At 45.5% G+C, this 72,089-nt stretch overlaps 3 long non-coding RNA genes across 3 annotated transcripts; all 3 read left to right on the top strand.

Moving 5' to 3' along the window:
- The first annotated feature begins 37,395 nt into the window (after positions 1-37,395).
- LOC140591775 (uncharacterized) lies at positions 37,396-39,835 on the top strand. The gene is made up of 4 exons (XR_011992080.1): positions 37,396-38,074; positions 38,345-38,425; positions 38,679-38,764; positions 39,771-39,835. It is a non-coding gene; the product is annotated as an uncharacterized lncRNA (long non-coding RNA).
- A 1,033-nt stretch (positions 39,836-40,868) lies between these two features.
- Positions 40,869-42,185, top strand: LOC140591774 (uncharacterized). The gene is made up of 4 exons (XR_011992079.1): positions 40,869-41,257; positions 41,473-41,627; positions 41,740-41,850; positions 42,032-42,185. It is a non-coding gene; the product is annotated as an uncharacterized lncRNA (long non-coding RNA).
- Positions 42,186-68,897: 26,712 nt separating this feature from the next.
- LOC140591776 (uncharacterized) lies at positions 68,898-70,324 on the top strand. Its single transcript, XR_011992081.1, has 5 exons — positions 68,898-68,961; positions 69,330-69,396; positions 69,612-69,766; positions 69,879-69,989; positions 70,171-70,324. It is a non-coding gene; the product is annotated as an uncharacterized lncRNA (long non-coding RNA).
- Positions 70,325-72,089: the final 1,765 nt, after the last annotated feature.

Below are 72,089 nucleotides of genomic sequence, written 5' to 3' on the forward strand. Positions count from 1 at the left end.
TCATAAAGGGATGGACACGGTCAGCGGCAGCACTCATGTAGGCTGCGGTCATAAAGGGATGGACACGGTCAGTGGCAGCACTCAGGTAGGCTGCGGTCATAAAGGGATGGACACGGTCAGCGGCAGAACTCAGGCAGGCTGTGGTCATAAAGGGATGGACACGGTCAGCGGCAGAACTCAGGCAGGCTGTGGTCATAAAGAGATGGATACGGTCAGCGGCAGCACTCAGGTAGGCTGCGGTCATAAAGGGATGGACACGGTCAGCGGCAGCAGCCAGGTAGACTGTGGTCATAAAGAGATTGACACGGTCAGCGGCAGCACTCAGGTAGACTGTGGTCATAAAGAGATTGACACGGTCAGCGGCAGCACTCAGGTAGACTGCGGTCATAAAGGGATGGACACGGTCAGCGGCAGCACTCAGGTAGACTGTGGTCATAAAGGGATGGACACGGTCAGCGGCAGAACTCAGGTAGGCTGCGGTCATAATGTGATGGACACGGTCAGCAGCAGCACTCAGGTAGGCTGTGGTCATAAAGGGATGGACACGGTCAGCGGCAGCAGCCAGGTAGACTGTGGTCATAAAGAGATTGACACGGTCAGCGGCAGCACTCAGGTAGACTGTGGTCATAAAGAGATGGATACGGTCAGCAGCAGCACTCAGATAGGCTGCTGTCATAAAGGGATGGACACGGTCAGCGGCAGCACTCAGGTAGGCTGCGGTCATAAAGGGATGGACACGGTCAGCGGCAGAACTCAGGTAGGCTGCGGTCATAATGTGATGGACACGGTCAGCAGCAGCACTCAGGTAGGCTGTGGTCATAAAGGGATGGACACGGTCAGCGGCAGCAGCCAGGTAGACTGTGGTCATAAAGAGATTGACACGGTCAGCGGCAGCACTCAGGTAGACTGCGGTCATAAAGAGATGGATACGGTCAGCAGCAGCACTCAGGTAGGCTGCTGTCATAAAGGGATGGACACGGTCAGCGGCAGCAGCCAGGTAGACTGTGGTCATAAAGAGATTGACACGGTCAGCGGCAGCACTCAGGTAGACTGTGGTCATAAAGAGATTGACACGGTCAGCGGCAGCACTCAGGTAGACTGCGGTCATAAAGGGATGGACACGGTCAGCGGCAGCACTCAGGTAGGCTGCGGTCATAAAGGGATGGACACGGTCAGCGGCAGCACTCAGCTAGGCTGCGGTCATAAAGGGATGGACACGGTCAGCGGGAGCACTCAGGTAGGCTGCGGTCATAAAGGGATGGACACGGTCAGCGGCAGCACTCAGGTAGGCTGCGGTCATAAAGGGATGGACACGGTCAGCGGGAGCACTCAGGTAGGCTGCGGTCATAAAGGGATGGACACGGTCAGCGGCAGCACTCAGGTAGGCTGCGGTCATAAAGGGATGGACACGGTCAGCGGCAGAACTCAGGCAGGCTGTGGTCATAAAGGGATGGACACGGTCAGCGGCAGCACTCAGGTAGACTGCGGTCATAAAGGGATGGACACGGTCAGCGGCAGCACTCAGGTAGACTGTGGTCATAAAGAGATGGATACGGTCAGCAGCAGCACTCAGGTAGGCTGCGGTCATAAAGGGATGGACACGGTTAGCGGCAGCACTCAGGTAGGCTGCGGTCATAAAGGGATGGACACGGTCAGCGGCAGCACACAGGTAGGCTGCGGTCATAAAGGGATGGACACGGTCAGCGGCAGCACTCAGGTAGGCTGCGGTCATAAAGGGATGGACACGGTCAGCGGCAGCAGCCAGGTAGACTATGGTCATAAAGAGATTGACACGGTCAGCGGCAGCACTCAGGTAGACTGCGGTCATAAAGGGATGGACACGGTCAGCGGCAGCACTCATGTAGGCTGCGGTCATAAAGGGATGGACACGGTCAGTGGCAGCACTCAGGTAGGCTGCGGTCATAAAGGGATGGACACGGTCAGCGGCAGAACTCAGGCAGGCTGTGGTCATAAAGGGATGGACACGGTCAGCGGCAGAACTCAGGCAGGCTGTGGTCATAAAGAGATGGATACGGTCAGCGGCAGCACTCAGGTAGGCTGCGGTCATAAAGGGATGGACACGGTCAGCGGCAGCAGCCAGGTAGACTGTGGTCATAAAGAGATTGACACGGTCAGCGGCAGCACTCAGGTAGACTGTGGTCATAAAGAGATTGACACGGTCAGCGGCAGCACTCAGGTAGACTGCGGTCATAAAGGGATGGACACGGTCAGCGGCAGCACTCAGGTAGACTGTGGTCATAAAGGGATGGACACGGTCAGCGGCAGAACTCAGGTAGGCTGCGGTCATAATGTGATGGACACGGTCAGCAGCAGCACTCAGGTAGGCTGTGGTCATAAAGGGATGGACACGGTCAGCGGCAGCAGCCAGGTAGACTGTGGTCATAAAGAGATTGACACGGTCAGCGGCAGCACTCAGGTAGACTGTGGTCATAAAGAGATGGATACGGTCAGCAGCAGCACTCAGATAGGCTGCTGTCATAAAGGGATGGACACGGTCAGCGGCAGCACTCAGGTAGGCTGCGGTCATAAAGGGATGGACACGGTCAGCGGCAGAACTCAGGTAGGCTGCGGTCATAATGTGATGGACACGGTCAGCAGCAGCACTCAGGTAGGCTGTGGTCATAAAGGGATGGACACGGTCAGCGGCAGCAGCCAGGTAGACTGTGGTCATAAAGAGATTGACACGGTCAGCGGCAGCACTCAGGTAGACTGCGGTCATAAAGAGATGGATACGGTCAGCAGCAGCACTCAGGTAGGCTGCTGTCATAAAGGGATGGACACGGTCAGCGGCAGCAGCCAGGTAGACTGTGGTCATAAAGAGATTGACACGGTCAGCGGCAGCACTCAGGTAGACTGTGGTCATAAAGAGATTGACACGGTCAGCGGCAGCACTCAGGTAGACTGCGGTCATAAAGGGATGGACACGGTCAGCGGCAGCACTCAGGTAGGCTGCGGTCATAAAGGGATGGACACGGTCAGTGGCAGCACTCAGGTAGGCTGCGGTCATAAAGGGATGGACACGGTCAGCGGGAGCACTCAGGTAGGCTGCGGTCATAAAGGGATGGACACGGTCAGCGGCAGCACTCAGGTAGGCTGCGGTCATAAAGGGATGGACACGGTCAGCGGCAGAACTCAGGCAGGCTGTGGTCATAAAGGGATGGACACGGTCAGCGGCAGCACTCAGGTAGACTGCGGTCATAAAGGGATGGACACGGTCAGCGGCAGCACTCAGGTAGACTGTGGTCATAAAGAGATGGATACGGTCAGCAGCAGCACTCAGGTAGGCTGCGGTCATAAAGGGATGGACACGGTTAGCGGCAGCACTCAGGTAGACTGCGGTCATAAAGGGATGGACACGGTCAGCGGCAGCACTCAGGTAGACTGTGGTCATAAAGAGATGGATACGGTCAGCAGCAGCACTCAGGTAGGCTGCGGTCATAAAGGGATGGACACGGTCAGCGGCAGCACTCAGGTAGGCTGCGGTCATAAAGGGATGGACACGGTCAGCGGCAGCACACAGGTAGGCTGCGGTCATAAAGGGATGGACACGGTCAGCGGCAGCACTCAGGTAGGCTGCGGTCATAAAGGGATGGACACGGTCAGCGGCAGCAGCCAGGTAGACTATGGTCATAAAGAGATTGACACGGTCAGCGGCAGCACTCAGGTAGACTGCGGTCATAAAGGGATGGACACGGTCAGCGGCAGCACTCATGCAGGCTGCGGTCATAAAGGGATGGACACGGTCAGTGGCAGCACTCAGGTAGGCTGCGGTCATAAAGGGATGGACACGGTCAGCGGCAGAACTCAGGCAGGCTGTGGTCATAAAGGGATGGACACGGTCAGCGGCAGAACTCAGGCAGGCTGTGGTCATAAAGAGATGGATACGGTCAGCGGCAGCACTCAGGTAGGCTGCGGTCATAATGGGATGGACACGGTCAGCGGCAGCACTCAGGTAGGCTGCGGTCATAAAGGGATGGACACGGTCAGCGGCAGCACACAGGTAGGCTGCGGTCATAAAGGGATGGACACGGTCAGCGGCCGCACTCAGGTAGGCTGTGGTCATAAAGGGATGGACACGGTCAGCGGCAGAACTCAGGTACACTGGGGTCATAAAGGGATGGACACGGTCAGCGGCCGCACTCAGGTAGGCTGTGGTCATAAAGGGATGGACACGGTCAGCAGCAGAACTCAGGTAGGCTGCGGTCATAAATGGATGGACACGGTCAGCGGCAGCACTAAGGTAGACTGGTCATAAAGGGATGGACACGGTCAGCGGCAGCACTCATGTAGGCTGTGGTCATAAAGGGATGGACATGGTCAGCAGCAGAACTCAGGCAGGCTGTGGTCATAAAGGGATGGACACGGTCAGCGGCAGCACTCAGGTAGACTGCGGTCATAAAGGGATGGACACGGTCAGCGGCAGCACTCAGGTAGACTGTGGTCATAAAGAGATGGATACGGTCAGCAGCAGCACTCAGGTAGGCTGCGGTCATAAAGGGATGGACACGGTTAGCGGCAGCACTCAGGTAGGCTGCGGTCATAAAGGGATGGACACGGTCAGCGGCAGCACACAGGTAGGCTGCGGTCATAAAGGGATGGACACGGTCAGCGGCAGCACTCAGGTAGGCTGCGGTCATAAAGGGATGGACACGGTCAGCGGCAGCAGCCAGGTAGACTATGGTCATAAAGAGATTGACACGGTCAGCGGCAGCACTCAGGTAGACTGCGGTCATAAAGGGATGGACACGGTCAGCGGCAGCACTCATGTAGGCTGCGGTCATAAAGGGATGGACACGGTCAGTGGCAGCACTCAGGTAGGCTGCGGTCATAAAGGGATGGACACGGTCAGCGGCAGAACTCAGGCAGGCTGTGGTCATAAAGGGATGGACACGGTCAGCGGCAGAACTCAGGCAGGCTGTGGTCATAAAGAGATGGATACGGTCAGCGGCAGCACTCAGGTAGGCTGCGGTCATAAAGGGATGGACACGGTCAGCGGCAGCAGCCAGGTAGACTGTGGTCATAAAGAGATTGACACGGTCAGCGGCAGCACTCAGGTAGACTGTGGTCATAAAGAGATTGACACGGTCAGCGGCAGCACTCAGGTAGACTGCGGTCATAAAGGGATGGACACGGTCAGCGGCAGCACTCAGGTAGACTGTGGTCATAAAGGGATGGACACGGTCAGCGGCAGAACTCAGGTAGGCTGCGGTCATAATGTGATGGACACGGTCAGCAGCAGCACTCAGGTAGGCTGTGGTCATAAAGGGATGGACACGGTCAGCGGCAGCAGCCAGGTAGACTGTGGTCATAAAGAGATGGACACGGTCAGCGGCAGCACTCAGGTAGACTGTGGTCATAAAGAGATGGATACGGTCAGCAGCAGCACTCAGGTAGGCTGCGGTCATAAAGGGATGGACACGGTTAGCGGCAGCACTCAGGTAGGCTGCGGTCATAAAGGGATGGACACGGTCAGCGGCAGCACTCAGGTAGGCTGCGGTCATAATGGGATGGACACGGTCAGCGGCAGCACTCAGGTAGGCTGCGGTCATAAAGGGATGGACACGGTCAGCGGCAGCACACAGGTAGGCTGCGGTCATAAAGGGATGGACACGGTCAGCGGCCGCACTCAGGTAGGCTGTGGTCATAAAGGGATGGACACGGTCAGCGGCAGAACTCAGGTACACTGTGGTCATAAAGGGATGGACACGGTCAGCGGCCGCACTCAGGTAGGCTGTGGTCATAAAGGGATGGACACGGTCAGCAGCAGAACTCAGGTAGGCTGCGGTCATAAATGGATGGACACGGTCAGCGGCAGCACTAAGGTAGACTGGTCATAAAGGGATGGACACGGTCAGCGGCAGCACTCATGTAGGCTGTGGTCATAAAGGGATGGACATGGTCAGCAGCAGAACTCAGGCAGGCTGTGGTCATAAAGGGATGGACACGGTCAGCGGCAGCACTCAGGTAGACTGCGGTCATAAAGGGATGGACACGGTCAGCGGCAGCACTCAGGTAGACTGTGGTCATAAAGAGATGGATACGGTCAGCAGCAGCACTCAGGTAGGCTGCGGTCATAAAGGGATGGACACGGTTAGCGGCAGCACTCAGGTAGGCTGCGGTCATAAAGGGATGGACACGGTCAGCGGCAGCACACAGGTAGGCTGCGGTCATAAAGGGATGGACACGGTCAGCGGCAGCACTCAGGTAGGCTGCGGTCATAAAGGGATGGACACGGTCAGCGGCAGCAGCCAGGTAGACTATGGTCATAAAGAGATTGACACGGTCAGCGGCAGCACTCAGGTAGACTGCGGTCATAAAGGGATGGACACGGTCAGCGGCAGCACTCATGTAGGCTGCGGTCATAAAGGGATGGACACGGTCAGTGGCAGCACTCAGGTAGGCTGCGGTCATAAAGGGATGGACACGGTCAGCGGCAGAACTCAGGCAGGCTGTGGTCATAAAGGGATGGACACGGTCAGCGGCAGAACTCAGGCAGGCTGTGGTCATAAAGAGATGGATACGGTCAGCGGCAGCACTCAGGTAGGCTGCGGTCATAAAGGGATGGACACGGTCAGCGGCAGCAGCCAGGTAGACTGTGGTCATAAAGAGATTGACACGGTCAGCGGCAGCACTCAGGTAGACTGTGGTCATAAAGAGATTGACACGGTCAGCGGCAGCACTCAGGTAGACTGCGGTCATAAAGGGATGGACACGGTCAGCGGCAGCACTCAGGTAGACTGTGGTCATAAAGGGATGGACACGGTCAGCGGCAGAACTCAGGTAGGCTGCGGTCATAATGTGATGGACACGGTCAGCAGCAGCACTCAGGTAGGCTGTGGTCATAAAGGGATGGACACGGTCAGCGGCAGCAGCCAGGTAGACTGTGGTCATAAAGAGATTGACACGGTCAGCGGCAGCACTCAGGTAGACTGTGGTCATAAAGAGATGGATACGGTCAGCAGCAGCACTCAGATAGGCTGCTGTCATAAAGGGATGGACACGGTCAGCGGCAGCACTCAGGTAGGCTGCGGTCATAAAGGGATGGACACGGTCAGCGGCAGAACTCAGGTAGGCTGCGGTCATAATGTGATGGACACGGTCAGCAGCAGCACTCAGGTAGGCTGTGGTCATAAAGGGATGGACACGGTCAGCGGCAGCAGCCAGGTAGACTGTGGTCATAAAGAGATTGACACGGTCAGCGGCAGCACTCAGGTAGACTGCGGTCATAAAGAGATGGATACGGTCAGCAGCAGCACTCAGGTAGGCTGCTGTCATAAAGGGATGGACACGGTCAGCGGCAGCAGCCAGGTAGACTGTGGTCATAAAGAGATTGACACGGTCAGCGGCAGCACTCAGGTAGACTGTGGTCATAAAGAGATTGACACGGTCAGCGGCAGCACTCAGGTAGACTGCGGTCATAAAGGGATGGACACGGTCAGCGGCAGCACTCAGGTAGGCTGCGGTCATAAAGGGATGGACACGGTCAGCGGCAGCACTCAGCTAGGCTGCGGTCATAAAGGGATGGACACGGTCAGCGGGAGCACTCAGGTAGGCTGCGGTCATAAAGGGATGGACACGGTCAGCGGCAGCACTCAGGTAGGCTGCGGTCATAAAGGGATGGACACGGTCAGCGGCAGAACTCAGGCAGGCTGTGGTCATAAAGGGATGGACACGGTCAGCGGCAGCACTCAGGTAGACTGCGGTCATAAAGGGATGGACACGGTCAGCGGCAGCACTCAGGTAGACTGTGGTCATAAAGAGATGGATACGGTCAGCAGCAGCACTCAGGTAGGCTGCGGTCATAAAGGGATGGACACGGTTAGCGGCAGCACTCAGGTAGACTGCGGTCATAAAGGGATGGACACGGTCAGCGGCAGCACTCAGGTAGACTGTGGTCATAAAGAGATGGATACGGTCAGCAGCAGCACTCAGGTAGGCTGCGGTCATAAAGGGATGGACACGGTTAGCGGCAGCACTCAGGTAGGCTGCGGTCATAAAGGGATGGACACGGTCAGCGGCAGCACACAGGTAGGCTGCGGTCATAAAGGGATGGACACGGTCAGCGGCAGCACTCAGGTAGGCTGCGGTCATAAAGGGATGGACACGGTCAGCGGCAGCAGCCAGGTAGACTATGGTCATAAAGAGATTGACACGGTCAGCGGCAGCACTCAGGTAGACTGCGGTCATAAAGGGATGGACACGGTCAGCGGCAGCACTCATGCAGGCTGCGGTCATAAAGGGATGGACACGGTCAGTGGCAGCACTCAGGTAGGCTGCGGTCATAAAGGGATGGACACGGTCAGCGGCAGAACTCAGGCAGGCTGTGGTCATAAAGGGATGGACACGGTCAGCGGCAGAACTCAGGCAGGCTGTGGTCATAAAGAGATGGATACGGTCAGCGGCAGCACTCAGGTAGGCTGCGGTCATAATGGGATGGACACGGTCAGCGGCAGCACTCAGGTAGGCTGCGGTCATAAAGGGATGGACACGGTCAGCGGCAGCACACAGGTAGGCTGCGGTCATAAAGGGATGGACACGGTCAGCGGCCGCACTCAGGTAGGCTGTGGTCATAAAGGGATGGACACGGTCAGCAGCAGAACTCAGGTACACTGTGGTCATAAAGGGATGGACACGGTCAGCGGCCGCACTCAGGTAGGCTGTGGTCATAAAGGGATGGACACGGTCAGCAGCAGAACTCAGGTAGGCTGCGGTCATAAATGGATGGACACGGTCAGCGGCAGCACTCAGGTAGACTGGTCATAAAGGGATGGACACGGTCAGCGGCAGCACTCAGGTAGGCTGCGGTCATAAAGGGATGGACACGGTCAGCGGCAGCACTCATGTAGGCTGTGGTCATAAAGGGATGGACACGGTCAGCGGCAGCACTAAGGTAGACTGGTCATAAAGGGATGGACACGGTCAGCGGCAGCACTCATGTAGGCTGTGGTCATAAAGGGATGGACATGGTCAGCAGCAGAACTCAGGCAGACTGTGGTCATAATGGGATGGACACGGTCAGCAGCAGCACTCAGGTAGGCTGTGGTCATAAAGGGATGGACACGGTCAGCGGCAGCACTCATGTAGGCTGTGGTCATAAAGGGATGGACACGGTCAGCAGCAGCACTCAGGTAGGCTGTGGTCATAAAGGGATGGACACGGTCAGCGGCAGCACTCAGGTAGGCTGCGGTCATAATGTGATGGACACGGTCAGCGGCAGCACTCAGGTAGACTGGTCATAAAGGGATGGACACGGTCAGCGGCAGCACTCAGGTAGACTGTGGTCGTAAAGAGATTGACACGGTAAGCGGCAGCACTCAGGTAGACTGTGGTCATAAAGGGATGGACACGGTCAGCGGCAGCACTCAGGTAGGCTGTGGTCATAAAGGGATGGACATGGTCAGCGACAGCATTCAGGTAGGCTGCGGTCATAAAGGGATGGACACGGTCAGCGGCAGCATTCAGGTAGGCTGCGGTCATAAAGGGATGGACACGGTCAGCGGCAGAACTCAGGTACACTGCGGTCATAAAGGGATGGATACGGTCAGCGGCAGCACTCAGGTAGACTGTGGTCATAAAGGGATGGACACGGTCAGCGGCAGCACTCAGGTAGGCTGTGGTCATAAAGGGATGGACATGGTCAGCGACAGCATTCAGGTAGGCTGCGGTCATAAAGGGATGGACACGGTCAGCGGCAGCATTCAGGTAGGCTGCGGTCATAAAGGGATGGACACGGTCAGCGGCAGAACTCAGGTACACTGCGGTCATAAAGGGATGGATACGGTCAGCGGCAGCACTCAGGTAGACTGCGGTCATAAAGGGATGGACACGGTCAGCGGCAGCACTCAGGTAGACTGGTCATAAAGGGATGGACACGGTCAGCGGCAGAACTCAGGTAGACTGTGGTCATAAAGAGATGGACATGGTCAGCAGCAGAACTCAGGCAGACTGTGGTCATAATGGGATGGACACGGTCAGCAGCAGCACTCAGGTAGACTGTGGTCATAAAGGGATGGACACGGTCAGCGGCAGCACTCAGGTAGACTGTGGTCATAAAGGGATGGACACGGTCAGCGGCTGCACTCAGGTAGACTGGTCGTAAAGGGATGGACACGGTCAGCGGCAGCACTCAGGTAGACTGTGGTCATAAAGAGATGGACATGGTCAGCAGCAGAACTCAGGCAGACTGTGGTCATAATGGGATGGACACGGTCAGCAGCAGCACTCAGGTAGGCTGTGGTCATAAAGGGATGGACACGGTCAGCGGCAGCACTCAGGTAGGCTGCGGTCATAATGTGATGGACATGGTCAGCAGCAGCACTCAGGTAGGCTGCGGTCATAATGTGATGGACACGGTCAGCGGCAGCACTCAGGTAGACTGGTCATAAAGGGATGGACACGGTCAGCGGCAGCACTCAGGTAGACTGTGGTCATAAAGGGATGGACACGGTCAGCGGCAGCACTCAAGTAGACTGTGGTCATAAAGAGATGGATTCGGTCAGCGGCAGCACTCAGGTAGGCTGCGGTCATAAAGGGATGGACACGGTCAGCGGCAGCACTCAGGTAGACTGTGGTCATAAAGAGATGGATACGGTCAGCAGCAGCACTCAGGTAGGCTGCGGTCATAAAGGGATGGACACGGTTAGCGGCAGCACTCAGGTAGGCTGCGGTCATAAAGGGATGGACACGGTCAGCGGCAGCACACAGGTAGGCTGCGGTCATAAAGGGATGGACACGGTCAGCGGCAGCACTCAGGTAGGCTGCGGTCATAAAGGGATGGACACGGTCAGCGGCAGCAGCCAGGTAGACTATGGTCATAAAGAGATTGACACGGTCAGCGGCAGCACTCAGGTAGACTGCGGTCATAAAGGGATGGACACGGTCAGCGGCAGCACTCATGCAGGCTGCGGTCATAAAGGGATGGACACGGTCAGTGGCAGCACTCAGGTAGGCTGCGGTCATAAAGGGATGGACACGGTCAGCGGCAGAACTCAGGCAGGCTGTGGTCATAAAGGGATGGACACGGTCAGCGGCAGAACTCAGGCAGGCTGTGGTCATAAAGAGATGGATACGGTCAGCGGCAGCACTCAGGTAGGCTGCGGTCATAATGGGATGGACACGGTCAGCGGCAGCACTCAGGTAGGCTGCGGTCATAAAGGGATGGACACGGTCAGCGGCAGCACACAGGTAGGCTGCGGTCATAAAGGGATGGACACGGTCAGCGGCCGCACTCAGGTAGGCTGTGGTCATAAAGGGATGGACACGGTCAGCAGCAGAACTCAGGTAGGCTGCGGTCATAAATGGATGGACACGGTCAGCGGCAGCACTCAGGTAGACTGGTCATAAAGGGATGGACACGGTCAGCGGCAGCACTCAGGTAGGCTGCGGTCATAAAGGGATGGACACGGTCAGCGGCAGCACTCATGTAGGCTGTGGTCATAAAGGGATGGACACGGTCAGCGGCAGCACTAAGGTAGACTGGTCATAAAGGGATGGACACGGTCAGCGGCAGCACTCATGTAGGCTGTGGTCATAAAGGGATGGACACGGTCAGCAGCAGCACTCAGGTAGGCTGTGGTCATAAAGGGATGGACACGGTCAGCGGCAGCACTCAGGTAGGCTGCGGTCATAATGTGATGGACACGGTCAGCGGCAGCACTCAGGTAGACTGGTCATAAAGGGATGGACACGGTCAGCGGCAGCACTCAGGTAGACTGTGGTCGTAAAGAGATTGACACGGTAAGCGGCAGCACTCAGGTAGACTGTGGTCATAAATGGATGGACACGGTCAGCGGCAGCACTCAAGTAGACTGTGGTCATAAAGAGATGGATACGGTCAGCAGCAGCACTCAGGTAGGCTGCGGTCATAAAGGGATGGACACGGTCAGCGGCAGCACTCAGGTAGGCTGTGGTCATAAAGGGATGGACATGGTCAGCGACAGCATTCAGGTAGGCTGCGGTCATAAAGGGATGGACACGGTCAGCGGCAGCATTCAGGTAGGCTGCGGTCATAAAGGGATGGACACGGTCAGCGGCAGAACTCAGGTACACTGCGGTCATAAAGGGATGGATACGGTCAGCGGCAGCACTCAGGTAGACTGCGGTCATAAAGGGATGGACACGGTCAGCGGCAGCACTCAGGTAGACTGGTCATAAAGGGATGGACACGGTCAGCGGCAGAACTCAGGTAGACTGTGGTCATAAAGAGATGGACATGGTCAGCAGCAGAACTCAGGCAGACTGTGGTCATAATGGGATGGACACGGTCAGCAGCAGCACTCAGGTAGACTGTGGTCATAAAGGGATGGACACGGTCAGCGGCAGCACTCAGGTAGACTGTGGTCATAAAGGGATGGACACGGTCAGCGGCTGCACTCAGGTAGACTGGTCGTAAAGGGATGGACACGGTCAGCGGCAGCACTCAGGTAGACTGTGGTCATAAAGAGATGGACATGGTCAGCAGCAGAACTCAGGCAGACTGTGGTCATAATGGGATGGACACGGTCAGCAGCAGCACTCAGGTAGGCTGTGGTCATAAAGGGATGGACACGGTCAGCGGCAGCACTCAGGTAGGCTGCGGTCATAATGTGATGGACATGGTCAGCAGCAGCACTCAGGTAGGCTGCGGTCATAATGTGATGGACACGGTCAGCGGCAGCACTCAGGTAGACTGGTCATAAAGGGATGGACACGGTCAGCGGCAGCACTCAGGTAGACTGTGGTCATAAAGGGATGGACACGGTCAGCGGCAGCACTCAAGTAGACTGTGGTCATAAAGAGATGGATTCGGTCAGCGGCAGCACTCAGGTAGGCTGCGGTCATAAAGGGATGGACACGGTCAGCGGCAGCACTCAGGTAGGCTGCGGTCAAAAAGAGATGGACACAGTCAGCGGCAGCATTCAGGTAGGCTGCGGTCATAAAGGGATGGACACGGTCAGCGGCAGCACTCAGGTAGGCTGCGGTCATAAAGGGATGGACACGGTCAGCGGCAGAACTCAGGTAGACTGTGGTCAAAAAGAGATGGACACGGTCAGCGGCAGCATTCAGGTAGGCTGCGGTCATAAAGGGATGGACACGGTCAGCGGCAGCACTCAGGTAGGCTGCGGTCATAAAGGGATGGACACGGTCAGCGGCAGCACTCAGGTAGGCTGCGGTCATAAAGGGATGGACACGGTCAGCGGCAGAAATCAGGTACGCTGCGGTCATAAAGGGATGGATACGGTCAGCGGCAGCACTCAGGTAGACTGCGGTCATAAAGGGATGGACACGGTCAGCGGCAGCACTCAGGTAGACTGGTCATAAAGGGATGGACACGGTCAGCGGCAGAACTCAGGTAGGCTGCGGTCATAATGTGATGGACACGGTCAGCGGCAGCACTCAGGTAGACTGGTCGTAAAGGGATGGACACGGTCAGCGGCAGCACTCAGGTAGACTGTGGTCATAAAGAGATGGACATGGTCAGCGGCAGCACTCAGGCAGACTGTGGTCATAATGGGATGGACACGGTCAGCAGCACACTCAGGTAGGCTGTGGTCATAAAGGGATGGACACGGTCAGCAGCAGCACTCAGGCAGACGGTCGTAGACGTAGAAAAGGGCGTACACAGTTCACAGAGGCGGCATCACCTGAAGTAACGGTTTCTAACCGCTTTCAGGTGCTTCCAGCTTTAGAGCCGGAAGAGACTGGGGAGGCAGGTGGGCCCTTGGGCACCAAGGAGCCACCTAACCCCAGTAGGAGGGAGGTTGTGGTAGTAGGGGATTCAATTATAAGAGGTGTAGATAGTTATGTGTGCACCCGTGATAGAGGGTCCCGTACGGTGTCTTGCCTGCCTGGTGCCCAGGTAGGGGACCTTCCAGATCGAGTGGACAGGCTTTTGGCCCCAGCCGGGGTGGATCCAGTGGTCGTGGTGCATGTTGGCACCAATGACATAGGAAAGGGCAGAAGGGCTGTTCTGCAAGATAAATTTATAGAAGTCGCGGATAAGCTTAGAAGCAGAACATCCACGGTGGTATTCTCTGGAATACTTCCCGTGCCACGTGCAAGTCAGGCAAAATTAGCTGAGATAAGGGGATTAAATGCGTGGCTAAAATGGTGGTGTAGGAAAGAGGGGTTCAGGTTTATGGGGCACTGGAAGACCTTCTGGAACAGGTGGGACCTGTTCAAGCCGGACGGGTTGCATCTGAACCATAGGGGAACCAGTGTATTGGGGAGGCGTATGTGCAGAATAGTTGAGGAATGTTTAAACTAGGGACTGGGGGGGCAGGGAGGTCAGTTATGAATTTATGTGGGGAGAGACGGAAAGCCCAAATAAATATTAAAAGTAGACACTGTAAAAGGCCTACCATTAGTGGTCTGTATTTGAATGCTAGGAGTATTAGAAACAAAATTAATGACTTAGAGGCTTTAATTTCTTCAGACAATTACGACATTATAGGAATAACTGAAACATGGATGAGTGACAATGATGGTGATGAATATAATATGGATGGTTATACGTTGTTCCGTAGAGACCGGATAGGCAAGAAGGGAGGTGGTGTTGCAGTATACGTAAAAGAAAACTTGCAGGCAAGGGATCTCACTGATAAAAATAAAAATTCAGAAGCTGTATGGATCAAACTTGATGCTAAAGATTCAAATGGCCTAATTGTCGGGGTTTGTTATAGGGCACCTAATGTAGCTGTAGAGGAAAGCAGAATATTATATGATGATATCAGGATTATGAGTAATAAAAATGATGTGGTGGTTATGGGTGATTTTAATTTACCTGGGATACAGTGGGACACAGTCTCTGGCTCTTCTGTAAATGAACTTGAGATGGTGGAATTAGTACAGGATTGTTTTTTTACTCAGTTTGTTAATACTCCTACCAGGGGAGAAGCCCTTCTTGATCTCGTTTTTTGTAATAACCAGGATAGGATTGGAAAATTAGAGGTTTTAGACCCATTGTACGGTAGTGATCATAACATGGTTAAATTCGAGGTTAATTTTAGTGTCCGAAGAGCAAAGTCTAAATTAAAAGTATACACTGTTAGGAAGGCTAACTTTAATGGTATGAGACGGAAATTAGAAACTGTAAACTGGACAGAGTTAAATAGCAAAACAGTTGAAGAGGCATGGGAATTTTTCAAAAGCACATTGTTGCAAGTGCAAGAGGACTTCATACCTGTTTCCAGCAAAACTAAATCTAGGAAACGACAACCAAGGTGGTTTACTAAGGAAATTAAGAATAAAGTCAGGAGGAAAAGGGCTCTGTTCCACAACTGGAAAATAACTAATGATTTCAAAATCAAGCAGGAGTATCTAAGTCTACAGGCAGAGTTAAAAAATGACATTAGGCTATCAAAGAGGGATGTAGAAAGAAAAATTGCATTGGAGGCTAAGCATGACAGTAAAGGTTTCTTCCAATATTTTAACTCCAAGAGAGCACTAAAAGCTGAAATCACTAATTTGCAGGATAGTAAGGGCCTTATAATTGATAACGAAATTGATATGGTAAACGAGTTTAATGATTATTTTTCAAGGGTGTTCACAATAGAGAACACAAGTAATTTACTACCAATTAATACGAATACAGCATCGTCTATGACCAATATATGTATAACTGAGGTTGATGTGATACTAAGCCTAGCTAAACTCAAAATAAATAAATCGCAGCGGCCTGATGGCATCTTACCTTTAGTCTTGAAAGAGATGAGGGATATTATTAGCCAACCTTTGACTTTAATATTCCAGAAATCGTTATCTGTGGGTGTGGTACCATCAGATTGGAAGCATGCTAATATAACACCCATATTCAAAAAAGGGGATAGAAGTAATCCAGCAAACTATAGGCCAATCAGTTTAACTAGCATTACTGGAAAAATAATGGAAGCTATAATTCAAGTGAAAATGGTAGATTACCTAGATGCAAATAACATTATAAAGGATAGCCAACATGGATTTAGGAGAGGTAGATCCTGCTTAACAAATCTGCTTGAGTTCTTTGAGGAAGCTACAAGTGAAATTGATCACAAAAAGGCCTATGATGTGATTTACTTAGATTTCCAGAAAGCCTTTGATGTTGTCCCCCACAAACGGCTCTTGTTAAAGCTTAAAGCTGCAGGAATTTTAGGAACTGTGGCAGCTTGGATCAAAAACTGGCTAACTGATAGGAAGCAGCGAGTAGTTATTAGAGGCACTATGTCACAGTGGGCCTCCGTTTATAGTGGGGTACCGCAGGGTTCAATTTTAGGACCACTATTGTTCCTAATTTACATTAATGATATTGACACGAATACATACAGTAAACTGGTTAAATTTGCAGACGACACTAAGGTGGGCGGGGTAGCAGATACTAATCTAGCAGCAGAGAGGCTTCAACGGGATCTGGATTTAATTAGCGAATGGGCTGATACTTGGCAGATGAAATTTAACACAGATAAATGTAAGGTAATCCATGCAGGGAGCAGAAATATACAGTACAGATATTTTATGGGTTCCACTGAAATAAAGGTAGCTGATTACGAGAAAGATCTCGGTATGTATGTTGATGCTTCCATGTCCCACTCTCGCCAATGTGGGGAAGCAATAAAAAAGGCGAACAGAATGTTGGGTTATATCTCTAGATGTGTGGAGTTTAAGTCAAGGGAGGTGATGTTACACTTATATAATTCCTTGGTAAGACCCCACCTAGAATACTGTGTGCAGGTTTGGTCACCATACCTCAAGAAGGACATTGCTGCCTTAGAAAAGGTGCAACGAAGAGCTACGAGAATGATTCCTGGTCTTAGAGGAATGTCTTACGAGGAGAGGTTAGCGGAACTGAATCTGTTCAGCCTTGAGCAAAGGAGACTAAGGGGGGATATGATTCAGGTCTATAAGATTCTAACGGGTCTGGATGCTGTTCAGCCAAATGACTATTTCAATATTAGTCTAAATACTAGAACTCGTGGCCATAAGTGGAAATTAGCGGGAGAACATTTTAAAACAAATTTGAGGAAGCACTTCTACACAGCGTGTAGTCAGAGTATGGAATAGTCTTCCTGCTATTGTAGTGGAAGCTAAAACCATGGGTTCCTTTAAATCAGAGCTAGATAAGATTTTAACAACTCTGAGATATTAGCTAAGTTCTCCCCAAACGAGCTTGATGGGCCGAATGGCCTCCTCTCGTTTGTAAATTTCTTATGTTCTTATGTTCTTATGTTCTTATGGTCATAATGGGATGGACACGGTCAGCAGCAGAACTCAGGTACACTGTGGTCATAAAGGGATGGACACGGTCAGCGGCAGCACTCAGGTAGACTGTGGTCATAAAGGGATGGACACGGTCAGCGGCAGCACTAAGGTAGACTGTGGTCATAAAGGGATGGACACGGTCAGCGGCAGAACTCAGGTAGACTGGTCATAAAGGGATGGACACGGTCAGCGGCAGCACTCAGGTAGACTGGTCATAAAGGGATGGACACGGTCAGCGGCAGCACTCAGGTAGACTGTGGTCATAAAGGGATGGACACGGTCAGCGGCAGAACTCAGGTAGACTGTGGTCAAAAAGAGATGGACACGGTCAGCGGCAGCACTCAGGTAGGCTGCGGTCATAATGTGATGGACATAGTCAGCGGCAGCACTCAGGTAGGCTGTGGTCATAAAGGGATGGACACGGTCAGCGGCAGCACTCAGGTAGACTGGTCATAAAGGGATGGACACGGTCAGCGGCAGCACTAAGGTAGACTGTGGTCATAAAGGGATGGACACGGTCAGCGGCAGAACTCAGGTAGACTGGTCATAAAGGGATGGACACGGTCAGCGGCAGCACTCAGGTAGACTGGTCATAAAGGGATGGACACGGTCAGCGGCAGCACTCAGGTAGACTGTGGTCATAAAGGGATGGACACGGTCAGCGGCAGAACTCAGGTAGACTGTGGTCAAAAAGAGATGGACACGGTCAGCGGCAGCACTCAGGTAGGCTGCGGTCATAATGTGATGGACATAGTCAGCGGCAGCACTCAGGTAGACTGCGGTCATAAAGGGATGGACACGGTCAGCAGCAGCACTCAGGTAGACTGTCCATAAAGGGATGGACACGGTCAGCGGCAGCACTCAGGTAGACTGGTCATAAAGGGATGGACACGGTCAGCGGCAGCACTCAGGTAGGCTGCGGTCATAAAGGGATGGACACGGTCAGCGGCAGCACTAAGGTAGACTGGTCATAAAGGGATGGACACGGTCAGCGGCAGCACTCAGGTAGACTGGTCATAAAGGGATGGACACGGTCAGCGGCAGCACTCAGGTAGACTGTGGTCATAAAGGGATGGACACGGTCAGCGGCAGCACTCAGGTAGGCTGCGGTCATAAAGGGATGGACACGGTCAGCGGCAGCACTAAGGTAGACTGGTCATAAAGGGATGGACACGGTCAGCAGCAGCACTCAGGTAGGCTGCGGTCATAAAGGGATGGACACGGTCAGCGGCAGCACTAAGGTAGACTGCGGTCATAAAGGGATGGACACGGTCAGCGGCAGCACTAAGGTAGACTGGTCATAAAGGGATGGACACGGTCAGCAGCAGCACTCAGGTAGGCTGCGGTCATAAAGGGATGGACACGGTCAGCGGCAGCACTAAGGTAGACTGCGGTCATAAAGGGATGGACACGGTCAGCGGCAGCACTCAGGTAGACTGGTCATAAAGGGATGGACACGGTCAGCGGCAGCACTAAGGTAGACTGGTCATAAAGGGATGGACACGGTCAGCAGCAGCACTCAGGTAGGCTGCGGTCATAAAGGGATGGACACGGTCAGCGGCAGCACTAAGGTAGACTGCGGTCATAAAGGGATGGACACGGTCAGCGGCAGCACTAAGGTAGACTGGTCATAAAGGGATGGACACGGTCAGCAGCAGCACTCAGGTAGGCTGCGGTCATAAAGGGATGGACACGGTCAGCGGCAGCACTAAGGTAGACTGCGGTCATAAAGGGATGGACACGGTCAGCGGCAGCACTAAGGTAGACTGGTCATAAAGGGATGGACACGGTCAGCAGCAGCACTCAGGTAGGCTGCGGTCATAAAGGGATGGACACGGTCAGCGGCAGCACTAAGGTAGACTGCGGTCATAAAGGGATGGACACGGTCAGCGGCAGCACTCAGGTAGACTGGTCATAAAGGGATGGACACGGTCAGCGGCAGCACTCAGGTAGACTGGTCATAAAGGGATGGACACGGTCAGCGGCAGCACTCAGGTAGACTGTGGTCATAAAGGGTTGGACACGGTCAGCGGCAGAACTCAGGTAGACTGTGGTCAAAAAGAGATGGACACGGTCAGCGGCAGCACTCAGGTAGGCTGCGGTCATAATGTGATGGACATAGTCAGCGGCAGCACTCAGGTAGGCTGTGGTCATAAAGGGATGGACACGGTCAGCGGCAGCACTCAGGTAGACTGGTCATAAAGGGATGGACACGGTCAGCGGCAGCACTAAGGTAGACTGTGGTCATAAAGGGATGGACACGGTCAGCGGCAGAACTCAGGTAGACTGGTCATAAAGGGATGGACACGGTCAGCGGCAGCACTCAGGTAGACTGGTCATAAAGGGATGGACACGGTCAGCGGCAGCACTCAGGTAGACTGTGGTCATAAAGGGATGGACACGGTCAGCGGCAGAACTCAGGTAGACTGTGGTCAAAAAGAGATGGACACGGTCAGCGGCAGCACTCAGGTAGACTGGTCATAAAGGGATGGACACGGTCAGCGGCAGCACTCAGGTAGGCTGCGGTCATAAAGGGATGGACACGGTCAGCGGCAGCACTAAGGTAGACTGGTCATAAAGGGATGGACACGGTCAGCGGCAGCACTCAGGTAGACTGGTCATAAAGGGATGGACACGGTCAGCGGCAGCACTCAGGTAGACTGTGGTCATAAAGGGATGGACACGGTCAGCGGCAGCACTCAGGTAGGCTGCGGTCATAAAGGGATGGACACGGTCAGCGGCAGCACTAAGGTAGACTGGTCATAAAGGGATGGACACGGTCAGCAGCAGCACTCAGGTAGGCTGCGGTCATAAAGGGATGGACACGGTCAGCGGCAGCACTAAGGTAGACTGGTCATAAAGGGATGGACACGGTCAGCGGCAGCACTAAGGTAGACTGCGGTCATAAAGGGATGGACACGGTCAGCGGCAGCACTAAGGTAGACTGGTCATAAAGGGATGGACACGGTCAGCGGCAGCACTAAGGTAGACTGCGGTCATAAAGGGATGGACACGGTCAGCGGCAGCACTCAGGTAGACTGGTCATAAAGGGATGGACACGGTCAGCGGCAGCACTAAGGTAGACTGGTCATAAAGGGATGGACACGGTCAGCAGCAGCACTCAGGTAGGCTGCGGTCATAAAGGGATGGACACGGTCAGCGGCAGCACTAAGGTAGACTGCGGTCATAAAGGGATGGACACGGTCAGCGGCAGCACTAAGGTAGACTGGTCATAAAGGGATGGACACGGTCAGCAGCAGCACTCAGGTAGGCTGCGGTCATAAAGGGATGGACACGGTCAGCGGCAGCACTAAGGTAGACTGCGGTCATAAAGGGATGGACACGGTCAGCGGCAGCACTCAGGTAGACTGGTCATAAAGTAATGGACACGGTCAGCAGCAGCACTCAGGTAGGCTGCGGTCATAAAGGGATGGACACGGTCAGCGGCAGCACTCAGGTAGACTGGTCATAAAGGGATGGACACGGTCAGCGGCAGCACTCAGGTAGACTGTGGTCAAAAAGGGATGGACACGGTCAGCGGCAGAACTCAGGTAGGCTGCGGTCATAATGTGATGGACATGGTCAGCAGCAGCACTCAGGTAGGCTGCGGTCATAATGTGATGGACATGGTCAGCAGCAGCACTCAGGTAGGCTGCGGTCATAAAGGGATGGACACGGTCAGCGGCAGCACTCAGGTAGACTGGTCATAAAGGGATGGACACGGTCAGCGGCAGAACTCAGGTACACTGGGGTCATAAAGGGATGGATACGGTCAGCGGCAGCACTCAGGTAGACTGCGGTCATAAAGGGATGGACACGGTCAGCGGCAGCACTCAGGTAGACTGGTCATAAAGGGATGGACACGGTCAGCGGCAGCACTCAGGTAGGCTGTGGTCATAAAGGGATGGACACGGTCAGTGGCAGAACTCAGGTAGACTGTGGTCATAAAGGGATGGACACGGTCAGTGGCAGAACTCAGGTAGACTGTGGTCATAAAGGGATGGACATGGTCAGCGGCAGCACTCAGGTAGACTGGTCATAATGTGATGGACATGGTCAGCGGCAGCACTGAGGTAGACTGCTGTCAAAAAAGGGATGGACATGGTCAGCAGCAACACTGAGGTAGACTGCGGTCATAATGGGATGGACACGGTCAGCAGCAGAACTCAGGTAGACTGGTCATAAAGTGATGGACACGGTCAGCAGGAGCACTAAGGTAGGCTGTGGTCATAAAGGGATGGAAACGGTCAGCAGGAGCACTCAGGTAGGCTGTGGTCATAAAGGGATGGACACGGTCAGCGGCAGCACTCAGGTAGACTGGTCATAAAGGGATGGACACGGTCAGCAGCATCACTCAGGTAGACTGGTCCTAAAGGGATGGACATGGTCAGCGGCAGCACTGAGGTAGACTGCGGTCATAAAGGGATGGACACGGTCAGCAGCAGCACTGAGGTAGACTGCGGTCATAATGGGATGGACACGGTCAGCAGCAGAACTCAGGTAGACTGTGGTCATAAAGTGATGGACACGGTCAGCAGCAGCACTCAGGTAGACTGTGGTCATAAAGTGATGGACATGGTCAGCGGCAGCACTCAGGTAGACTGTGGTCATAAAGGGATGGACACGGTCAGCGGCAGAACTCAGGTAGGCTGCGGTCATAATGTGATGGACACGGTCAGCAGCAGCACTCAGGTAGGCTGCGGTCATAATGTGATGGACATGGTCAGCGGCAGCACTCAGGTAGACTGTGGTCATAAAGGGATGGACACGGTCAGCAGCAGCACTGAGGTAGACTGCGGTCATAATGGGATGGACACTGTCAGCAGCAGAACTCAGGTAGACTGGTCATAAAGTGATGGACACGGTCAGCAGCAGCACTCAGGTAGACTGTGGTCATAAAGTGATGGACATGGTCAGCGGCAGCACTCAGGTAGACTGTGGTCATAAAGGGATGGACACGGTCAGCGGCAGAACTCAGGTAGGCTGCGGTCATAATGTGATGGACACGGTCAGCAGCAGCACTCAGGTAGGCTGCGGTCATAATGTGATGGACATGGTCAGCGGCAGCACTCAGGTAGACTGGTCATAAAGGGATGGACACGGTCAGCAGCAGCACTCAGGTAGACTCGTGGGGTGACGTAGGGTAGGCCCTCCTGCTGGCTGCAGCCAGGTATACTTGGCAACACGTGGCATAAGCATCTTTGATACCAATTGGCCAAAAATCCCTCGACCAATCAGAACAACGGATGCGCCCACAGTCTAATGCCAAGGTATTTTAGACAGATTTCACAATAAAAGTGAACTTTACATTTTGATGAACTTGCAAATTCTTCGTGGAAAAGGTAATGTGAAGATGGGATAAGATCAGGCAACATTATGTTAAACATTTCTAATAAGTGAATCAGGGATTCACTGGTTAAAATATGTCGTAACAGACTGGACATCAATATACTGTATTTTCTCCTTTTGAAAGAGGTACACCAGGATACAGCGGCTTGTAAGCTATACTTTCACTGTCCTGGAGAGAGTGAGAGTGAGAGAGAGAGAGAGAGAGAGAGATGTTAACATCTAAGCAGCAGCAGAATAAAATAGAAATATAATTTCAGAATGTTTTACTTATGCAAATGTCATTTTCGAGAAATGTTTGGCTCACATTATCACCAAATTGATGGCAATATCACCATTTACTACAAAACTTTGAACTCAATAATTAACAAAATAATATATAAGAAATAAATTGAGAAACTAAATTTCCTGTTATAGACAATTTATCTTAAAATAGTTTGATGTTCAGAATGCTCCTCACTCCACTTCACGCAACTTTAAAACACGTAAGGACCATGTTAGGCCAAAAGCTGAACAATGTTTGTGGGCAACACTCTTGATTTCCCCAGGAGATCTCGACATAGCATATACACTCACCTAAAGGATTATTAGGAACACCTGTTCAATTTCTCATTAATGCAATTATCTAATCACAGGGCTCTAGAGTGCGACCTAATTTCTCAATGGTGTGACAAAAAAAATCAAAGGTTGCACCGGTGCGACCAGCCATTCGAGGGGGAAAAAAAACGAAACTCCGTGACTCTTAAAGTCTCCCTGTTGTTCAACAACAGACACACATTAGGCCCATATCGTGGTCTAAACCAATCAGAGATAGTGAAGGGCGGATCCCGCCCCCCCTCTGATTGGCCGTGGTCCAGATATTCCTGTACGTGTGTGTACGTTTGAAAATGCATGTGATGTAGTCAGACAGAGAGAGGTGAGTATCCCATCAGGTAAACAGTGGATGTAGCCGCGGATTATGAGAGAAGATGAAAAGAACGATTGACAGCTTTTTCGTTAAGAATGTTAAGTTAGGGCCTGATCCGTCCGAAAATCATAACCAATGCTCTGACACGGAGCCATCAACCTCCCAAGTTATAGCAAGCCCTGGTCCGGAGACGGCATTAGATAATGAGCCACATACGATCGAGTCCGAGCCCACTGAAATTAAAAGGGGTAAAGTGTATACATTTCGAAAAGAGTGGCTTGACCAGTTTCCCTGGCTAAGATACAGTAAAGCCGATAATATAATGCACTGTATTTACTGTAAAGAGTGTGGGAAGACCATGCCCGGCAGTAGTGCATTTGTGACTGGTTCTAATACATTTAGAATTGAAAAGCTGAAAAAGCACAATGGCATGGTTGTTGGTGCCAGACGGGCCGGTCTGAGTATTTCACAATCTGCTCAGTTACTGGGATTTTCACGCACAACCATTTCTAGGGTTTACAAAGAATGGTGTGCAAAGGGAAAAACATCCAGTATGCGGCAGTCCTGTGGGCGAAAATGCCTTGTTGATGCTAGAGGTCAGAGGAGAATGGTCCGACTGATTCAAGCTGATAGAAGAGCAACTTTGGCTGAAATAACCACTCGTTACAACCGAGGTATCCAGCAAAGCACTTGTGAAGCCACAACACGCACAACCTTGAGGTGGATGGGCTACAACAGCAGAAGACCCCACCGGGTACCACTCATCTCCACTACAAATAGGAAAAAGAGGCTACAATTTGCACGAGCTCACCAAAATTGGACAGTTGAAGACTGGAAAAATGTTGCCTGGTCTGATGAGTCTCGATTTCTGTTGAGACATTCAAATGGTAGAGTCAGAATTTGGCGTAAACAGAATGAGAACATGGATCCATCATGCCTTGTTACCACTGTGCAGGCTGCTGCTGGTGGTGTAATGGTGTGGGGGATGTTTTCTTGGCACACTTTAGGCCCCTTAGTGCCAATTGGGCATCGTTTAAATGCCACGGCCTACCTGAGCATTGTTTCTGACCATGTCCATCCCTTTATGACCACCATGTACCCAACCTCTGATGGCTACTTCCAGGAGGATAATGCACCATGTCACAAAGCTCGAATCATTTCAAATTGGTTTCTTGAACATGACAATGAGTTCACTGTACTACAATGGCCCCAACAGTCACCAGATCTCAACCCAATAGAGCATCTTCGGGATGTGTTGGAACGGGAGCTTCGTGCCCTGGATGTGCATCCCACAAATCTCCATCAACTGCAAGATGCTATCCTATCAATATGGGCCAACATTTCTAAAGAATGCTTTCAGCACCTTGTTGAATCAATGCCACGTAGAATTAAGGCAGTTCTGAAGGCGAAAGGGGGTCAAACACCATATTAGTATGGTGTTCCTAATAATCCTTTAGGTGAGTGTATGTGTGTATGTGCACAATGAATGAATGGAATAAGCTGCTACAGTTACATTGAACCATGTGCTTGTGCTCATGTGCACAAGCACACACACAGACGCCGATGGGCTTTAGAGTTTAACTTTAAGTCTGTGAAAGCAGACATAATTATTTCTGTCAGGACCTCGATGTGTATCCAAGCCCCCAAAACACACTAACTGAGGCGTTCACGCAACTTATCGCGAAAAACCAGACAGAAATAGACTTGAAAATTTTAAAGAAAAGACATTAGCGGTTTTTGTTAATGTTTAAAGGTATAAAAAAACCTTTGCTGCCTTTCTTAAATGGCTAGAAAACATTGGCTCAACACCATTAAACACGGAATCCGCTGTTTGTAAACGGTCCGCATTTTACCCTCACCCCTAAAATAGTTGTGCTTGTTTCACATTTTCTCTTGTTTCGCTTGGGTATGCCTCTACTTAAATATTGTGTCTCTAATTAAAAGTTTGGCACCTGTGTCTCATTCACATAGGCTTTCACATATGCAAATTGCCACCCCTCTTCTGGGCTAATGCCGTACGGTCATTTTGACAACGAATTACCAGCGTTATTCGTTGATTTTTTTTGGTCTAAAATGTTTACTTTATTATTCACATTGGTAGAAAAGTGCTTCAATACTTTAAAAAAACGTCATGGTTTATTTGAAATAACTGGGCACTCCGTTTGTTGCTGCCATATTTTGAAATGGGTTGTCCAAGGAATCCTTATTCTTTGTTTGATGCCCCGGTTTCGGGTAAACATCCGCGACGGTTTGACTACACCATATGGCCAAAGTGGCCTGCGAACGGACGATCACCCTGATAACAAAATACAACTAAATACATCTTTCTGTCAGGATGTGGGGGGGTCTATGACATTCGGGCTAAGTGGAGGCAATAGCTTGGGAAGCCAGCCTATCTCAAAGCCTGTGGCCTGTTTGATTCTATCCCATGTTTCCTCCGTGTATGTCCGCTGTGATATGCTTAACAGACACGTTTGATGGCATTATTCTAACATAGCATGTTGCTAAATACCGCTCACTAGTTCCTACAGCTATTAAATGTATTTAAATGAAATCGGGGCATCTTGTTTAGAATAAAACTAAGAAAATACAGGAGATCGATCTTTCGCGTGTGTTGCTGCCGCCGCCATTTTGAAAGGCGCGTCTGCGTCACTGCGCATGCGCAAGCTTCGCATCCCATAAGGCAGTTATTTCGCCCGCATTGTTCAAACGAGTGGCACGCGCCTGGCCCTGCTCCTTGGATAATGGCAGCCTAGATCACGCTAGCTTTGTGCTACGCTGACGGGACCCAGAGCCGCTATGGATGGATCTTCGCCTTTGGTGAAGTGTTTTTTTTTCTCTTTGACATTGAAATAAAACTGTTAAACTGATTACGGCTTTTTCTCATTTTTAAAAACTTGGGCTAAAGTAGTTGTGCTTGTTTCACACTTTCTCTTGTTTCGCTTGGGTATGCCTCTACTTAAATATTGTGTCTCTAGTTAAAAGTTTTGGACCTGTGTCTCATTCACATAGGCTTTCACATATGCAAATTGCCACCCCTCTTCTGGGCTAATGCCGTACGCTCATTTTGACAACGAATTACCAGCGTTATTCGTTGATTTTTTTTGTCTAAAATGTTTATTATTCACATTGGTAGAAAAGTGCTTCAATACTTTAAAAAAAAGGTCATGGTTTATTTGAAATAACTGGGCACTCCGTTTGTTGCTGCCATATTTTGAAATGGGTTGTCTAAGGAATCCTTATTCTTTGTTTGATGCCCCGGTTTCGGGTAAACATCCGCGACGGTTTATGACTACACCACATGGCCAAAGTGGCCTGCGAACGGACGATCACCCTGATAACAAAATACAACTAAATACATCTTTGTCAGGATGTGGGGGGGGGGAGAGGTCTATGACATTCGGGCTAAATGGGGGCAATAGCTTGGGGAGCCAGCCTATCTCAAAGCCTGTGGCCTGTTTGATTCTACCCCATGTTTCCTCCGTGTATGTCCGCTGTGATATGCTTAACAGACACGTTTGATGGCATTATTCTAACATAGCATGTTGCTAAATACCGCTCACTAGTTCCTACAGCTATTAAATGTATTTAAATGAAATCGGGGCATCTTGTTTAGAATAAAACTAAGAAAATACAGGAGATCGATCTTTCGCGTGTGTTGCTGCCGCCGCCATTTTGAAAGGCGCGTCTGCGTCACTGCGCATGCGCAAGCTTCGCATCCCATAAGGCAGTTATTTCGCCCGCATTGTTCAAACGGGTGGCACGCGCCTGGCCCTGCTCCTTGGATAACGGCAGCCTAGATCACGCTAGCTTTGTGCTACGCTGACGGGACCCAGAGCCGCTATGGATGGATCTTCGCCTTTGGTGAAGTGTTTTTTTTTCTCTTTGACATTGAAATAAAACTGTTAAACTGATTACGGCTTTTTCTCATTTTTAAAAACTTGGGCTAAAGTAGTTGTGCTTGTTTCACACTTTCTCTTGTTTCGCTTGGGTATGCCTCTACTTAAATATTGTGTCTCTAGTTAAAAGTTTTGGACCTGTGTCTCATTCACATAGGCTTTCACATATGCAAATTGCCACCCCTCTTCTGGGCTAATGCCGTACGCTCATTTTGACAACGAATTACCAGCGTTATTCGTTGATTTTTTTTGTCTAAAATGTTTATTATTCACATTGGTAGAAAAGTGCTTCAATACTTTAAAAAAAAGGTCATGGTTTATTTGAAATAACTGGGCACTCCGTTTGTTGCTGCCATATTTTGAAATGGGTTGTCTAAGGAATCCTTATTCTTTGTTTGATGCCCCGGTTTCGGGTAAACATCCGCGACGGTTTATGACTACACCACATGGCCAAAGTGGCCTGCGAACGGACGATCACCCTGATAACAAAATACAACTAAATACATCTTTGTCAGGATGTGGGGGGGGGGAGGTCTATGACATTCGGGCTAAATGGGGGCAATAGCTTGGGGAGCCAGCCTATCTCAAAGCCTGTGGCCTGTTTGATTCTACCCCATGTTTCCTCCGTGTATGTCCGCTGTGATATGCTTAACAGACACGTTTGATGGCATTATTCTAACATAGCATGTTGCTAAATACCGCTCACTAGTTCCTACAGCTATTAAATGTATTTAAATGAAATCGGGGCATCTTGTTTAGAATAAAACTAAGAAAATACAGGAGATCGATCTTTCGCGTGTGTTGCTGCCGCCGCCATTTTGAAAGGCGCGTCTGCGTCACTGCGCATGCGCAAGCTTCGCATCCCATAAGGCAGTTATTTCGCCCGCATTGTTCAAACGGGTGGCACGCGCCTGGCCCTGCTCCTTGGATAATGGCAGCCTAGATCACGCTAGCTTTGTGCTACACTGACGGGACCCAGAGCCGCTATGGATGGATCTTCGCCTTTGGTGAAGTGTTTTTTTTTCTCTTTGACATTGAAATAAAACTGTTAAACTGATTACGGCTTTTTCTCATTTTTAAAAACTTGGGCTAAAGTAGTTGTGCTTGTTTCACACTTTCTCTTGTTTCGCTTGGGTATGCCTCTACTTAAATATTGTGTCTCTAGTTAAAATTTCCGGACTTGAAATGCCCTTAGATTCAGAACATGAGAAGGGTAACACATTGAATAGACTAAAATGAAATTGGGTATGCCTCTACTTAAATATTGTGTCTCTAGTTAAAATTTCCGGACTTGAAATGCCCTTAGATTCAGAACATGAGAAGGGTAACACATTGAATAGACTAAAATGAAATTTGAATAAATAAATCATGTATATATGTTTTGTTTTAGGGCGTAACACTAGAAAACGCAGACGGTACGTTTTGCTGCTAGGTTGTTTCTCTTTTGTTTCAGGGACCGCAGGTCTGGGCCTTATGTCCTAAAAATTATATGACAATATTGCAAAATATTTATCACAAATGCATATGTAGAAAACAGACTACGACAGGTGCTTTTGAGTTTTTCTGATTATGATGACCGAATTGTTTTATTAAGAGTTATGGAGTATGTGACCGATATATTATTAAATTACACCAACAACCTCAATGGTATTTATGTAAAAATAGTATATTATGATTGTTAATTATGCAGATGTTTAGGCTATATTATGATGCTCAGGATACTCAAGTTAATGCTGATGATATGAATGCTCTATAAGATATTTTATCGATATCACAGCCTGATAACCTTACAAGCTGCATTACTTCTGCATGCATGTTATGTTGTTAGAATGAGCGTGCACCTCAGAGTAACAGTAAGTTTACACAATGTTTTATTGTTTATGTTTTAAAGCATCCAACGCATTTACAGGCCAGTCCTGATGCAACAAGGTTTTGCCTAGACGGTGTGTTCAGATGCCCATGCTGCACTTATGCAACTGACCAACAATTCAAATTTACAACACACATTCAGAGCCACGTGAGACATGCAGTACAGCATAGAGGTAATTCCTAATGATGTTTATTGGTCTATTGATTTTGGTGGTTTTAAAACATACACATGCTTAAATGTAGAATGCACTTCTTACAATCAAGATAGACAAAATGATGTGGAGTTCCTTAGTGGGAGTCCCTGAAGTCATGTGAATATTGGTAAGCTAATTTACCTATGTTTGTGTTTTGTTTGACACTGTAACTTTCTGATCAGCTACTCCTGACCTCACTCCCCCAGTCCCGTTCTGTGTATACCTTTCTTTTCTGTTGATAGCTTTGGTCTTCATGTTGCCGTCTTGCAGGTTTCTTCATCAGCAAATGCAACAATTATTGCAGACCCACAGGACACTTTCATTGTCTTTATTGCAGCCAAACAATAATACGCAAAGACCAGTTTAAACATCATGTATCCCAATGCATCAGTGAAACCAAGCCAACCACAACGGAAGCGCATCAGTCACCTCCCGCCTCTCCTGCTCCCTCCTTTACTGCTTCTGAAGCTGCATGTCCCCCTCCCCCAGTCCCCATCCTCCACCCCTCACTTTCTTCATGTTCCTCTGATCCTGGCTCCTCAGCAGCACCAGCACTACCACCCTCTCACCCAAAGAAAGCAGAAAACAGTGAAGTGTACTAGCTGTGGCCTAATCCTTAATAGACGGAACCTACGGATACATCTTCGAAGACGTCACACTCCCATCAAAATGGACATTACGGCACAGAACCACCTCAGTGCTCAGTGTGTTGATTACACAAATGGAGTGTTTGCAGTAGCAAAGTCTTTTATAGCACCCAGCACACCAGTACGTGTCATTAAAAGGACATGGGGTCCTGAACAAAAAACAATGTGTGAGCTGGATATCTGCAGAATTAATGCAGAGTTTGCAGAGAGGTCAAACCTTCGTCCATTTGAGTGCCACCACATTCAGTCCCTCGTGTACTGCCCTCCAGCCAGAATGGACACTCCATCACTTACAGAGGATGTTTTGCAGGTGATGGTACATGACAAGTGGTTTGGGGAAGACAAAAAGGAAAGGTGTTTGGTACGTCAGAGAGAAGCAAATGATGCAGGAGTCCCGTTGTCCTGTCTGGTGACTGTGTGTGGACCCCCCTACAAAAAGCACATTTCTGTATACGAGTCAACTATCTCCTATTACAGCCGGCTTGGCAGAGTGGTGGTAAGGTACAATTCTAAAATCATTTCATGGCATTGTCCTTGCGCGAACCCAAGGCAGTCATGCATACCTAAATATGTTGCCAAGTGGCATTTATTTGAAACAGACCAGGCACTCTTCAGAAAAACCAGAAGTGTGGAGGAGAACATCACAGAACATTTTCCAATTGACATGGAAAGTTTTGACCTAGAAGAAGGAGCTCCATACTCACCTGAAGGCAAAAATCTGTCGCGGATGGTTCAATACATTTTTCATAAGAAGAAACTGCCTGCGATTTTCCCCTCAGACGTGGTCAAGACCATTCATTTCCCTGTGCACTTCATACCATCAGAAACCTTTTGCTCAGAATGTTTAGAGCCCACTCCTCTAAGCGAACCTGTGCTGATTACATCTAAGGCTAAAATCCTAACAATCACTGATGTCATAGAAGGTATGTTCTCTCTTTATTTAAATATTTATTATCGATATTTTAACATTTCATTACTCACTACATGTACTGTAAATGTCAGTGTAGCCATGACTTCCACTATCAGCAGCTTAGCCTCCTTCCCAGCAATTCACACTTGTATGCTTACTGAGATAATTTCATACACTGGCTTTTAGTACTGTGCAAAGTATAGAGACATGTCACAGTGTAAAATGGTGAAAGATAAATGTGTAACATTTACTGGTGCTTGTGTCCATTAGGAATTTCAGTGTACAGAAAATGGTGCTACAGGTGTGGTATGGCATATCGATACCAGGAGTGGACTGATGGTGTCCACAATTTCGATGACCACACACTTCTGTCCATATACATGTGCCATTTTCTACGCAATACACTTCAGGTAGGAACCATGTTCTGTTGTTTTAATCATTTAAAACAATTACGAATACTTTATCAAAATAATATATTGTAAAGCCTTTAAATGTCATACATCAATTTCACAGACTCATCAGGCAGTAGGGAGTGCCATGGATGTGTTGGAGAAGACCTCTGGTAAAACCTATCCATCCAGGGAAAGGGTCCTGCAGGCTTATTTAAGCTTTGAAGCACTGTCAGACCTCGGTTACACATATGCTTGTGTATCGTGTGGTTATCATCCAGTATCTGTTGTGATGGACCTTCATGAGAAGGGCGTTTTTAGCATGCCTGGTAAGTGAACACATTTATTCATTTTCTTAGTCTTACATTGTTTCAAGCACCACATATCCAGCTATGACTGTTTGGAACATGCTTACTTAAGTCTTGCTTTCCTTAGTGAGCAGCATTGAGGAACCATCTCAGACTTTTGATGGAAAGGTAAGTGTTGAAAATTTCTGGGAGATGGTTTCCCTTGAAATGATCAGCCGTGGGTTGGTCCCAAGTAAGTACAGTCCGCACAATGTTCTAGGTGGGATGACAGTATTCTAGCATTTACTTTGTTTATCGTGGAATAATGTACTGTTATGTTAATAATATTTTCTAACATCATTTAAAGGCAACAAGTCAAACCCATTTGTCGTCCATCCCAGTTACCATAGTTGGGCTCCGTGGATTGGTCCTCACACAAGAGATAGGGATGTTGTACTCAACACTGAATACAAAGAAGTGTATTCTGCTTGTAGTGCAAAGGAGGAATCTGAGTTTAACCTCACAGAGGACCGACTGACTGATGAACTTCTTAAGCTCAAGGTACTGAACTTAAGTCAATTTTTGTCAGTTTTGTCAAAGATGTGTGTTTTTGAACCACGCCAGACCAACTATACTAATGTTCATTATAGATGGAAGCTGTGCGTGCTCTGTGCCGACAGTGTGGCATAGACCCCAAAGGCTCACGGATGGACCTGGTAACGAGACTTCAACAAGAAATGAAGAACAGAGCGAGTTATGATAAGGTGTTTTCACAGATCTGGGGAGCTTCTGGTAAGTTGTGTTCTATTACTGAGAGACCGTTTTTACAGACAGTTCTTAGTTTCATTACTTGGAATGGTTGCACTCTGATTTACAGTTTCCTTAAACAGGTGGATGGGCTGTGGTCACCTGTCCTTGTGCTGTGGTGTATGGTGTTAAGTTCAACATAAGGGCTGAGAGCCCCCGGGACTTTGCTGACCTTTTATTGTCGATGAAACATTTTCCAAACATTGTATTATATGATTTTGCGAGAGGGTTGGCAACACATACCAACCTAAGAGATCCAGAATCATTACCCTTCAAACCTCATGGGGGTAGGTTACTTGAGCCTACTGAAGATAACATCAGATGTGCCACTACTGGACAGATAAAAGTGAGCTTGCCATGGCTAGTCACCAAGAAGCCAGTTCCTGATGAAAATGGCCACCCTATAACAGGATCGTCTGAGCATTATGCTCTTTATGATAGATTTCATGAGGCAAACTCAAAAGATGCCAGGGATGTCTTGCGAAAGGTGGAACTGGTCCCAGAGTTACGTGGTTGGATCAACAGCCCGTGTGCTGAACAGCTCTTTGCTGGAATGAGGAAAAACAATCATTTTCTCAACATGATGACTCCCTATTTAAATGAAATCGGGGCATCTTGTTTAGAATAAAACTAAGAAAATACAGGAGATCGATCTTTCGCGTGTGTTGCTGCCGCCGCCATTTTGAAAGGCGCGTCTGCGTCACTGCGCATGCGCAAGCTTCGCATCCCATAAGGCAGTTATTTCGCCCGCATTGTTCAAACGGGTGGCACGCGCCTGGCCCTGCTCCTTGGATAATGGCAGCCTAGATCACGCTAGCTTTGTGCTACACTGACGGGACCCAGAGCCGCTATGGATGGATCTTCGCCTTTGGTGAAGTGTTTTTTTTTCTCTTTGACATTGAAATAAAACTGTTAAACTGATTACGGCTTTTTCTCATTTTTAAAAACTTGGGCTAAAGTAGTTGTGCTTGTTTCACACTTTCTCTTGTTTCGCTTGGGTATGCCTCTACTTAAATATTGTGTCTCTAGTTAAAATTTCCGGACTTGAAATGCCCTTAGATTCAGAACATGAGAAGGGTAACACATTGAATAGACTAAAATGAAATTTGAATAAATAAATCATGTATATATGTTTTGTTTTAGGGCGTAACACTAGAAAACGCAGACGGTACGTTTTGCTGCTAGGTTGTTTCTCTTTTGTTTCAGGGACCGCAGGTCTGGGCCTTATGTCCTAAAAATTATATGACAATATTGCAAAATATTTATCACAAATGCATATGTAGAAAACAGACTACGACAGGTGCTTTTGAGTTTTTCTGATTATGATGACCGAATTGTTTTATTAAGAGTTATGGAGTATGTGACCGATATATTATTAAATTACACCAACAACCTCAATGGTATTTATGTAAAAATAGTATATTATGATTGTTAATTATGCAGATGTTTAGGCTATATTATGATGCTCAGGATACTCAAGTTAATGCTGATGATATGAATGCTCTATAAGATATTTTATCGATATCACAGCCTGATAACCTTACAAGCTGCATTACTTCTGCATGCATGTTATGTTGTTAGAATGAGCGTGCACCTCAGAGTAACAGTAAGTTTACACAATGTTTTATTGTTTATGTTTTAAAGCATCCAACGCATTTACAGGCCAGTCCTGATGCAACAAGGTTTTGCCTAGACGGTGTGTTCAGATGCCCATGCTGCACTTATGCAACTGACCAACAATTCAAATTTACAACACACATTCAGAGCCACGTGAGACATGCAGTACAGCATAGAGGTAATTCCTAATGATGTTTATTGGTCTATTGATTTTGGTGGTTTTAAAACATACACATGCTTAAATGTAGAATGCACTTCTTACAATCAAGATAGACAAAATGATGTGGAGTTCCTTAGTGGGAGTCCCTGAAGTCATGTGAATATTGGTAAGCTAATTTACCTATGTTTGTGTTTTGTTTGACACTGTAACTTTCTGATCAGCTACTCCTGACCTCACTCCCCCAGTCCCGTTCTGTGTATACCTTTCTTTTCTGTTGATAGCTTTGGTCTTCATGTTGCCGTCTTGCAGGTTTCTTCATCAGCAAATGCAACAATTATTGCAGACCCACAGGACACTTTCATTGTCTTTATTGCAGCCAAACAATAATACGCAAAGACCAGTTTAAACATCATGTATCCCAATGCATCAGTGAAACCAAGCCAACCACAACGGAAGCGCATCAGTCACCTCCCGCCTCTCCTGCTCCCTCCTTTACTGCTTCTGAAGCTGCATGTCCCCCTCCCCCAGTCCCCATCCTCCACCCCTCACTTTCTTCATGTTCCTCTGATCCTGGCTCCTCAGCAGCACCAGCACTACCACCCTCTCACCCAAAGAAAGCAGAAAACAGTGAAGTGTACTAGCTGTGGCCTAATCCTTAATAGACGGAACCTACGGATACATCTTCGAAGACGTCACACTCCCATCAAAATGGACATTACGGCACAGAACCACCTCAGTGCTCAGTGTGTTGATTACACAAATGGAGTGTTTGCAGTAGCAAAGTCTTTTATAGCACCCAGCACACCAGTACGTGTCATTAAAAGGACATGGGGTCCTGAACAAAAAACAATGTGTGAGCTGGATATCTGCAGAATTAATGCAGAGTTTGCAGAGAGGTCAAACCTTCGTCCATTTGAGTGCCACCACATTCAGTCCCTCGTGTACTGCCCTCCAGCCAGAATGGACACTCCATCACTTACAGAGGATGTTTTGCAGGTGATGGTACATGACAAGTGGTTTGGGGAAGACAAAAAGGAAAGGTGTTTGGTACGTCAGAGAGAAGCAAATGATGCAGGAGTCCCGTTGTCCTGTCTGGTGACTGTGTGTGGACCCCCCTACAAAAAGCACATTTCTGTATACGAGTCAACTATCTCCTATTACAGCCGGCTTGGCAGAGTGGTGGTAAGGTACAATTCTAAAATCATTTCATGGCATTGTCCTTGCGCGAACCCAAGGCAGTCATGCATACCTAAATATGTTGCCAAGTGGCATTTATTTGAAACAGACCAGGCACTCTTCAGAAAAACCAGAAGTGTGGAGGAGAACATCACAGAACATTTTCCAATTGACATGGAAAGTTTTGACCTAGAAGAAGGAGCTCCATACTCACCTGAAGGCAAAAATCTGTCGCGGATGGTTCAATACATTTTTCATAAGAAGAAACTGCCTGCGATTTTCCCCTCAGACGTGGTCAAGACCATTCATTTCCCTGTGCACTTCATACCATCAGAAACCTTTTGCTCAGAATGTTTAGAGCCCACTCCTCTAAGCGAACCTGTGCTGATTACATCTAAGGCTAAAATCCTAACAATCACTGATGTCATAGAAGGTATGTTCTCTCTTTATTTAAATATTTATTATCGATATTTTAACATTTCATTACTCACTACATGTACTGTAAATGTCAGTGTAGCCATGACTTCCACTATCAGCAGCTTAGCCTCCTTCCCAGCAATTCACACTTGTATGCTTACTGAGATAATTTCATACACTGGCTTTTAGTACTGTGCAAAGTATAGAGACATGTCACAGTGTAAAATGGTGAAAGATAAATGTGTAACATTTACTGGTGCTTGTGTCCATTAGGAATTTCAGTGTACAGAAAATGGTGCTACAGGTGTGGTATGGCATATCGATACCAGGAGTGGACTGATGGTGTCCACAATTTCGATGACCACACACTTCTGTCCATATACATGTGCCATTTTCTACGCAATACACTTCAGGTAGGAACCATGTTCTGTTGTTTTAATCATTTAAAACAATTACGAATACTTTATCAAAATAATATATTGTAAAGCCTTTAAATGTCATACATCAATTTCACAGACTCATCAGGCAGTAGGGAGTGCCATGGATGTGTTGGAGAAGACCTCTGGTAAAACCTATCCATCCAGGGAAAGGGTCCTGCAGGCTTATTTAAGCTTTGAAGCACTGTCAGACCTCGGTTACACATATGCTTGTGTATCGTGTGGTTATCATCCAGTATCTGTTGTGATGGACCTTCATGAGAAGGGCGTTTTTAGCATGCCTGGTAAGTGAACACATTTATTCATTTTCTTAGTCTTACATTGTTTCAAGCACCACATATCCAGCTATGACTGTTTGGAACATGCTTACTTAAGTCTTGCTTTCCTTAGTGAGCAGCATTGAGGAACCATCTCAGACTTTTGATGGAAAGGTAAGTGTTGAAAATTTCTGGGAGATGGTTTCCCTTGAAATGATCAGCCGTGGGTTGGTCCCAAGTAAGTACAGTCCGCACAATGTTCTAGGTGGGATGACAGTATTCTAGCATTTACTTTGTTTATCGTGGAATAATGTACTGTTATGTTAATAATATTTTCTAACATCATTTAAAGGCAACAAGTCAAACCCATTTGTCGTCCATCCCAGTTACCATAATTGGGCTCCGTGGATTGGTCCTCACACAAGAGATAGGGATGTTGTACTCAACACTGAATACAAAGAAGTGTATTCTGCTTGTAGTGCAAAGGAGGAATCTGAGTTTAACCTCACAGAGGACCGACTGACTGATGAACTTCTTAAGCTCAAGGTACTGAACTTAAGTCAATTTTTGTCAGTTTTGTCAAAGATGTGTGTTTTTGAACCACGCCAGACCAACTATACTAATGTTCATTATAGATGGAAGCTGTGCGTGCTCTGTGCCGACAGTGTGGCATAGACCCCAAAGGCTCACGGATGGACCTGGTAACGAGACTTCAACAAGAAATGAAGAACAGAGCGAGTTATGATAAGGTGTTTTCACAGATCTGGGGAGCTTCTGGTAAGTTGTGTTCTATTACTGAGAGACCGTTTTTACAGACAGTTCTTAGTTTCATTACTTGGAATGGTTGCACTCTGATTTACAGTTTCCTTAAACAGGTGGATGGGCTGTGGTCACCTGTCCTTGTGCTGTGGTGTATGGTGTTAAGTTCAACATAAGGGCTGAGAGCCCCCGGGACTTTGCTGACCTTTTATTGTCGATGAAACATTTTCCAAACATTGTATTATATGATTTTGCGAGAGGGTTGGCAACACATACCAACCTAAGAGATCCAGAATCATTACCCTTCAAACCTCATGGGGGTAGGTTACTTGAGCCTACTGAAGATAACATCAGATGTGCCACTACTGGACAGATAAAAGTGAGCTTGCCATGGCTAGTCACCAAGAAGCCAGTTCCTGATGAAAATGGCCACCCTATAACTGGATCGTCTGAGCATTATGCTCTTTATGATAGATTTCATGAGGCAAACTCAAAAGATGCCAGGGATGTCTTGCGAAAGGTGGAACTGGTCCCAGAGTTACGTGGTTGGATCAACAGCCCGTGTGCTGAACAGCTCTTTGCTGGAATGAGGAAAAACAATCATTTTCTCAACATGATGACTCCCTCATCGCATGTCTTTTTGATGCGAAATATTTTGTGTCACTACAACAATGCTAGAAATTCAAGAACCATAGAAAGCATGAAGAAGAGATTGGGCAAAGGAGTGGACATACAGTTAAATTCCAATGGTCAGACAGTTTTGGGTATGTATTCCACCCTCATTCTAAATTATTAGTGGTAATGTCATGTTTATGTCATGTTTATGTAATTTTGCTGTCCGGTGCCGTGAAGTTATATTTGTCTTTTAATTGTAGGTGATTCCTCATGTTTATTTTGCAATTTGAAAGATCATAAAGCTATAACTTACAAATCTGTCAGAAATGCTAGACAGCATAGCGTTGATGAGAAATGCATGCAGTACAACCGATTTAACTCATTCTAAATCATTTGGTTTAAAATGTGCTTTTTTGCAGCACCAGCTGAAGCACCAGCCGAACAAGCACAAACAACAACAGCAGCACCAGCTCATGGTATGACAACTGCAGCATCCCCTGGTATGAAGACAATATATATTTTTTGAGGGCCTGGTTGTACAACTTAATAAAAACCTTAACACATCCATGTTTTTTAGAATATGTATACTTATGTATGTTTGCAGTGGGTACTTGATCTGCAGCTAAATGTATACCAACCTTCAGCCACCCTAAGAAAGTGTTATATGCTTCATAAGATGGCTCAGTATCACAGAAATGTGGTGAAACACTTATTTGGTTAATATTTTCATGCATGGTCTGATATGTATGACAGGAGATCTACCAGTGTGCAGTGATGACTGCTGGGGACTACCACATCTGGAGCACACAAGTGCCCGATCGGAAATCAGAGACTCAGAGGTGCATGTTTTATGTTTTGTTCCTCCGTATTTGTTTGTTTGTTTATATATTGATTGACTCATTTGATTGATTGCCGCATGGGCTCTCTTAGTCGCAAATTTGGAAACCATTTAACAATTGGCAACCATTTCATGTAATACAGTTGTCATTGTTTATGGGTGTTATAACTTTTAACATCTAATGTATCGGTTATTATATTATTTATAACTTGGAAACAAACTATTCATTAATCAGTAATACAATTCCTTTTGTGTCATACTTTTTAAATATTTTCTGTGATGCCTCGTAGTGCATGGCATATAAGTGAAGTGATTAGTTGTCATTGACACACCACAGCACACAGTGCACAACAACAAAATGTGTACTCTGCATTTAACCTATATGACACCATGACATTGCAGAGGAGAGCAGTGCTTGGGGGTGGTACCTTGCTCAGGGTACTTCAGTGGCACCTTTCGATTACAAGTGCACTTCCCTATCCATTAGGCCACCACTGACCCTATTACAAACAGCAGCATAATTTAATGGAGTCAGATTAATTGGTCTTAGTGATCTGATCTGAAGGTGGGGATTAGGGTTGTAACGGTATGAGATTTTCACGGTATGATAATCGTCTCAGAAAATATCACGGTTTCGTGGTATACGGTATTAAACTATCATTATTATTAGTATAATCATCAGCTACAATGACCCTTAAATGAATAAAAAGAGATATGGTTTTTGGATGAACATGGTTTATTGTAACAAACTTTTTTTTAATGAAAATAAAAAAAACTTATGGAAGTATGAGTCTAACTTTTGGGGGAAAAATAAATAAAATAAAGCTGCGCATCTCCCATTTGAACAAAATAAGGAATAAGTTATTTCTCTTTATATTAGACAAGAATAAATCAAACTGTCCTTCCTCTTTAACAGCATATATGGGAGAGCAATATGTGCAGGGTCATGTTTGTTAATATTTTCCTGAGATTATCATAGCAGCATGCATTTCTTTGCTTTTTTTCAGGTCAGATTATGATGAAGAAATGTAAGCATGTTGAGATTTTCAGGGCTCAATCTTGACCGCTGAGGTGAGAGAATGTGTCCACTTGTACTAAACACCTATGAGTTTTCAGTTAGTGTATTTGATGATTATTCTTTTAAATAAAATTATAAAATGATCATTAAGTGTTCTCTTGAGAGTAGCTCTGGATATGTTCATGTGTTCACGTCTTCACATAGTGAATGAGACAGCAGACGCTTTAAAAACCATGACCATCATGCAGTGGCGGTTTTAGGCATGGGCGAACGGGGCAGCCGCCCGGGGCGGCACTTTTTCATGTCACGTGGGGGGCGGCACACGAACTTGGAGGAAAACAAAAATAATCTAAATAAAGCATTTTTCTAGAGGATGGGCGAGCGGAGACGATAAGGGATGAAGTTGGGAGGGCGCCGGGAGGGATTCTATGGGGGGCGGCACACGAACCTGGAGGACAAAATAATCATCTGTGCCGCTGTGTGTGTGTGTGTGTGTGTGTGTGTGGGGGGGGGGGGGGGGTAGTTGGTTAATGAGCAAGCGGCAGCCTTTTTGCGCTGTATATTCACAGACGCACATCGCGATTTAATTTGCTGCACAGCTATATTTTGATTTATTCATCCATCTATCTATCAAATCGGACATTTTACGTGGCATCTGAATTATACTGTAATTGACTCCAATTACATGACTGGATTCCGGGATTCCCTCTGCATCACAGAAATAATACGGCTTTAAGTTATAAATGGAACTTACCTTTATCTTCACGGAGGGATGGTGTTCGCGAATATGGGAGAACATGTTCGACGTATTTCCTCCTTTTGCGGCCACTGTTCGTCCACATTTCTTGCAAACTGGATATCCACCCCACGATCATTTTTCGGATACCCAAAATATTCCCATACTGCAGATTTTAATTTTTTTTTCGGCAGGAAATAGAGATTAGAATTTGCAGCCACTATCGGACATTTTCGCCGCTGTGCATTTATGGGTGGAGTCTAAGCAGTAAAGCGGAAAGAAGTTGCATATACACAGCAGCGCAGGTGAGATCTGGTTTCTTTTTTTTTTTTCCAAACCGCGGATAGGCAAATGTGCATGATATGATAATCGTACATGTCAATATCACAATAAACCGCCATACCGGTATACCGTTACAACCCTAGTGGGGATTGATACACCTTACAAAGTTGATGCTGTAATATTTATCACTCTGATGCATTGTTCTGACCCATATGCATATAAGCCTTTCAGTCTGACAAGCTGGTAGTATCATGACTGCCTTTTTCCAGGTCTGGTGCCCAACGTGATCAAATTGTTTTACACCTGTGCCCTCAGGTGGAGTCAACTCTATGTTATACCATTACAATATGTCATAGTTTTACAATAGTTGTGACAATATAATTTCTTTTAGGAAAATTCAATGTGTTGAAAGCACAGATGGTAGAGGAGGAGGAATGGGTTCCATCTCCATTGAACAGGTATTTATGTAGCTGATCTTACAGCTGAACCTGCTGTTTTTCTCTTTTTTTCTCTGTGCTTACTGTGCTGTACCCTACAAAAATGTGAAAACAATGAGCTTCATTTTAAGCAGTTGGAGTTGGAATGTAGAAGTCATGCTATTTTTGTCTGTTTTTGTTATATTACAGAACTATTGTAAAATAATATTTGCGTGCTTGTATGATTTCTTTCACAGATCCCCCTCGACGTCCTGGAGGATATCCTTTTAGAAGTAGTCCTGTTCGAGGGTGACAAAGCTTTTTTAAAGCTGTCACTTGTTTGTCACCTTTTTTTGGGACTTAGTCGGAAGGGAAACATTCCGTGCCCGAGCGCATTTTCAGTGGCTTGACAGTAGGTATAAAACATATTATGATATTTGAATACCCTTTGAGTTAGGATGTTTGTATTCCCATTAACAAGGGATTTTACTCTAATGAATCATTCTTAAATTTGAAACCTACAGGTGTAGTCCCATGGAAACTGTACAGTGCGGCCTATCAAGCACAATTCCGACGATTGTATCGCCTGGAATGCTGCCAGCACTGTCTAGAGACTTATAAGAACAGCTTACCAGGTATGCATACTGTGTAAGAATGTTGACAATTGTTGCTGAAGTCAGTGGTTGCAAAAAGAAAGTCACCAGAACAATTTATTGTGTGTCAGGTCCTGAATATTTTCTTGAAAGTATGCAATGAAAAACATTGTTGCTCTGTTTTGATACTAAGTATGCTTGCTTATTATTTATTGTCCCATAGGCTACATTGGGCGTGGAAGACGAGGGGAACTTCACACAGCCTGGGTTCTGCAGCGAGTTCTGCAAACACCTTACGGAAGACTTGGGTGTGTGAATGGGTGGGTGGGTCAGTGAGTGAGTGAGTGAATGGGTGGGTATGTAAGGAAAATAGCAAATTGGATGACTTTGGAATAAAAAAATAACAGCTACTATGCCTCTGTTTCCTTGTCTACACACAGACTACACACATGACCGAACCACATTTTAAGTTTTATCAGCTTTTCATTAAAAAGCACAGTGGCACCCAATTGTGATGAGTTACTGTATGTGGAAATGAGTGGCACCTCTGTATCATTTGTGAATAATTTGTCATCTCATATCGACATTAAATCATAAGTTTATTTAATTTTAATGTTGGCACAGAAATAAGTTACAGTGCCTTTGGAAATGCAATAAAATGCTCATTTGGAAAACGTTTAACTATCCTTTGTAATTGAGTAAAATTATGATAACCGAATACTTTTATAAGGCACTGTATACTTGATTGCAATGGGTTTTATTACTTTCCGGCTATATTAATACACCAATCAATATGTTAACCAATCATCACAGACAAGCATTACATCGATATCGGATTGAAACTATATTATGGCCATCCTACAGCTACATAAACAAGGGTAAATAGTCCTACTTTCACTGTCCTGGAGAGAGAGAGCGAGAGAGACAGAGATGTAAACATGTAAGCAGCAGCAGAATAAAATAGAAATATGATTTCAGAATGTTTTACTTACTGTATGCAAATGTCATTTTCGAGAAATGTTTGGCTCGCATTATCACCAAATTGATGACAATATCACCATTTACTACAAAACTTTGAACTCAATAATTAACAAAATAATATATAAGAAATAAATTGAGAAACTAAATTTCCTGTTACAGACAATTTATCTTAAAATAGTTTGATGTTCAGAATGCTCCTCACTCCACTTCACGCAACTTTAAAACACGCAAGGACCATGTTAGGCCAAAAGCTGAACAATGTTTGTGGGCAACACTCTTGATTTCCCCAGGAGATCTAGACATAGCATATATGCTCACCTAAAGGATTATTAGGAACACCTGTTCAATTTCTCATTAATGCAATTATCTAATCAACCAATCACATGGCAGTTGCTTCAATGCATTTAGGGGTGTGGTCCTGGTCAAGACAATCTCCTGAACTCCAAACTGAATGTCAGAATGGGAAAGAAAGGTGATTTAAGCAATTTTGAGCGTGGCATAGTTGTTGGTGCCAGACGGGCCGGTCTGAGTATTTCACAATCTGCTCAGTTACTGGGATTTTCACGCACAACCATTTCTAGGGTTTACAAAGAATGGTGTGCAAAGGGAAAAACATCCAGTATGCGGCAGTCCCGTTGGGCGAAAATGCCTTGTTGATGCTAGAGGTCAGAGGAGAATGGTCCGACTGATTCAAGCTGATAGAAGAGCAACTGAAAGTCCAAAAACCAACTGAGTGGTTGGCTGAAATAACCACTCGTTACAACCGAGGTATGCAGCAAAGCATTTGTGAAGCCACAACACGCACAACCTTGAGGCGGATGGGCTACAACAGCAGAAGACCCCACCGGGTACCACTCATCTCCACTACAAATAGGAAAAAGAGGCTACAATTTGCACGAGCTCACCAAAATTGGACAGTTGAAGACTGGAAAAATGTTGCCTGGTCTGATGAGTCTCGATTTCTGTTGAGACATTCAAATGGTAGAGTCAGAATTTGGCGTAAACAGAATGAGAACATGGATCCATCATGCCTTGTTACCACTGTGCAGGCTGCTGGTGGTGGTGTAATGGTGTGGGGGATGTTTTCTTGGCACACTTTAGGCCCCTTAGTGCCAATTGGGCATCGTTTAAATGCCACGGCCTACCTGAGCATTGTTTCTGACCATGTCCATCCCTTTATGACCACCATGTACCCATCCTCTGATGGCTACTTCCAGCAGGATAATGCACCATGTCACAAAGCTCGAATCATTTCAAATTGATTTCTTGAACATGACAGTGAGTTCACTGTACTACAATGGCCCCAACAGTCACCAGATCTCAACCCAATAGAGCATCTTCGGGATGTGTTGGAACGGGAGCTTCGTGCCCTGGATGTGCATCCCACAAATCTCCATCAACTGCAAGATGCTATCCTATCAATATGGGCCAACATTTCTAAAGAATGCTTTCAGCACCTTGTTGAATCAATGCCACGTAGAATTAAGGCAGTTCTGAAGGCGAAAGGGGGTCAAACACCATATTAGTATGGTGTTCCTAATAATCCTTTAGGTGAGTGTATGTGTGTATGTGCACAATGAATGAATGGAATAAGCTGCTACAGTTACATTGAACCATGTGCTTGTGCTCATGTGCACAAGCACACACACACACACACACACACACGCCGATGGGCTTTAAAGTTTAACTTTAGGTTTGTGAAAGCAGACATAATTATTTCTGTCAGGACCTCGATGTGTATCCAAGCCCCAAAAACACACTAACTCAGGCGTTCACGCAACTTATCGCGAAAAACCAGACAGAAATAGACTTGAAAATTTTAAAGAAAAGACATTAGCGGTTTTTGTTAATGTTTAAAGGTATAAAAAAAAAACCTTTGCTGCCTTTCTTAAATGGCTAGAAAACATTGCCTCAACACTATTAAACACGGAATCCGCTGTTTGTAAACGGTCCGCATTTTACCCTCACCGCTAAAATAGTTGTGCTTGTTTCACACTTTCTCTTGTTTCGCTTGGGTATGCCTCTACTTAAATATTGTGTCTCTAGTTAAAAGTTTGGGACCTGTGTCTCATTCACATAGGCTTTCACATATGCAAATTGCCACCCCTCTTCTGGGCTAATGCCGTACGCTCATTTTGACAACGAATTACCAGCGTTATTCGTTGATTTTTTTTGTCTAAAATGTTTATTATTCACATTGGTAGAAAAGTGCTTCAATACTTTAAAAAAAAGGTCATGGTTTATTTGAAATAACTGGGCACTCCGTTTGTTGCTGCCATATTTTGAAATGGGTTGTCTAAGGAATCCTTATTGTTTGATGCCCCGGTTTCGGGTAAACATCCGCGACGGTTTATGACTACACCACATGGCCAAAGTGGCCTGCGAACGGACGATCACCCTGATAACAAAATACAACTAAATACATCTTTGTCAGGATGTGGGGGGGGGGGAGAGGTCTATGACATTCGGGCTAAATGGGGGCAATAGCTTGGGGAGCCAGCCTATCTCAAAGCCTGTGGCCTGTTTGATTCTACCCCATGTTTCCTCCGTGTATGTCCGCTGTGATATGCTTAACAGACACGTTTGATGGCATTATTCTAACATAGCATGTTGCTAAATACCGCTCACTAGTTCCTACAGCTATTAAATGTATTTAAATGAAATCGGGGCACCTTGTTTAGAATAAAACTAAGAAAATACAGGAGATCGATCTTTCGCGTGTGTTGCTGCCGCCGCCATTTTGAAAGGCGCGTCTGCGTCACTGCGCATGCGCAAGCTTCGCATCCCATAAGGCAGTTATTTCGCCCGCATTGTTCAAACGGGTGGCACGCGCCTGGCCCTGCTCCTTGGATAATGGCAGCCTAGATCACGCTAGCTTTGTGCTACGCTGACGGGACCCAGAGTCGCTATGGATGGATCTTCGCCTTTGGTGAAGTGTTTTTTTTTCTCTTTGACATTGAAATAAAACTGTTAAACTGATTACGGCTTTTTCTCATTTTTAAAAACTTGGGCTAAAGTAGTTGTGCTTGTTTCACACTTTCTCTTGTTTCGCTTGGGTATGCCTCTACTTAAATATTGTGTCTCTAGTTAAAAGTTTTGGACCTGTGTCTCATTCACATAGGCTTTCACATATGCAAATTGCCACCCCTCTTCTGGGCTAATGCCGTACGCTCATTTTGACAACGAATTACCAGCGTTATTCGTTGATTTTTTTTGTCTAAAATGTTTATTATTCACATTGGTAGAAAAGTGCTTCAATACTTTAAAAAAAGGTCATGGTTTATTTGAAATAACTGGGCACTCCGTTTGTTGCTGCCATATTTTGAAATGGGTTGTCTAAGGAATCCTTATTCTTTGTTTGATGCCCCGGTTTCGGGTAAACATCCGCGACGGTTTATGACTACACCACATGGCCAAAGTGGCCTGCGAACGGACGATCACCCTGATAACAAAATACAACTAAATACATCTTTGTCAGGATGTGGGGGGGGGAGAGGTCTATGACATTCGGGCTAAATGGGGGCAATAGCTTGGGGAGCCAGCCTATCTCAAAGCCTGTGGCCTGTTTGATTCTACCCCATGTTTCCTCCGTGTATGTCCGCTGTGATATGCTTAACAGACACGTTTGATGGCATTATTCTAACATAGCATGTTGCTAAATACCGCTCACTAGTTCCTACAGCTATTAAATGTATTTAAATGAAATCGGGGCATCTTGTTTAGAATAAAACTAAGAAAATACAGGAGATCGATCTTTCGCGTGTGTTGCTGCCGCCGCCATTTTGAAAGGCGCGTCTGCGTCACTGCGCATGCGCAAGCTTCGCATCCCATAAGGCAGTTATTTCGCCCGCATTGTTCAAACGGGTGGCACGCGCCTGGCCCTGCTCCTTGGATAATGGCAGCCTAGATCACGCTAGCTTTGTGCTACACTGACGGGACCCAGAGCCGCTATGGATGGATCTTCGCCTTTGGTGAAGTGTTTTTTTTTCTCTTTGACATTGAAATAAAACTGTTAAACTGATTACGGCTTTTTCTCATTTTTAAAAACTTGGGCTAAAGTAGTTGTGCTTGTTTCACACTTTCTCTTGTTTCGCTTGGGTATGCCTCTACTTAAATATTGTGTCTCTAGTTAAAAGTTTTGGACCTGTGTCTCATTCACATAGGCTTTCACATATGCAAATTGCCACCCCTCTTCTGGGCTAATGCCGTACGCTCATTTTGACAACGAATTACCAGCGTTATTCGTTGATTTTTTTTGTCTAAAATGTTTATTATTCACATTGGTAGAAAAGTGCTTCAATACTTTAAAAAAAGGTCATGGTTTATTTGAAATAACTGGGCACTCCGTTTGTTGCTGCCATATTTTGAAATGGGTTGTCTAAGGAATCCTTATTCTTTGTTTGATGCCCCGGTTTCGGGTAAACATCCGCGACGGTTTATGACTACACCACATGGCCAAAGTGGCCTGCGAACGGACGATCACCCTGATAACAAAATACAACTAAATACATCTTTGTCAGGATGTGGGGGGGGGGGGGGAGGTCTATGACATTCGGGCTAAATGGGGGCAATAGCTTGGGGAGCCAGCCTATCTCAAAGCCTGTGGCCTGTTTGATTCTACCCCATGTTTCCTCCGTGTATGTCCGCTGTGATATGCTTAACAGACACGTTTGATGGCATTATTCTAACATAGCATGTTGCTAAATACCGCTCACTAGTTCCTACAGCTATTAAATGTATTTAAATGAAATCGGGGCATCTTGTTTAGAATAAAACTAAGAAAATACAGGAGATCGATCTTTCGCGTGTGTTGCTGCCGCCGCCATTTTGAAAGGCGCGTCTGCGTCACTGCGCATGCGCAAGCTTCGCATCCCATAAGGCAGTTATTTCGCCCGCATTGTTCAAACGGGTGGCACGCGCCTGGCCCTGCTCCTTGGATAATGGCAGCCTAGATCACGCTAGCTTTGTGCTACACTGACGGGACCCAGAGCCGCTATGGATGGATCTTCGCCTTTGGTGAAGTGTTTTTTTTTCTCTTTGACATTGAAATAAAACTGTTAAACTGATTACGGCTTTTTCTCATTTTTAAAAACTTGGGCTAAAGTAGTTGTGCTTGTTTCACACTTTCTCTTGTTTCGCTTGGGTATGCCTCTACTTAAATATTGTGTCTCTAGTTAAAAGTTTTGGACCTGTGTCTCATTCACATAGGCTTTCACATATGCAAATTGCCACCCCTCTTCTGGGCTAATGCCGTACGCTCATTTTGACAACGAATTACCAGCGTTATTCGTTGATTTTTTTTGTCTAAAATGTTTATTATTCACATTGGTAGAAAAGTGCTTCAATACTTTAAAAAAAGGTCATGGTTTATTTGAAATAACTGGGCACTCCGTTTGTTGCTGCCATATTTTGAAATGGGTTGTCTAAGGAATCCTTATTCTTTGTTTGATGCCCCGGTTTCGGGTAAACATCCGCGACGGTTTATGACTACACCACATGGCCAAAGTGGCCTGCGAACGGACGATCACCCTGATAACAAAATACAACTAAATACATCTTTGTCAGGATGTGGGGGGGGGGGGGGAGGTCTATGACATTCGGGCTAAATGGGGGCAATAGCTTGGGGAGCCAGCCTATCTCAAAGCCTGTGGCCTGTTTGATTCTACCCCATGTTTCCTCCGTGTATGTCCGCTGTGATATGCTTAACAGACACGTTTGATGGCATTATTCTAACATAGCATGTTGCTAAATACCGCTCACTAGTTCCTACAGCTATTAAATGTATTTAAATGAAATCGGGGCATCTTGTTTAGAATAAAACTAAGAAAATACAGGAGATCGATCTTTCGCGTGTGTTGCTGCCGCCGCCATTTTGAAAGGCGCGTCTGCGTCACTGCGCATGCGCAAGCTTCGCATCCCATAAGGCAGTTATTTCGCCCGCATTGTTCAAACGGGTGGCACGCGCCTGGCCCTGCTCCTTGGATAATGGCAGCCTAGATCACGCTAGCTTTGTGCTACACTGACGGGACCCAGAGCCGCTATGGATGGATCTTCGCCTTTGGTGAAGTGTTTTTTTTTCTCTTTGACATTGAAATAAAACTGTTAAACTGATTACGGCTTTTTCTCATTTTTAAAAACTTGGGCTAAAGTAGTTGTGCTTGTTTCACACTTTCTCTTGTTTCGCTTGGGTATGCCTCTACTTAAATATTGTGTCTCTAGTTAAAAGTTTTGGACCTGTGTCTCATTCACATAGGCTTTCACATATGCAAATTGCCACCCCTCTTCTGGGCTAATGCCGTACGCTCATTTTGACAACGAATTACCAGCGTTATTCGTTGATTTTTTTTGTCTAAAATGTTTATTATTCACATTGGTAGAAAAGTGCTTCAATACTTTAAAAAAAAGGTCATGGTTTATTTGAAATAACTGGGCACTCCGTTTGTTGCTGCCATATTTTGAAATGGGTTGTCTAAGGAATCCTTATTCTTTGTTTGATGCCCCGGTTTCGGGTAAACATCCGCGACGGTTTATGACTACACCACATGGCCAAAGTGGCCTGCGAACGGACGATCACCCTGATAACAAAATACAACTAAATACATCTTTGTCAGGATGTGGGGGGGGGGAGAGGTCTATGACATTCGGGCTAAATGGGGGCAATAGCTTGGGGAGCCAGCCTATCTCAAAGCCTGTGGCCTGTTTGATTCTACCCCATGTTTCCTCCGTGTATGTCCGCTGTGATATGCTTAACAGACACGTTTGATGGCATTATTCTAACATAGCATGTTGCTAAATACCGCTCACTAGTTCCTACAGCTATTAAATGTATTTAAATGAAATCGGGGCATCTTGTTTAGAATAAAACTAAGAAAATACAGGAGATCGATCTTTCGCGTGTGTTGCTGCCGCCGCCATTTTGAAAGGCGCGTCTGCGTCACTGCGCATGCGCAAGCTTCGCATCCCATAAGGCAGTTATTTCGCCCGCATTGTTCAAACGGGTGGCACGCGCCTGGCCCTGCTCCTTGGATAATGGCAGTCTAGATCACGCTAGCTTTGTGCTACGCTGACGGGACCCAGAGCCGCTATGGATGGATCTTCGCCTTTGGTGAAGTGTTTTTTTTTCTCTTTGACATTGAAATAAAACTGTTAAACTGATTACGGCTTTTTCTCATTTTTAAAAACTTGGGCTAAAGTAGTTGTGCTTGTTTCACACTTTCTCTTGTTTCGCTTGGGTATGCCTCTACTTAAATATTGTGTCTCTAGTTAAAAGTTTTGGACCTGTGTCTCATTCACATAGGCTTTCACATATGCAAATTGCCACCCCTCTTCTGGGCTAATGCCGTACGCTCATTTTGACAACGAATTACCAGCGTTATTCGTTGATTTTTTTTGTCTAAAATGTTTATTATTCACATTGGTAGAAAAGTGCTTCAATACTTTAAAAAAAAGGTCATGGTTTATTTGAAATAACTGGGCACTCCGTTTGTTGCTGCCATATTTTGAAATGGGTTGTCTAAGGAATCCTTATTCTTTGTTTGATGCCCCGGTTTCGGGTAAACATCCGCGACGGTTTATGACTACACCACATGGCCAAAGTGGCCTGCGAACGGACGATCACCCTGATAACAAAATACAACTAAATACATCTTTGTCAGGATGTGGGGGGGGGGGAGAGGTCTATGACATTCGGGCTAAATGGGGGCAATAGCTTGGGGAGCCAGCCTATCTCAAAGCCTGTGGCCTGTTTGATTCTACCCCATGTTTCCTCCGTGTATGTCCGCTGTGATATGCTTAACAGACACGTTTGATGGCATTATTCTAACATAGCATGTTGCTAAATACCGCTCACTAGTTCCTACAGCTATTAAATGTATTTAAATGAAATCGGGGCATCTTGTTTAGAATAAAACTAAGAAAATACAGGAGATCGATCTTTCGCGTGTGTTGCTGCCGCCGCCATTTTGAAAGGCGCGTCTGCGTCACTGCGCATGCGCAAGCTTCGCATCCCATAAGGCAGTTATTTCGCCCGCATTGTTCAAACGGGTGGCACGCGCCTGGCCCTGCTCCTTGGATAATGGCAGCCTAGATCACGCTAGCTTTGTGCTACGCTGACTGGACCCAGAGCCGCTATGGATGGATCTTCGCCTTTGGTGAAGTGTTTTTTTTTCTCTTTGACATTGAAATAAAACTGTTAAACTGATTACGGCTTTTTCTCATTTTTAAAAACTTGGGCTAAAGTAGTTGTGCTTGTTTCACACTTTCTCTTGTTTCGCTTGGGTATGCCTCTACTTAAATATTGTGTCTCTAGTTAAAAGTTTTGGACCTGTGTCTCATTCACATAGGCTTTCACATATGCAAATTGCCACCCCTCTTCTGGGCTAATGCCGTACGCTCATTTTGACAACGAATTACCAGCGTTATTCGTTGATTTTTTTTGTCTAAAATGTTTATTATTCACATTGGTAGAAAAGTGCTTCAATACTTTAAAAAAAAGGTCATGGTTTATTTGAAATAACTGGGCACTCCGTTTGTTGCTGCCATATTTTGAAATGGGTTGTCTAAGGAATCCTTATTCTTTGTTTGATGCCCCGGTTTCGGGTAAACATCCGCGACGGTTTATGACTACACCACATGGCCAAAGTGGCCTGCGAACGGACGATCACCCTGATAACAAAATACAACTAAATACATCTTTGTCAGGATGTGGGGGGGGGGAGAGGTCTATGACATTCGGGCTAAATGGGGGCAATAGCTTGGGGAGCCAGCCTATCTCAAAGCCTGTGGCCTGTTTGATTCTACCCCATGTTTCCTCCGTGTATGTCCGCTGTGATATGCTTAACAGACACGTTTGATGGCATTATTCTAACATAGCATGTTGCTAAATACCGCTCACTAGTTCCTACAGCTATTAAATGTATTTAAATGAAATCGGGGCATCTTGTTTAGAATAAAACTAAGAAAATACAGGAGATCGATCTTTCGCGTGTGTTGCTGCCGCCGCCATTTTGAAAGGCGCGTCTGCGTCACTGCGCATGCGCAAGCTTCGCATCCCATAAGGCAGTTATTTCGCCCGCATTGTTCAAACGGGTGGCACGCGCCTGGCCCTGCTCCTTGGATAATGGCAGTCTAGATCACGCTAGCTTTGTGCTACGCTGACGGGACCCAGAGCCGCTATGGATGGATCTTCGCCTTTGGTGAAGTGTTTTTTTTTCTCTTTGACATTGAAATAAAACTGTTAAACTGATTACGGCTTTTTCTCATTTTTAAAAACTTGGGCTAAAGTAGTTGTGCTTGTTTCACACTTTCTCTTGTTTCGCTTGGGTATGCCTCTACTTAAATATTGTGTCTCTAGTTAAAAGTTTTGGACCTGTGTCTCATTCACATAGGCTTTCACATATGCAAATTGCCACCCCTCTTCTGGGCTAATGCCGTACGCTCATTTTGACAACGAATTACCAGCGTTATTCGTTGATTTTTTTTGTCTAAAATGTTTATTATTCACATTGGTAGAAAAGTGCTTCAATACTTTAAAAAAAAGGTCATGGTTTATTTGAAATAACTGGGCACTCCGTTTGTTGCTGCCATATTTTGAAATGGGTTGTCTAAGGAATCCTTATTCTTTGTTTGATGCCCCGGTTTCGGGTAAACATCCACGACGGTTTATGACTACACCACATGGCCAAAGTGGCCTGCGAACGGACGATCACCCTGATAACAAAATACAACTAAATACATCTTTGTCAGGATGTGGGGGGGGGGGAGAGGTCTATGACATTCGGGCTAAATGGGGGCAATAGCTTGGGGAGCCAGCCTATCTCAAAGCCTGTGGCCTGTTTGATTCTACCCCATGTTTCCTCCGTGTATGTCCGCTGTGATATGCTTAACAGACACGTTTGATGGCATTATTCTAACATAGCATGTTGCTAAATACCGCTCACTAGTTCCTACAGCTATTAAATGTATTTAAATGAAATCGGGGCATCTTGTTTAGAATAAAACTAAGAAAATACAGGAGATCGATCTTTCGCGTGTGTTGCTGCCGCCGCCATTTTGAACGGCGCGTCTGCGTCACTGCGCATGCGCAAGCTTCGCATCCCATAAGGCAGTTATTTCGCCCGCATTGTTCAAACGGGTGGCACGCGCCTGGCCCTGCTCCTTGGATAATGGCAGCCTAGATCACGCTAGCTTTGTGCTACACTGACGGGACCCAGAGCCGCTATGGATGGATCTTCGCCTTTGGTGAAGTGTTTTTTTTTCTCTTTGACATTGAAATAAAACTGTTAAACTGATTACGGCTTTTTCTCATTTTTAAAAACTTGGGCTAAAGTAGTTGTGCTTGTTTCACACTTTCTCTTGTTTCGCTTGGGTATGCCTCTACTTAAATATTGTGTCTCTAGTTAAAAGTTTTGGACCTGTGTCTCATTCACATAGGCTTTCACATATGCAAATTGCCACCCCTCTTCTGGGCTAATGCCGTACGCTCATTTTGACAACGAATTACCAGCGTTATTCGTTGATTTTTTTTGTCTAAAATGTTTATTATTCACATTGGTAGAAAAGTGCTTCAATACTTTAAAAAAAGGTCATGGTTTATTTGAAATAACTGGGCACTCCGTTTGTTGCTGCCATATTTTGAAATGGGTTGTCTAAGGAATCCTTATTCTTTGTTTGATGCCCCGGTTTCGGGTAAACATCCGCGACGGTTTATGACTACACCACATGGCCAAAGTGGCCTGCGAACGGACGATCACCCTGATAACAAAATACAACTAAATACATCTTTGTCAGGATGTGGGGGGGGGGGAGGTCTATGACATTCGGGCTAAATGGGGGCAATAGCTTGGGGAGCCAGCCTATCTCAAAGCCTGTGGCCTGTTTGATTCTACCCCATGTTTCCTCCGTGTATGTCCGCTGTGATATGCTTAACAGACACGTTTGATGGCATTATTCTAACATAGCATGTTGCTAAATACCGCTCACTAGTTCCTACAGCTATTAAATGTATTTAAATGAAATCGGGGCATCTTGTTTAGAATAAAACTAAGAAAATACAGGAGATCGATCTTTCGCGTGTGTTGCTGCCGCCGCCATTTTGAAAGGCGCGTCTGCGTCACTGCGCATGCGCAAGCTTCGCATCCCATAAGGCAGTTATTTCGCCCGCATTGTTCAAACGGGTGGCACGCGCCTGGCCCTGCTCCTTGGATAATGGCAGCCTAGATCACGCTAGCTTTGTGCTACGCTGACGGGACCCAGAGCCGCTATGGATGGATCTTCGCCTTTGGTGAAGTGTTTTTTTTTCTCTTTGACATTGAAATAAAACTGTTAAACTGATTACGGCTTTTTCTCATTTTTAAAAACTGGGGCTAAATTAGTTGTGCTTGTTTCACACTTTCTCTTGTTTCGCTTGGGTATGCCTCTACTTAAATATTGTGTCTCTAGTTAAAAGTTTTGGACCTGTGTCTCATTCACATAGGCTTTCACATATGCAAATTGCCACCCCTCTTCTGGGCTAATGCCGTACGCTCATTTTGACAACGAATTACCAGCGTTATTCGTTGATTTTTTTGTCTAAAATGTTTATTATTCACATTGGTAGAAAAGTGCTTCAATACTTTAAAAAAAAGGTCATGGTTTATTTGAAATAACTGGGCACTCCGTTTGTTGCTGCCATATTTTGAAATGGGTTGTCTAAGGAATCCTTATTCTTTGTTTGATGCCCCGGTTTCGGGTAAACATCCGCGACGGTTTATGACTACACCACATGGCCAAAGTGGCCTGCGAACGGACGATCACCCTGATAACAAAATACAACTAAATACATCTTTGTCAGGATGTGGGGGGGGGGGAGGTCTATGACATTCGGGCTAAATGGGGGCAATAGCTTGGGGAGCCAGCCTATCTCAAAGCCTGTGGCCTGTTTGATTCTACCCCATGTTTCCTCCGTGTATGTCCGCTGTGATATGCTTAACAGACACGTTTGATGGCATTATTCTAACATAGCATGTTGCTAAATACCGCTCACTAGTTCCTACAGCTATTAAATGTATTTAAATGAAATCGGGGCATCTTGTTTAGAATAAAACTAAGAAAATACAGGAGATCGATCTTTCGCGTGTGTTGCTGCCGCCGCCATTTTGAAAGGCGCGTCTGCGTCACTGCGCATGCGCAAGCTTCGCATCCCATAAGGCAGTTATTTCGCCCGCATTGTTCAAACGGGTGGCACGCGCCTGGCCCTGCTCCTTGGATAATGGCAGCCTAGATCACGCTAGCTTTGTGCTACACTGACGGGACCCAGAGCCGCTATGGATGGATCTTCGCCTTTGGTGAAGTGTTTTTTTTTCTCTTTGACATTGAAATAAAACTGTTAAACTGATTACGGCTTTTTCTCATTTTTAAAAACTTGGGCTAAAGTAGTTGTGCTTGTTTCACACTTTCTCTTGTTTCGCTTGGGTATGCCTCTACTTAAATATTGTGTCTCTAGTTAAAAGTTTTGGACCTGTGTCTCATTCACATAGGCTTTCACATATGCAAATTGCCACCCCTCTTCTGGGCTAATGCCGTACGCTCATTTTGACAACGAATTACCAGCGTTATTCGTTGATTTTTTTTGTCTAAAATGTTTATTATTCACATTGGTAGAAAAGTGCTTCAATACTTTAAAAAAAGGTCATGGTTTATTTGAAATAACTGGGCACTCCGTTTGTTGCTGCCATATTTTGAAATGGGTTGTCTAAGGAATCCTTATTCTTTGTTTGATGCCCCGGTTTCGGGTAAACATCCGCGACGGTTTATGACTACACCACATGGCCAAAGTGGCCTGCGAACGGACGATCACCCTGATAACAAAATACAACTAAATACATCTTTGTCAGGATGTGGGGGGGGGGGAGAGGTCTATGACATTCGGGCTAAATGGGGGCAATAGCTTGGGGAGCCAGCCTATCTCAAAGCCTGTGGCCTGTTTGATTCTACCCCATGTTTCCTCCGTGTATGTCCGCTGTGATATGCTTAACAGACACGTTTGATGGCATTATTCTAACATAGCATGTTGCTAAATACCGCTCACTAGTTCCTACAGCTATTAAATGTATTTAAATGAAATCGGGGCATCTTGTTTAGAATAAAACTAAGAAAATACAGGAGATCGATCTTTCGCGTGTGTTGCTGCCGCCGCCATTTTGAAAGGCGCGTCTGCGTCACTGCGCATGCGCAAGCTTCGCATCCCATAAGGCAGTTATTTCGCCCGCATTGTTCAAACGGGTGGCACGCGCCTGGCCCTGCTCCTTGGATAATGGCAGCCTAGATCACGCTAGCTTTGTGCTACACTGACGGGACCCAGAGCCGCTATGGATGGATCTTCGCCTTTGGTGAAGTGTTTTTTTTTCTCTTTGACATTGAAATAAAACTGTTAAACTGATTACGGCTTTTTCTCATTTTTAAAAACTTGGGCTAAAGTAGTTGTGCTTGTTTCACACTTTCTCTTGTTTCGCTTGGGTATGCCTCTACTTAAATATTGTGTCTCTAGTTAAAAGTTTTGGACCTGTGTCTCATTCACATAGGCTTTCACATATGCAAATTGCCACCCCTCTTCTGGGCTAATGCCGTACGCTCATTTTGACAACGAATTACCAGCGTTATTCGTTGATTTTTTTTGTCTAAAATGTTTATTATTCACATTGGTAGAAAAGTGCTTCAATACTTTAAAAAAAAGGTCATGGTTTATTTGAAATAACTGGGCACTCCGTTTGTTGCTGCCATATTTTGAAATGGGTTGTCTAAGGAATCCTTATTCTTTGTTTGATGCCCCGGTTTCGGGTAAACATCCGCGACGGTTTATGACTACACCACATGGCCAAAGTGGCCTGCGAACGGACGATCACCCTGATAACAAAATACAACTAAATACATCTTTGTCAGGATGTGGGGGGGGGGAGAGGTCTATGACATTCGGGCTAAATGGGGGCAATAGCTTGGGGAGCCAGCCTATCTCAAAGCCTGTGGCCTGTTTGATTCTACCCCATGTTTCCTCCGTGTATGTCCGCTGTGATATGCTTAACAGACACGTTTGATGGCATTATTCTAACATAGCATGTTGCTAAATACCGCTCACTAGTTCCTACAGCTATTAAATGTATTTAAATGAAATCGGGGCATCTTGTTTAGAATAAAACTAAGAAAATACAGGAGATCGATCTTTCGCGTGTGTTGCTGCCGCCGCCATTTTGAAAGGCGCGTCTGCGTCACTGCGCATGCGCAAGCTTCGCATCCCATAAGGCAGTTATTTCGCCCGCATTGTTCAAACGGGTGGCACGCGCCTGGCCCTGCTCCTTGGATAATGGCAGCCTAGATCACGCTAGCTTTGTGCTACGCTGACGGGACCCAGAGCCGCTATGGATGGATCTTCGCCTTTGGTGAAGTGTTTTTTTTTCTCTTTGACATTGAAATAAAACTGTTAAACTGATTACGGCTTTTTCTCATTTTTAAAAACTTGGGCTAAAGTAGTTGTGCTTGTTTCACACTTTCTCTTGTTTCGCTTGGGTATGCCTCTACTTAAATATTGTGTCTCTAGTTAAAAGTTTTGGACCTGTGTCTCATTCACATAGGCTTTCACATATGCAAATTGCCACCCCTCTTCTGGGCTAATGCCGTACGCTCATTTTGACAACGAATTACCAGCGTTATTCGTTGATTTTTTTTGTCTAAAATGTTTATTATTCACATTGGTAGAAAAGTGCTTCAATACTTTAAAAAAAAGGTCATGGTTTATTTGAAATAACTGGGCACTCCGTTTGTTGCTGCCATATTTTGAAATGGGTTGTCTAAGGAATCCTTATTCTTTGTTTGATGGCCCGGTTTCGGGTAAACATCCGCGACGGTTTATGACTACACCACATGGCCAAAGTGGCCTGCGAACGGACGATCACCCTGATAACAAAATACAACTAAATACATCTTTGTCAGGATGTGGGGGGGGGGGAGAGGTCTATGACATTCGGGCTAAATGGGGGCAATAGCTTGGGGAGCCAGCCTATCTCAAAGCCTGTGGCCTGTTTGATTCTACCCCATGTTTCCTCCGTGTATGTCCGCTGTGATATGCTTAACAGACACGTTTGATGGCATTATTCTAACATAGCATGTTGCTAAATACCGCTCACTAGTTCCTACAGCTATAAAATGTATTTAAATGAAATCGGGGCATCTTGTTTAGAATAAAACTAAGAAAATACAGGAGATCGATCTTTCGCGTGTGTTGCTGCCGCCGCCATTTTGAAAGGCGCGTCTGCGTCACTGCGCATGCGCAAGCTTCGCATCCCATAAGGCAGTTATTTCGCCCGCATTGTTCAAACGGGTGGCACGCGCCTGGCCCTGCTCCTTGGATAATGGCAGCCTAGATCACGCTAGCTTTGTGCTACGCTGACGGGACCCAGAGCCGCTATGGATGGATCTTCGCCTTTGGTGAAGTGTTTTTTTTTCTCTTTGACATTGAAATAAAACTGTTAAACTGATTACGGCTTTTTCTCATTTTTAAAAACTGGGGCTAAATTAGTTGTGCTTGTTTCACACTTTCTCTTGTTTCGCTTGGGTATGCCTCTACTTAAATATTGTGTCTCTAGTTAAAAGTTTTGGACCTGTGTCTCATTCACATAGGCTTTCACATATGCAAATTGCCACCCCTCTTCTGGGCTAATGCCGTACGCTCATTTTGACAACGAATTACCAGCGTTATTCGTTGATTTTTTTGTCTAAAATGTTTATTATTCACATTGGTAGAAAAGTGCTTCAATACTTTAAAAAAAAGGTCATGGTTTATTTGAAATAACTGGGCACTCCGTTTGTTGCTGCCATATTTTGAAATGGGTTGTCTAAGGAATCCTTATTCTTTGTTTGATGCCCCGGTTTCGGGTAAACATCCGCGACGGTTTATGACTACACCACATGGCCAAAGTGGCCTGCGAACGGACGATCACCCTGATAACAAAATACAACTAAATACATCTTTGTCAGGATGTGGGGGGGGGGGAGGTCTATGACATTCGGGCTAAATGGGGGCAATAGCTTGGGGAGCCAGCCTATCTCAAAGCCTGTGGCCTGTTTGATTCTACCCCATGTTTCCTCCGTGTATGTCCGCTGTGATATGCTTAACAGACACGTTTGATGGCATTATTCTAACATAGCATGTTGCTAAATACCGCTCACTAGTTCCTACAGCTATTAAATGTATTTAAATGAAATCGGGGCATCTTGTTTAGAATAAAACTAAGAAAATACAGGAGATCGATCTTTCGCGTGTGTTGCTGCCGCCGCCATTTTGAAAGGCGCGTCTGCGTCACTGCGCATGCGCAAGCTTCGCATCCCATAAGGCAGTTATTTCGCCCGCATTGTTCAAACGGGTGGCACGCGCCTGGCCCTGCTCCTTGGATAATGGCAGCCTAGATCACGCTAGCTTTGTGCTACACTGACGGGACCCAGAGCCGCTATGGATGGATCTTCGCCTTTGGTGAAGTGTTTTTTTTTCTCTTTGACATTGAAATAAAACTGTTAAACTGATTACGGCTTTTTCTCATTTTTAAAAACTTGGGCTAAAGTAGTTGTGCTTGTTTCACACTTTCTCTTGTTTCGCTTGGGTATGCCTCTACTTAAATATTGTGTCTCTAGTTAAAAGTTTTGGACCTGTGTCTCATTCACATAGGCTTTCACATATGCAAATTGCCACCCCTCTTCTGGGCTAATGCCGTACGCTCATTTTGACAACGAATTACCAGCGTTATTCGTTGATTTTTTTTGTCTAAAATGTTTATTATTCACATTGGTAGAAAAGTGCTTCAATACTTTAAAAAAAAGGTCATGGTTTATTTGAAATAACTGGGCACTCCGTTTGTTGCTGCCATATTTTGAAATGGGTTGTCTAAGGAATCCTTATTCTTTGTTTGATGCCCCGGTTTCGGGTAAACATCCGCGACGGTTTATGACTACACCACATGGCCAAAGTGGCCTGCGAACGGAGATCACCCTGATAACAAAATACAACTAAATACATCTTTGTCAGGATGTGGGGGGGGGGGAGGTCTATGACATTCGGGCTAAATGGGGGCAATAGCTTGGGGAGCCAGCCTATCTCAAAGCCTGTGGCCTGTTTGATTCTACCCCATGTTTCCTCCGTGTATGTCCGCTGTGATATGCTTAACAGACACGTTTGATGGCATTATTCTAACATAGCATGTTGCTAAATACCGCTCACTAGTTCCTACAGCTATTAAATGTATTTAAATGAAATCGGGGCATCTTGTTTAGAATAAAACTAAGAAAATACAGGAGATCGATCTTTCGCGTGTGTTGCTGCCGCCGCCATTTTGAAAGGCGCGTCTGCGTCACTGCGCATGCGCAAGCTTCGCATCCCATAAGGCAGTTATTTCGCCCGCATTGTTCAAACGGGTGGCACGCGCCTGGCCCTGCTCCTTGGATAATGGCAGCCTAGATCACGCTAGCTTTGTGCTACGCTGACGGGACCCAGAGCCGCTATGGATGGATCTTCGCCTTTGGTGAAGTGTTTTTTTTTCTCTTTGACATTGAAATAAAACTGTTAAACTGATTACGGCTTTTTCTCATTTTTAAAAACTGGGGCTAAATTAGTTGTGCTTGTTTCACACTTTCTCTTGTTTCGCTTGGGTATGCCTCTACTTAAATATTGTGTCTCTAGTTAAAAGTTTTGGACCTGTGTCTCATTCACATAGGCTTTCACATATGCAAATTGCCACCCCTCTTCTGGGCTAATGCCGTACGCTCATTTTGACAACGAATTACCAGCGTTATTCGTTGATTTTTTTGTCTAAAATGTTTATTATTCACATTGGTAGAAAAGTGCTTCAATACTTTAAAAAAAAGGTCATGGTTTATTTGAAATAACTGGGCACTCCGTTTGTTGCTGCCATATTTTGAAATGGGTTGTCTAAGGAATCCTTATTCTTTGTTTGATGCCCCGGTTTCGGGTAAACATCCGCGACGGTTTATGACTACACCACATGGCCAAAGTGGCCTGCGAACGGACGATCACCCTGATAACAAAATACAACTAAATACATCTTTGTCAGGATGTGGGGGGGGGGAGGTCTATGACATTCGGGCTAAATGGGGGCAATAGCTTGGGGAGCCAGCCTATCTCAAAGCCTGTGGCCTGTTTGATTCTACCCCATGTTTCCTCCGTGTATGTCCGCTGTGATATGCTTAACAGACACGTTTGATGGCATTATTCTAACATAGCATGTTGCTAAATACCGCTCACTAGTTCCTACAGCTATTAAATGTATTTAAATGAAATCGGGGCATCTTGTTTAGAATAAAACTAAGAAAATACAGGAGATCGATCTTTCGCGTGTGTTGCTGCCGCCGCCATTTTGAAAGGCGCGTCTGCGTCACTGCGCATGCGCAAGCTTCGCATCCCATAAGGCAGTTATTTCGCCCGCATTGTTCAAACGGGTGGCACGCGCCTGGCCCTGCTCCTTGGATAATGGCAGCCTAGATCACGCTAGCTTTGTGCTACACTGACGGGACCCAGAGCCGCTATGGATGGATCTTCGCCTTTGGTGAAGTGTTTTTTTTTCTCTTTGACATTGAAATAAAACTGTTAAACTGATTACGGCTTTTTCTCATTTTTAAAAACTTGGGCTAAAGTAGTTGTGCTTGTTTCACACTTTCTCTTGTTTCGCTTGGGTATGCCTCTACTTAAATATTGTGTCTCTAGTTAAAATTTCCGGACTTGAAATGCCCTTAGATTCAGAACATGAGAAGGGTAACACATTGAATAGACTAAAATGAAATTGGGTATGCCTCTACTTAAATATTGTGTCTCTAGTTAAAATTTCCGGACTTGAAATGCCCTTAGATTCAGAACATGAGAAGGGTAACACATTGAATAGACTAAAATGAAATTTGAATAAATAAATCATGTATATATGTTTTGTTTTAGGGCGTAACACTAGAAAACGCAGACGGTACGTTTTGCTGCTAGGTTGTTTCTCTTTTGTTTCAGGGACCGCAGGTCTGGGCCTTATGTCCTAAAAATTATATGACAATATTGCAAAATATTTATCACAAATGCATATGTAGAAAACAGACTACGACAGGTGCTTTTGAGTTTTTCTGATTATGATGACCGAATTGTTTTATTAAGAGTTATGGAGTATGTGACCGATATATTATTAAATTACACCAACAACCTCAATGGTATTTATGTAAAAATAGTATATTATGATTGTTAATTATGCAGATGTTTAGGCTATATTATGATGCTCAGGATACTCAAGTTAATGCTGATGATATGAATGCTCTATAAGATATTTTATCGATATCACAGCCTGATAACCTTACAAGCTGCATTACTTCTGCATGCATGTTATGTTGTTAGAATGAGCGTGCACCTCAGAGTAACAGTAAGTTTACACAATGTTTTATTGTTTATGTTTTAAAGCATCCAACGCATTTACAGGCCAGTCCTGATGCAACAAGGTTTTGCCTAGACGGTGTGTTCAGATGCCCATGCTGCACTTATGCAACTGACCAACAATTCAAATTTACAACACACATTCAGAGCCACGTGAGACATGCAGTACAGCATAGAGGTAATTCCTAATGATGTTTATTGGTCTATTGATTTTGGTGGTTTTAAAACATACACATGCTTAAATGTAGAATGCACTTCTTACAATCAAGATAGACAAAATGATGTGGAGTTCCTTAGTGGGAGTCCCTGAAGTCATGTGAATATTGGTAAGCTAATTTACCTATGTTTGTGTTTTGTTTGACACTGTAACTTTCTGATCAGCTACTCCTGACCTCACTCCCCCAGTCCCGTTCTGTGTATACCTTTCTTTTCTGTTGATAGCTTTGGTCTTCATGTTGCCGTCTTGCAGGTTTCTTCATCAGCAAATGCAACAATTATTGCAGACCCACAGGACACTTTCATTGTCTTTATTGCAGCCAAACAATAATACGCAAAGACCAGTTTAAACATCATGTATCCCAATGCATCAGTGAAACCAAGCCAACCACAACGGAAGCGCATCAGTCACCTCCCGCCTCTCCTGCTCCCTCCTTTACTGCTTCTGAAGCTGCATGTCCCCCTCCCCCAGTCCCCATCCTCCACCCCTCACTTTCTTCATGTTCCTCTGATCCTGGCTCCTCAGCAGCACCAGCACTACCACCCTCTCACCCAAAGAAAGCAGAAAACAGTGAAGTGTACTAGCTGTGGCCTAATCCTTAATAGACGGAACCTACGGATACATCTTCGAAGACGTCACACTCCCATCAAAATGGACATTACGGCACAGAACCACCTCAGTGCTCAGTGTGTTGATTACACAAATGGAGTGTTTGCAGTAGCAAAGTCTTTTATAGCACCCAGCACACCAGTACGTGTCATTAAAAGGACATGGGGTCCTGAACAAAAAACAATGTGTGAGCTGGATATCTGCAGAATTAATGCAGAGTTTGCAGAGAGGTCAAACCTTCGTCCATTTGAGTGCCACCACATTCAGTCCCTCGTGTACTGCCCTCCAGCCAGAATGGACACTCCATCACTTACAGAGGATGTTTTGCAGGTGATGGTACATGACAAGTGGTTTGGGGAAGACAAAAAGGAAAGGTGTTTGGTACGTCAGAGAGAAGCAAATGATGCAGGAGTCCCGTTGTCCTGTCTGGTGACTGTGTGTGGACCCCCCTACAAAAAGCACATTTCTGTATACGAGTCAACTATCTCCTATTACAGCCGGCTTGGCAGAGTGGTGGTAAGGTACAATTCTAAAATCATTTCATGGCATTGTCCTTGCGCGAACCCAAGGCAGTCATGCATACCTAAATATGTTGCCAAGTGGCATTTATTTGAAACAGACCAGGCACTCTTCAGAAAAACCAGAAGTGTGGAGGAGAACATCACAGAACATTTTCCAATTGACATGGAAAGTTTTGACCTAGAAGAAGGAGCTCCATACTCACCTGAAGGCAAAAATCTGTCGCGGATGGTTCAATACATTTTTCATAAGAAGAAACTGCCTGCGATTTTCCCCTCAGACGTGGTCAAGACCATTCATTTCCCTGTGCACTTCATACCATCAGAAACCTTTTGCTCAGAATGTTTAGAGCCCACTCCTCTAAGCGAACCTGTGCTGATTACATCTAAGGCTAAAATCCTAACAATCACTGATGTCATAGAAGGTATGTTCTCTCTTTATTTAAATATTTATTATCGATATTTTAACATTTCATTACTCACTACATGTACTGTAAATGTCAGTGTAGCCATGACTTCCACTATCAGCAGCTTAGCCTCCTTCCCAGCAATTCACACTTGTATGCTTACTGAGATAATTTCATACACTGGCTTTTAGTACTGTGCAAAGTATAGAGACATGTCACAGTGTAAAATGGTGAAAGATAAATGTGTAACATTTACTGGTGCTTGTGTCCATTAGGAATTTCAGTGTACAGAAAATGGTGCTACAGGTGTGGTATGGCATATCGATACCAGGAGTGGACTGATGGTGTCCACAATTTCGATGACCACACACTTCTGTCCATATACATGTGCCATTTTCTACGCAATACACTTCAGGTAGGAACCATGTTCTGTTGTTTTAATCATTTAAAACAATTACGAATACTTTATCAAAATAATATATTGTAAAGCCTTTAAATGTCATACATCAATTTCACAGACTCATCAGGCAGTAGGGAGTGCCATGGATGTGTTGGAGAAGACCTCTGGTAAAACCTATCCATCCAGGGAAAGGGTCCTGCAGGCTTATTTAAGCTTTGAAGCACTGTCAGACCTCGGTTACACATATGCTTGTGTATCGTGTGGTTATCATCCAGTATCTGTTGTGATGGACCTTCATGAGAAGGGCGTTTTTAGCATGCCTGGTAAGTGAACACATTTATTCATTTTCTTAGTCTTACATTGTTTCAAGCACCACATATCCAGCTATGACTGTTTGGAACATGCTTACTTAAGTCTTGCTTTCCTTAGTGAGCAGCATTGAGGAACCATCTCAGACTTTTGATGGAAAGGTAAGTGTTGAAAATTTCTGGGAGATGGTTTCCCTTGAAATGATCAGCCGTGGGTTGGTCCCAAGTAAGTACAGTCCGCACAATGTTCTAGGTGGGATGACAGTATTCTAGCATTTACTTTGTTTATCGTGGAATAATGTACTGTTATGTTAATAATATTTTCTAACATCATTTAAAGGCAACAAGTCAAACCCATTTGTCGTCCATCCCAGTTACCATAGTTGGGCTCCGTGGATTGGTCCTCACACAAGAGATAGGGATGTTGTACTCAACACTGAATACAAAGAAGTGTATTCTGCTTGTAGTGCAAAGGAGGAATCTGAGTTTAACCTCACAGAGGACCGACTGACTGATGAACTTCTTAAGCTCAAGGTACTGAACTTAAGTCAATTTTTGTCAGTTTTGTCAAAGATGTGTGTTTTTGAACCACGCCAGACCAACTATACTAATGTTCATTATAGATGGAAGCTGTGCGTGCTCTGTGCCGACAGTGTGGCATAGACCCCAAAGGCTCACGGATGGACCTGGTAACGAGACTTCAACAAGAAATGAAGAACAGAGCGAGTTATGATAAGGTGTTTTCACAGATCTGGGGAGCTTCTGGTAAGTTGTGTTCTATTACTGAGAGACCGTTTTTACAGACAGTTCTTAGTTTCATTACTTGGAATGGTTGCACTCTGATTTACAGTTTCCTTAAACAGGTGGATGGGCTGTGGTCACCTGTCCTTGTGCTGTGGTGTATGGTGTTAAGTTCAACATAAGGGCTGAGAGCCCCCGGGACTTTGCTGACCTTTTATTGTCGATGAAACATTTTCCAAACATTGTATTATATGATTTTGCGAGAGGGTTGGCAACACATACCAACCTAAGAGATCCAGAATCATTACCCTTCAAACCTCATGGGGGTAGGTTACTTGAGCCTACTGAAGATAACATCAGATGTGCCACTACTGGACAGATAAAAGTGAGCTTGCCATGGCTAGTCACCAAGAAGCCAGTTCCTGATGAAAATGGCCACCCTATAACTGGATCGTCTGAGCATTATGCTCTTTATGATAGATTTCATGAGGCAAACTCAAAAGATGCCAGGGATGTCTTGCGAAAGGTGGAACTGGTCCCAGAGTTACGTGGTTGGATACAGCCCGTGTGCTGAACAGCTCTTTGCTGGAATGAGGAAAAACAATCATTTTCTCAACATGATGACTCCCTCATCGCATGTCTTTTTGATGCGAAATATTTTGTGTCACTACAACAATGCTAGAAATTCAAGAACCATAGAAAGCATGAAGAAGAGATTGGGCAAAGGAGTGGACATACAGTTAAATTCCAATGGTCAGACAGTTTTGGGTATGTATTCCACCCTCATTCTAAATTATTAGTGGTAATGTCATGTTTATGTCATGTTTATGTAATTTTGCTGTCCGGTGCCGTGAAGTTATATTTGTCTTTTAATTGTAGGTGATTCCTCATGTTTATTTTGCAATTTGAAAGATCATAAAGCTATAACTTACAAATCTGTCAGAAATGCTAGACAGCATAGCGTTGATGAGAAATGCATGCAGTACAACCGATTTAACTCATTCTAAATCATTTGGTTTAAAATGTGCTTTTTTGCAGCACCAGCTGAAGCACCAGCCGAACAAGCACAAACAACAACAGCAGCACCAGCTCATGGTATGACAACTGCAGCATCCCCTGGTATGAAGACAATATATATTTTTTGAGGGCCTGGTTGTACAACTTAATAAAAACCTTAACACATCCATGTTTTTTAGAATATGTATACTTATGTATGTTTGCAGTGGGTACTTGATCTGCAGCTAAATGTATACCAACCTTCAGCCACCCTAAGAAAGTGTTATATGCTTCATAAGATGGCTCAGTATCACAGAAATGTGGTGAAACACTTATTTGGTTAATATTTTCATGCATGGTCTGATATGTATGACAGAAGATCTACCAGTGTGCAGTGATGACTGCTGGGGACTACCACATCTGGAGCACACAAGTGCCCGATCGGAAATCAGAGACTCAGAGGTGCATGTTTTATGTTTTGTTCCTCCGTATTTGTTTGTTTGTTTATATATTGATTGACTCATTTGATTGATTGCCGCATGGGCTCTCTTAGTCGCAAATTTGGAAACCATTTAACAATTGGCAACCATTTCATGTAATACAGTTGTCATTGTTTATGGGTGTTATAACTTTTAACATCTAATGTATCGGTTATTATATTATTTATAACTTGGAAACAAACTATTCATTAATCAGTAATACAATTCCTTTTGTGTCATACTTTTTAAATATTTTCTGTGATGCCTCGTAGTGCATGGCATATAAGTGAAGTGATTAGTTGTCATTGACACACCACAGCACACAGTGCACAACAACAAAATGTGTACTCTGCATTTAACCTATATGACACCATGACATTGCAGAGGAGAGCAGTGCTTGGGGGTGGTACCTTGCTCAGGGTACTTCAGTGGCACCTTTCGATTACAAGTGCACTTCCCTATCCATTAGGCCACCACTGACCCTATTACAAACAGCAGCATAATTTAATGGAGTCAGATTAATTGGTCTTAGTGATCTGATCTGAAGGTGGGGATTAGGGTTGTAACGGTATGAGATTTTCACGGTATGATAATCGTCTCAGAAAATATCACGGTTTCGTGGTATACGGTATTAAACTATCATTATTATTAGTATAATCATCAGCTACAATGACCCTTAAATGAATAAAAAGAGATATGGTTTTTGGATGAACATGGTTTATTGTAACAAACTTTTTTTTAATGAAAATAAAAAAAACTTATGGAAGTATGAGTCTAACTTTTGGGGGAAAAATAAATAAAATAAAGCTGCGCATCTCCCATTTGAACAAAATAAGGAATAAGTTATTTCTCTTTATATTAGACAAGAATAAATCAAACTGTCCTTCCTCTTTAACAGCATATATGGGAGAGCAATATGTGCAGGGTCATGTTTGTTAATATTTTCCTGAGATTATCATAGCAGCATGCATTTCTTTGCTTTTTTTCAGGTCAGATTATGATGAAGAAATGTAAGCATGTTGAGATTTTCAGGGCTCAATCTTGACCGCTGAGGTGAGAGAATGTGTCCACTTGTACTAAACACCTATGAGTTTTCAGTTAGTGTATTTGATGATTATTCTTTTAAATAAAATTATAAAGTGATCATTAAGTGTTCTCTTGAGAGTAGCTCTGGATATGTTCATGTGTTCACGTCTTCACATAGTGAATGAGACAGCAGACGCTTTAAAAACCATGACCATCATGCAGTGGCGGTTTTAGGCATGGGCGAACGGGGCAGCCGCCCGGGGCGGCACTTTTTCATGTCACGTGGGGGGCGGCACACGAACTTGGAGGAAAACAAAAATAATCTAAATAAAGCGTTTTTCTAGAGGATGGGCGAGCGGAGACGATAAGGGATGAAGTTGGGAGGGCGCCGGGAGGGATTCTATGGGGGGCGGCACACGAACCTGGAGGACAAAATAATCATCTGTGCCGCTGTGTGTGTGTGTGTGTGTGTGTGTGTGTGTGTGTGTGTGGTGTGGGGGGGGGGGGGGGGGTAGTTGGTTAATGAGCAAGCGGCAGCCTTTTTGCGCTGTATATTCACAGACGCACATCGCGATTTAATTTGCTGCACAGCTATATTTTGATTTATTCATCCATCTATCTATCAAATCGGACATTTTACGTGGCATCTGAATTATACTGTAATTGACTCCAATTACATGACTGGATTCCGGGATTCCCTCTGCATCACAGAAATAATACGGCTTTAAGTTATAAATGGAACTTACCTTTATCTTCACGGAGGGATGGTGTTCGCGAATATGGGAGAACATGTTCGACGTATTTCCTCCTTTTGCGGCCACTGTTCGTCCACATTTCTTGCAAACTGGATATCCACCCCACGATCATTTTTCGGATACCCAAAATATTCCCATACTGCAGATTTTAATTTTTTTTTCGGCAGGAAATAGAGATTAGAATTTGCAGCCACTATCGGACATTTTCGCCGCTGTGCATTTATGGGTGGAGTCTAAGCAGTAAAGCGGAAAGAAGTTGCATATACACAGCAGCGCAGGTGAGATCTGGTTTCTTTTTTTTTTTTCCAAACCGCGGATAGGCAAATGTGCATGATATGATAATCGTACATGTCAATATCACAATAAACCGCCATACCGGTATACCGTTACAACCCTAGTGGGGATTGATACACCTTACAAAGTTGATGCTGTAATATTTATCACTCTGATGCATTGTTCTGACCCATATGCATATAAGCCTTTCAGTCTGACAAGCTGGTAGTATCATGACTGCCTTTTTCCAGGTCTGGTGCCCAACGTGATCAAATTGTTTTACACCTGTGCCCTCAGGTGGAGTCAACTCTATGTGATACCATTACAATATGTCATAGTTTTACAATAGTTGTGACAATATAATTTCTTTTAGGAAAATTCAATGTGTTGAAAGCACAGATGGTAGAGGAGGAGGAATGGGTTCCATCTCCATTGAACAGGTATTTATGTAGCTGATCTTACAGCTGAACCTGCTGTTTTTCTCTTTTTTTCTCTGTGCTTACTGTGCTGTACCCTACAAAAATGTGAAAACAATGAGCTTCATTTTAAGCAGTTGGAGTTGGAATGTAGAAGTCATGCTATTTTTGTCTGTTTTTGTTATATTACAGAACTATTGTAAAATAATATTTGCGTGCTTGTATGATTTCTTTCACAGATCCCCCTCGACGTCCTGGAGGATATCCTTTTAGAAGTAGTCCTGTTCGAGGGTGACAAAGCTTTTTTAAAGCTGTCACTTGTTTGTCACCTTTTTTTGGGACTTAGTCGGAAGGGAAACATTCCGTGCCCGAGCGCATTTTCAGTGGCTTGACAGTAGGTATAAAACATATTATGATATTTGAATACCCTTTGAGTTAGGATGTTTGTATTCCCATTAACAAGGGATTTTACTCTAATGAATCATTCTTAAATTTGAAACCTACAGGTGTAGTCCCATGGAAACTGTACAGTGCGGCCTATCAAGCACAATTCCGACGATTGTATCGCCTGGAATGCTGCCAGCACTGTCTAGAGACTTATAAGAACAGCTTACCAGGTATGCATACTGTGTAAGAATGTTGACAATTGTTGCTGAAGTCAGTGGTTGCAAAAAGAAAGTCACCAGAACAATTTATTGTGTGTCAGGTCCTGAATATTTTCTTGAAAGTATGCAATGAAAAACATTGTTGCTCTGTTTTGATACTAAGTATGCTTGCTTATTATTTATTGTCCCATAGGCTACATTGGGCGTGGAAGACGAGGGGAACTTCACACAGCCTGGGTTCTGCAGCGAGTTCTGCAAACACCTTACGGAAGACTTGGGTGTGTGAATGGGTGGGTGGGTCAGTGAGTGAGTGAGTGAATGGGTGGGTATGTAAGGAAAATAGCAAATTGGATGACTTTGGAATAAAAAAATAACAGCTACTATGCCTCTGTTTCCTTGTCTACACACAGACTACACACATGACCGAACCACATTTTAAGTTTTATCAGCTTTTCATTAAAAAGCACAGTGGCACCCAATTGTGATGAGTTACTGTATGTGGAAATGAGTGGCACCTCTGTATCATTTGTGAATAATTTGTCATCTCATATCGACATTAAATCATAAGTTTATTTAATTTTAATGTTGGCACAGAAATAAGTTACAGTGCCTTTGGAAATGCAATAAAATGCTCATTTGGAAAACGTTTAACTATCCTTTGTAATTGAGTAAAATTATGATAACCGAATACTTTTATAAGGCACTGTATACTTGATTGCAATGGGTTTTATTACTTTCCGGCTATATTAATACACCAATCAATATGTTAACCAATCATCACAGACAAGCATTACATCGATATCGGATTGAAACTATATTATGGCCATCCTACAGCTACATAAACAAGGGTAAATAGTCCTACTTTCACTGTCCTGGAGAGAGAGAGCGAGAGAGACAGAGATGTAAACATGTAAGCAGCAGCAGAATAAAATAGAAATATGATTTCAGAATGTTTTACTTACTGTATGCAAATGTCATTTTCGAGAAATGTTTGGCTCGCATTATCACCAAATTGATGACAATATCACCATTTACTACAAAACTTTGAACTCAATAATTAACAAAATAATATATAAGAAATAAATTGAGAAACTAAATTTCCTGTTACAGACAATTTATCTTAAAATAGTTTGATGTTCAGAATGCTCCTCACTCCACTTCACGCAACTTTAAAACACGCAAGGACCATGTTAGGCCAAAAGCTGAACAATGTTTGTGGGCAACACTCTTGATTTCCCCAGGAGATCTAGACATAGCATATATGCTCACCTAAAGGATTATTAGGAACACCTGTTCAATTTCTCATTAATGCAATTATCTAATCAACCAATCACATGGCAGTTGCTTCAATGCATTTAGGGGTGTGGTCCTGGTCAAGACAATCTCCTGAACTCCAAACTGAATGTCAGAATGGGAAAGAAAGGTGATTTAAGCAATTTTGAGCGTGGCATAGTTGTTGGTGCCAGACAGACGGGCCGGTCTGAGTATTTCACAATCTGCTCAGTTACTGGGATTTTCACGCACAACCATTTCTAGGGTTTACAAAGAATGGTGTGCAAAGGGAAAAACATCCAGTATGCGGCAGTCCCGTTGGGCGAAAATGCCTTGTTGATGCTAGAGGTCAGAGGAGAATGGTCCGACTGATTCAAGCTGATAGAAGAGCAACTTTGGCTGAAATAACCACTCGTTACAACCGAGGTATGCAGCAAAGCATTTGTGAAGCCACAACACGCACAACCTTGAGGCGGATGGGCTACAACAGCAGAAGACCCCACCGGGTACCACTCATCTCCACTACAAATAGGAAAAAGAGGCTACAATTTGCACGAGCTCACCAAAATTGGACAGTTGAAGACTGGAAAAATGTTGCCTGGTCTGATGAGTCTCGATTTCTGTTGAGACATTCAAATGGTAGAGTCAGAATTTGGCGTAAACAGAATGAGAACATGGATCCATCATGCCTTGTTACCACTGTGCAGGCTGCTGGTGGTGGTGTAATGGTGTGGGGGATGTTTTCTTGGCACACTTTAGGCCCCTTAGTGCCAATTGGGCATCGTTTAAATGCCACGGCCTACCTGAGCATTGTTTCTGACCATGTCCATCCCTTTATGA

The sequence above is a fragment of the Paramormyrops kingsleyae genome, chromosome 6 (assembly GCF_048594095.1).
Source record: "Paramormyrops kingsleyae isolate MSU_618 chromosome 6, PKINGS_0.4, whole genome shotgun sequence".
NCBI classification, from domain to species: domain Eukaryota; kingdom Metazoa; phylum Chordata; class Actinopteri; order Osteoglossiformes; family Mormyridae; genus Paramormyrops; species Paramormyrops kingsleyae.